General features: G+C 38.7%; 1 pseudogene; it reads right to left on the bottom strand.

The window, feature by feature from the left end:
• Positions 1–36173: 36173 nt before the first annotated feature.
• On the bottom strand, positions 36174–37779 carry LOC119805310 (annotated as a pseudogene).
• Between the last annotated feature and the right edge of the window lie 34310 nt (positions 37780–72089).

Genomic DNA, 72089 nt, shown 5'->3' on the forward strand with positions numbered 1-72089 from the left:
ATCAGTGTGGCCTTCTTAAAGAAAACCAGACTCAAGTGTCTTAGCAGTAACCACATAAACTCTTTTGGTAATTCTCAAAGTACAATGCAAAGGGTTTCTTAGACATATTCTTTCCTCTTTATGATGAATGAGGTTCTACGGTGACTGCCTTGGGTGGGATTTGTTCTAGCCAATTTTATGACAACTTGACACAAGTTAGATTTATTTTAGAAAAGGGAACTTTGGTTGAGAAAATGCCCTCATCAGATTGACCTGTGGATAAGACTAGTGCATTTTCTTGATGGAGGATTGATGTGGGTTGGCCCAACTCATAAGTGGTTGATCTTGGATAATACAATAAAGCAGGCCGAGCTTTCCATGAGGAACAAGTCAGTAAGTAGCACTTCTCCATGGCCTCTGCTACAGTACTTGCCTTGGGTTCCTGCCCTGACTTCTTGAGTAAGAGCTGTACAATGAAATGAATTCTTTCTTTTCCAAGTTGCTTTTAGCAATGGTGTTTTATCACAATAGACACCACAAAAAAAAATGAGAATATAATCTTTTAAGAAAATATCATGGGCCTCAAGAATTACACAATGGCATGTTTTTAATTGTAAAGGTATTTTCTGTACATTTCTAGAAATTTTAAGTTTTGCAGATAGAAAATGAGAATGGCCATATACACTTAAGCCTTAATTTTAACCATTTTTATTTGGCATATTTGTATATTGTGGTGGTTTGAATAGGAATGGTCCCTATAGACTCGTGTGTTTGAATGCCTGGCCCATAGGAAGTGGCACTATTAGGAGATATTGTCTTGTTTGAGGAAGTGTGTCACTCTGAGGCAGGCTTTGAGGTCTCCTATGCTCAAGCTATGCCCGATGTGGTACACAATTTTCACTTCTGTTGCCTGCAGATCAAGATGTAGAACTCTCAGCTCCTTCACCAGTACCATGTCTGCACACTGGAATTCTTCCCTCCATGACAGTAATGAACTAAAGCTCTGAAACTGTAAGCCAGACCCAATTCAATGTTTTCCTTTATAAGAGTTGCTGTGATAATGGTGTCTCTTTACAGAAATAAAAATCCTAAAGTAAGACATGCATAAAAAGAAGTTTTTCTCTGTTGGTAACCTTTAAAACAAATGTTAATTATTTGGGAATTCTTAACTTTCTGCAATGGGAGATTTCATGGAGAGCTACTGTCTCTTCCATTGTCACCATAATTGTTTCTGTCTTCCTATCATGCCTCAAGAACCAGGCCAGCAATGAAAGGAACAATGAAAGAAAAAAAGAAGGAATAAATACCCCTTTGCTCTTTCTGAAGCAACAAATAGGATAGTCACCTGTAGTCAGCTTAGTGTGCTTTTACATAGTATATGTTCAGTTGTCATGTTATGTATATATGTATGTATGTTTGTATGTATGTATGATGGAGGACTCTCATTGGTTAATAAAGAAACTGACTTGGCTTTTTGATAGGGCAGGATTTAGATAGGTGGAGTAGACAGAACAGAATGCTGGGACGAAGGGAAGTTAGTCAGACGCTTCAGGCAATAACCATGCCTCTCCTCTCTGAGACAGACGCCATGGAGCCAGCTGCCAGGTCATACATGCTGAATCTTTCCCGGTAAGCCACCACCTTGTGGTGCTACACACATTACTAAATATGGGTTAAAGCAAGATGTGAGAATTAGCTAATAAGAGGCTGAAACTAATGGGCCAGGCAGTGTTTAAATGAATACAGTTTGTGTGTTGTTATTTCAGGGCATAAGCTAGCCAGGCGGCTGGGAGCCGGGCGGGATGAAAAGCAGGCCTGCCTGAAGCTTATCACTACATGTGTATGTATGTATGTAATGATTGAAGCAAGGGTTAGAAGATATGCTACAAATAAATTCTATGATATGTTGTAATTAAAAGGTACTGATTAATTTGAGGCCTTAGAAATAGAAAATCTTATCTGAGGCAATATTATTGTATTGCTAGCAAACATGTAAGGAAAACATGGTGTGAGTGTGTTGGAATAAATACAAGTAAAATATTAAAATTAGTGAAAGAGAAGCCAGTGTATTGTTGATATATGCATGCTTTCATGGACTAGATCAAAAGTTTAACAGTGGAAGCCAGGATGCCAATTTCTGCCCTATACTTGAACGGCGAACTGACCAAAGAAAGTCAGTAGAGAAGCAACAATAACCTTGACTCTGAATTGCCATCTGAAAAGCAGTGTGATTCCAATGCTAAAAGCTTTCATTTTCTCAATCAGAATCTGTAAAAGCATAACAAGACAAAAAACTTCAATATACACATGCAAAACTATTTATTGTGAGAATATTGTGCATTAAGTACCATAGTTGACAGTGGAACTCCCATAGTAGACATGACAGACATAAAGCTTTACTCTCAGCAAGCTTTCTTCTTGGTGACAGAGACCAGGCCCTATAAAGACAACACATAAACATGTTGCTATTGAGCAAACATAGCTTGGATGCAGAAATCTAAGGAAAATCAGAGAAGTATGAAAAAAAAACAGAAAAATTCTTTCTAAAAAAGAGCAATAGAAAATGATACATAAAGGAAGGAAAATAACAGAATTCGTCAAGGATTTACTTATATATTCAGCCAACAATTACTACTGGGAAATTACTACGTAATTGACACTCTCTTCTGTTTAAGAGTATAGCATGTTGTTAGTGTAATCCTAACTCTATTATGTAGTCTTAGTCAGGGTTACTATTGCTGTGATGAAACACCATGACCAAAGAAACTTGGGAAGGAAAGGGTTTATTTGGCTTACTATTCCTTATTATTGTTCATCATCAAAGAAAGTCAGGAGAGGAACTCAAGCAGGGCAGGAACCAGGAGGCAGGAGCTGATTCAGAGGCCATGGATGGATGCTGCTTACTAGCTTGCTCTCTGTGGCTTGTTCAGCCTGCTTTCTTGTAGAACCCAGAACCACCTTCCCAGTGATGGTGCCACCTACAGTAGGCTTGACACATCCCCCATCAATCACTAATTAAGAAATACCCTACAGCTGGATCTTACAAACCATTTTCTCAGTTAAGGCTCCCTCTTTCTTCTCTGATGAGTCTATCTTGTGTCAAATTAACATAAAACTAGCCAGCACAATGACATATGAACAAAGCTATTATTTTGCAGAAAAGGAAGCCAAGCCACAGCTATTCAATAGTAGAAAATGAGTTTGCATTGAGAGTCTGTCTCCAAAAACCATCATATTCTTAGCCACTACATCTTTCACTCCCATAAGATATCTGACTTCATGAAATTTACATTTGGTAGAAGGAATAGTCAAACAACAATTACAGAGAAGTTTTTTTAAACCCACAAAAATATAGTAGTACCTTTGTGTCAATAAGACACAGAACGGCCCACAATTCTGGCAGAAGACCCCTGCTTTACAAGAAGCCAATCCAGCACCCAGAAACCAGGTAAGCCCCCTTGTCTGTGGACCACCAATACTCCCTCAGTGTCTGACCAGCTACCCCCAAACACAGTCACCATCTCTCTGCCCACAAACTGCTAACACTTCCTCACTTCACTAAGCCTGCTCCCAGCTGTCCATTTCATCGTCATCATACCCCAGCACACAACTCCGGTGGAAGCTTCACCAGAGGTCACAAGATATCCATAACCCCAGGTAAAACACCCACTCACAGAATACCAATACTTCCTCAGTGCCTGCCAAGACTACCTCAAACTGACACCCTCACTGCTTCACCATATCATCACCCATAACTCCCACAGTAGTCCCCAGCTTCATCAGAGGAGAAGACTCCCAGTTCAAAGGCCAAGACAATATTTTTAACAAAATCATAGAAGAAAATTTTCCTAACTTAAAAGAGAAGATGCCTATAAGGGCACAAGAAACTTACAGAGCACCAAATAGATTGGACCAGAAAAGAAAGTCCCCTCACCACATAATAATCAAAACAATAAACAACAGAGAAAAAGAAAGAATATTAAAAACTGCAAGGGAAAAAGGCCAAGTAACATATCAAGGCAGACCTATTAGAATTATACCTGACTTGTCAATGGAGACTCTAAAAGCCAGACAGGCCTGGCCAGATGTGCTGCAGACCGTAAGAGAGCACAGATAACAGTCAAGATTGCTATACCCAGCAAAACTTTCAATCAACATGGAAAAAATAAAATTCCATGATAAAGTCAAATTTAGACAGTATCTATCCACAAATACAGCCCTGCAGAAGGTATTAGAAGGAAAACTCGAACCCAAAAACTATACCCATGAAAACACAGACACTAAATAATCACACACACACACACATGCGTGCGCGCGTGCACACACACACTACCACCACCAATAACAAAATGACAGGAATTCATAGTCGCTGGTCATTGATATCTCTCAATATCAATTGACTCAAATTCCCCAATAAAAAGATACAGACTAACAGAATGGACGTGATAACAGGATCCATCCTTCTGATGCATACAAAAAATACACCTTAAAATCAAAAATAGACATTACCTCAGAGTAAAGGGCTGGAAAAATATTTTCCAAGAAAATGGATCTAAGAAACAATCTGGTGTAGCTATTCTAATGTCTAACCAAATAGTCTTCAAACTAAAATTATTCAAAAGAGAAAGGAAAGGATACATCATACTCAGAAAAATATGCCAAGAAGATCTTTAATTCTTAACATATATGCAACAAATGCAAGGGCACCCACAGTTGTAAAGGGAACACTACTGAGGTTTAAATCATACATCATCCTTACACATTGATAGATAGTGGGAGACTTCAATACCCCACTCTCACCAATGTCATCCGGACAAAAACTAAACAGAAATAATGGAGCTAACACATGTTATGAACCAAATGGACTTAACAGATAACTACAGAAAATGTCACACAAATGCAGAAGGGTATATCTTCTCAGCACCTCGTGGAACATTCTCCAAAATTGGCCACATACTCAGTCACAAATCAAGTCTTAACATATACAATAAAATTGAAATAACCCCCTTGCATGCTATCAGACCACCATGGATTAAAGCTGGATTTCAGCAACAACAGAAACAATAAAAAGCCAAAGAGCTCATGGAAACTGAACAACTCTCTACTGAATGACTACCGGGTAAAAGCAGAAATAAAGAAAGAAATTAAAGACATCATAGAATTCAATGAAAATAAATACACAACCTACTCAAAATTATGGAACATAATAAAAGTAGTGCTAAGAGCAAAGTTCATATCACTAAGTGCCTTTATAAAGGAATTGGAGATATCTCATGCTAGCAGCATCCCAGCACAAGTAAGCTGTAGAACAAACATAAACAGTCCTATCCAGGATATCTATATGTTTTTCTTTGGGATCACCTTCTTATTTAGCTTCTCTAGGTTCACAAATTATAGGCTCAATGTCCTTTATTTATGGCTAGAATCCACTTATGAGTGAGTACATACCATATTCCTCTTTTTGGGTCTGGGTTACTTCACTCAGGATGGTGTTTTCTATTTCCATCCATTTGCATGCAAAATTCAAGATGTCATTGTTTTTTACCGCTGAGTAGTACTCTGAAGTGTATATGTGCCACAACTTCTTTATCCATTCTTCTATTGAGGGGCACCTAGGTTGTTTCCAGGTTCTGGCTATTACAAATAGTGCTGCTATAAACATAGTTGAACAAATGCTTTTGTAGTATGATAGGGCATCTCTTGGGTATATTCCCAAGAGTGTTGTTGCTGGATCCTGGGGTAGGTTGATCCTGAATTTCCTGAGAAACCGCCACACTGCTTTCCAAAGTGGTTGCACAAGTTTGCATTCGCACCAACAATGGATGAGTGTTCTCTTTACTCCACATCCTCTCCAGCAAAGGCTATCATTAGTGTTTTTGATTTTAGCCATTCTGACAGGTGTAAGATGGTATCTCAAAGTTGTTTTGATTTGCATTTCCCTGGTCACTAAGGAGGTTGAGCATGTCTTTAAGTGTCTTTTGGCCATTTGAACTTCTTATGTTGAGAATTCTCTGTTCAGTTCAGCGCCCCATTTTTTTTCTTTTTTTAAATTTTTGTTTTAAAATTAAAAATTTCCATCTCCTCCCCTCTTCCCACTTCCCTCCCCTCCCCACCACCCACACCCCTACTCCCTCCCTCTCCAGGTCAAAGAGCAGTCAGGGTTCCCTACACTATGGGAAGTTCAAGGTCCTCCCAACTGCCCCCAGGTCCAGGAAGGTGAGCATCCAAACTGACAAGGCTCCCACAGAGCCCGTCCATGCAGTAGAATCAAAGCCCAGCGCCATTGTCCTTGGCTTCTCAGTTAGCCTCCACCATCAGCCACATGCAAAGAGTCCAGTTTGATCACATGCTCCATCAGTCCCATTCCAGCTGGCCTTGGTGATCTCCCATTAGATCTGTCCTACCATCTCAGTGGGTGAACGCACCCCTCGCAGTCCTGACTTCCTTGCTCATGTTCTCCCTCCTTCTGCTCCTCATTAGAACCTTAGGGACTCAGTCCAGTGCTCCAATGTGGGTCTCTGTCTCTATCTCCATCCATCACCAGATGAAGGTTCTATGGTAATATGCAAGATAATCATCAGTGTGGCTATAGGACAAGGCCAGTTCAGGCACCCTTTCCTCTGCTGCCCAAGGAACAAGCTGGGGACATCTCCTTGGACACTTGGGAATCTCTCTAGAGTCAAGTCTCTTGCCAACCCTAAAATGGTTCCCGTAATTAAGATAAATACTTCCCTGCTCCTATATCCCCTCTCCTCCATCACAACCATCCCATTCCCTCAAGCTCTCCCCACCCTCTCTTTCTCCCTTCTCTCCCCCCACCTCCCCTTATCCCCACCTCACCCCCACGCCCGTGCTCCCAACCCCTGCCCAGCAATTTTGTCAATTTCCAATATCCAGGAGGATAACTATATGTTTTTCTTTGGGTTCACCTTCTTATTTAGCTTCTCTAGGATCATGAATTCTAGGCTCTATGTCCTTTATTTATGGCTAGAATCCACTTATGAGTGATTACATACCATATTCCTCTTTTTGGGTCTGGGTTACCTCACTCATGATGGTGTTTTCTATTTCCATCCATTTGCATGCAAAATTCAAGATGTTATTGATTTCTACCGCTGGGTAGTACTCTGAAGTGTATATGTGCCACACCTTCTTTATCCATTCTTCTATTGAGGGGCACCTAGGTTGTTTCCAGGTTCTGGCTATTACAAATAGTGCTACTATAAACATAGTTGAACAATTGCTTTTGTAGTATGATAGGGCATCTCTTGGGTATATTCCCAAGAGTGGAATTGCTGGGTCCTGGGGTAGGTTGACTCCCAGTTTCCTGAGAAACCGCCACACTGCTTTCCAAAGTGGTTGCACAAGTTTGCATTCCCACCAACAATGGATGAGTGTTCCCCTTACTCCACATCCTCTCCAGCATAGGCTATCATTGGTGTTATTTATTTTAGCTATTCTGACAGGTATAAGATACGGTATCTTAGAGTTGTTTTGATTTGCATTTCCCTGATCGCTAAGGAGGTTGAGCATGACCTTAAGTGTCTTTTGGCCATTCAAACTTCTGTTGAGAATTCTCTGTTCAGTTCAATGCCCCGTTTTTTAATTGGGTTAATTAGCATTTTAAAGTCTAGTTTCTTGAGTTCTTTATATATTTTGGAGATCAGACCTTTGTCTGTTGTGGGGTTGGTGAAGATCTTCGCCCAGTCAGTAGGTTGCCTTTTTGTCCTAATGATAGCATCCTTTGTTTTACAGTTTCAGGAGGTCCCATTTATTCATTGTTGCTCTTATTGTCTGTGCTACTGGGGTTCTACGTAGGAAGTGGTCTCCTGTGTCCATGTGTTGTAGACTACTTCCCACTTTTTCCTCTATCAGATTCAGTGTGGTCAGATTGATATTGAGGTCTTTAATCCATTTGGACTTGAGTTTTGTTCATGGTGATAGAAATTGATCTACTTTCATTCTTCTACAGGTTGACATCCAGTTATGCCAGCACCATTTGTTAAAGATGCTTTCTTTCTTTCATTGTATACTTTTAGCTCCTTTGTCGAAAATCAGGTGTTCATAGTTTTGTGGATTAGTATCTGGGTCTTTGATTTGATTCCATTGGTCAACATCCCTGTTTTTGTGCCAATACCAAGCTGTTTTCATTACTGTAGCTCTGTAATAGAGTTTGAAGTCAGGGATAGTAATGCCTCCGGAAGTACTTTTATTGTATAAGATTGTTTTGGCTATGCTGGGTTTCTTGCTTTTCCATATAAAGTTGAATACTGTTCTCTCAAGGTCTGTGAAGAATGTTGTTGGGGCTTTGATGGGGATTGCATTAAATCTATAGGTTGCTTTTGGTAGAATTGCCATTTTTACTATGTTGATCCTCCCAATCCAAGAGCAAGGGAGATTCTTCCATTTTCTGGTATCCTCTTCAATTTCTTTCTTCAAAGACTTAAAGTTCTTGTCAAATAGATCTTTCACTTCCTTGGTTACAGTTACCCCAAGGTACTTTATACTATTTGTGGCTATCGTGAAAGGTGATGTTTCTCTGATTTCTCTCTCTGCTTCTTTATCCTTTGTGTATAGGAGGGCAACTGATTTTTTAGAGTTTACCTTGTATCCTGCCTCTTTGCTAAAGGTGTTTATCAGCTGTAGGAGTTCTTTGATAGAGTTTTGGGGTCGCTTATGTACACTATCATGTCATCTGCAAATAACGAAAGTTTAACTTCCTCCTTTCCAATTCGAATCCCCTTGATCTCCTTATACTGTCTTATTGCTATTGCTAGAACTTCAAGCACTATATTGAAGAGGTATGGAGAGAGTGGACAGCCTTGTCTTGTCCCTGATTTTAGTGGGATGGACTTGAGTTTCTCTCCATTTAATTTAATGTTAGCTGTCAGCTTGCTTTATATTGCCTCTATTATATTTAGGAATGAACCCTGTATCCCTAATCTCTCCAAGACCTTTATCATAAAGGGGTGTTAAATTTTGTCAAATGCTTTTCAGCATCTAATGAAATAATCATATGGTTTTTTCCCTTCAGTTTATTTATATGATGGATTACATTGATAGTTTTTCGTATGTTGAACCAGCCCTGCCTCTCCGGGATGAAGCCTACTTGATCATAATATATGATTGTTTTGGATGTGTTCTTGGATTCGGTTTGCCAGTATTTTACTGAGAATTTTTGCATCGATGTTCATGAGTGATATTGGTCTGTAATTCTCTTTCTTGGTTAAGTCTTTGTGCGGTTTTGGTATCAGGGTGACTGTAGCTTCATAAAAGGAGTTTGGCAATGACTCTTCTGTTTCTATTTTGTGAAACACATTAAGGAGTATAGGTATTAGCTCCTCTTGGAAGTTCTGGTAGAATTCTGCATTGAAACTATCTGGTCCAGGGCTTTTTTTGGTAGGGAGGTTTCTGATGAGAGCTTCTAATTCCTCGTGACTTACAAGTCTATTTAAACTGTTCACCTGTTCTTGATTTAATTTTGGTATATTGTGCTTATCTTAAAAAGTGTCCATTTCTTTCACATTTTCCAGTTTTGTGGCATACAGGCTTTTGTAGTAAGATCTAATGATTCTCTGAATTTCCTCTGTGGCTGTGGTTATGTCCCCCTTTTCATTTCTGATCTTGTTAATTTGTGTGGTCTCCCTCTGGTGTTTGATTAGTCTGGCTTGGGGTTTGCCAATCTTGTTGATTTTCTCCAAGAACCAGCTTTTTGTTTCATTGATTCTTTGGATTGTTTTCTGGGTTTCTATTTTGTTGATTTCAGCCCTCAGTTTGATTATTTCCAGTCTTCTCCTCCTCCTGGGTGAATCTGCTTCTTTTTTTTCTAGAGCTTTCAGCTGTGCTGTTAAGTCTCCAATGAGTGCTTTCTCCGTTTTCTTTATGTGGGCACTTAGTGCTATGAACTTTCCTCTTAGCACTGCTTTCATAGTGTCCCATAGGTTTGGGTATGATGTGTCTCTTTTTTTCATTGAATTCAAGGAAAACTTTAATTTCTTTCTTTATTTCTTCCTTGACCCAGGTGTGGTTCAGTAGTTGACTGTTCAGTTTCCATGAGTTTGTAGGCTTTCTGGAGGTAGCATTGTTGTTGAATTCTAGCTTTATTCCATGATGATCATATAGTACACAGGTGATTACTACAATTTCTTTGTATCGATGGATGCTTGCTTTGTTACCAATTATGTGATCAATTTTTGAGAAGTTCCATGTGATGCTGAGAAGAAGGTATATTCTTTCCTATTTGAGTGGAATGTTCTATAGATGTCTGTTAGGTCCATTTGGTTCATTACATCTGATAGGTCTCTTATTGCTCTGCTATGTTTCTATCTGGTTGACCTATCCATTGGTGAGAGTGGAGTGTTGAAATCTCCTACTATTAGAGTGTGTGGTTTGATGTATGCTTTGAGTTCTAGTAATGTTTCTTTTACATAAGTGGTATATTATATTAGGGGCATACATATTAAGGCTAGAGACTTCCTCCTGATGAATTGTTCCTGTTATGAGAATAAAGTGTCCATCTTCATCTCTTCTGATTGATTTTAGTTTGAAATCAATTTTGTTAGATATTAGTATAGCCACACTCCCTTGTTTCTTTGGTCCATTTGATTGGAAAACCTTTTCCCAACCCTTTACTCTGAGGTAGTTTCTGTCTTTAAGTTTGAGGTGTGTTTCTTGTAAACAGCAGAATGTTGGGTCCTGATTTTGTATCCATTCTCTTAACATGTGCCTTTTTATAGGTGAATTGAGTCCATTGATATTAAGTGATATTAAATACCAGTGGTTGTTAACTCTGGTTATTTTTTTCTGGTGGTAGAGTTTGTGTGTTTTCCTTCTTAGAGTTGTTCTGGTGGAGGGTTGTCAGATGCTTGTGTTATTATAGGTGTTGTTGGCTTCCTTGGTTTGTGATTTTCCTTCTAGTATTTTCTGTAAGGTTGGGTTTGTGGCAACGTATTGTTTAAATCTGTTTTTGTCCTGAAATATCATGTTTTCTCCATCGATGGTGAATGCAAGCTTTGCTGGATATAGTAGTCTGGGCTTGCATCCAGGGTCTCTTAGTGTCTGCAGTACATCTATCCAAGATCTTCTGGCTTTCATAGTTTCCATTGAGAAGTCAGGTGTAATTCTGATAGGTTTCCCTTTATATGTTTCTTGACCTTTTTCCCTTGCAGCTCTTAATATTTGTTCTTTATTCTGTATGTTTTGTGTTTGATTATTATATGGCGAGGAAATGCTTTCTTTTATCCAGTCTATTTGGTGTTCTGTATGTTTCTTGTACCTTCATAGGAGTATCTTTCTTTAGGTTGGGAAAGTTTTCTTCTATAATTTTGTTAAATATATTTTCTGGGCCTTTGAGTTGTAACTCTTCTCCTTCTTCTACTCCTATTATTCTTAGGTTTGGTCTTTTCACAGTGTCCCAGATTTCCTGGATGTTTTGTGTTATGAATTTGTTGGATTTGTTTTGTTCTTTAATCAGTGAGTTTATTTCCTCTGTAGTATCTTCAGTGTCTGAGATTCTTTCTTCTATCTCTTGTATTCTGTTGGTAATACTTGTCTCTGCAGTTCCTGTTTGTTTACCCAGATTTTTCCATATCCAGCCTTCCCTCCGTTTTTGTTTTCTTCATTACCTCCATTTCATTTTTCAAGTCTTGAACTGTTTCCCTTACCTGTTTGATTGCTTTTTCTTGTTTTTCCTGTTTTTCTTGAGTATCTTTGAGAGCTTTATCCATTTCCTCAACCTTTTTGTTTGTCATCTCTATTTCTTTATGGCAGTTTTTCACCTCCTGTTTAAGGTCCTCCAATCTTTTCATAATGTTCCGTTTAAAGTCGATTTTTTTCTATTTCTTCTGGAGTAGGGTGTTCAGTTCTTCTTGTTTCGTGATCCCTGGTTTCTGGTGATGTCATGTTGCCTTTCGGGTTTTGGAGGAATTCTTGCATTGGTGCCTGCCCATCTCTTCCTTCAAATGGAGCCAGGAAAGTCTTGGTGTCTTGGTCCAGTCTGCTGTGACTGATTCTCTGGGTGGATCTCCTCAGTGCAGGAGCAGGAACTGTTCCTGTCCCTCTGAATGAAACTCCTCAGCACTGAAACAGGGATACCTAGTATTCCAAGGCCACCTCAGACACAAATCTGGACGTGTGGGGAGGGCAGGATTAAGTAGAACACAGAAACGCTGCAGCAGGAGCTGGGGTGGGAGGCTGTGCTCTCTTCTGGGACAATCTGCCCCAGGATAGCACACACTAACCCATCTGGATGAAACTCCTCAGCACTGAAACAGGGATACCTGGTATTCCAAGGCCACCTCAGACACCAGGCAGGACGTGGGGGGGAGGGCAGGATTAAGTGGAACACAGAAACCAGTGCCCCATTTTTTAATTGGGTTAATTAGCATTTGTAAAGTCAAGTTTCTTGAGTTCTTTATATATTTTGGAGATCAGACCTTTGTCTGTTTCAGGGTTGGTGAAGATCTTCTCCCAGTTAGTAGGTTGCCTTTTTGTCTTAATGACAATGTCCTTTGCTTTACAGAAGCTTCTCAGTTTTAGGAGGTCCCATTTATTCAATGTTGCTCTTATTGTCTGTGCTACTGGGGTTCTACGTAGGAAGTGGTCTCCTGTGCCCATGTGTTGTAGACTACTTCCCACTGATGGAGCATGTGATCAAACCGGACTCTCTGTGGCTAACAATGAGGGCTGACTGAGAAGCCAAGGACAATGGCACTGCGTTTTGATTCTACTGCATGTACTGGCTTTGTGGGAGCCTAGTCTGTTTGGATGCTCACCTTCCTAGACCTGGATGGAGGGGAGAGGACCTTGGACTTCCCACAGGGCAGGGAACCCTGACTGCTCTTTGGACTGGAGAGAGAGGGAGGGGGAGTGGGGAGGTGGACAGAAATGGGAGTAGGGAAGGAGGTGGAAATTTTTAATAAAAAAAATAATAATAATAAATAAAAAACATATATACATAGAAGGGTTCAGAGAGTTCCAAGCATGGGCAGGGAATAACTTCCTATACACTTGGTTGTTATCAAAAAATCATGTTTCTATATGAAATCACAGAGTGTCAACTAGTAGACAACCACCAGCAATGAATGAATCCATGTAGTACTTACATTATGATTAGCAAACTAATTTATGAGATATTTTGTGTTTATAACATATAACCACAATCAATTTAAGACCAGATTTTCAATAAATAGATAACAAGTCATGGCAAATAAGACAACAACAACAAAAAAAACAAGCTTATCCAAGATTTATAGATGGCAGGAAATAATCAAGTTGAGGGCTGAAATCAATATAATAGAAACAAAGAAACAACACAAAGAATCAACGAAACAAGAGTTGGTTCTTTGTGAAAATCAACAAGGTAGACAAATACTTATCCAAACTAAGTAAAAGAATATCCAAATTAGCAAAATTAGAAACAAAAAGCAGGACATAACAACATACACTAAGGAAATCCAAAGAACCACTAGGTCAAACCACAAAAAAACCTGTACTCCACAAAATTGGAAAAATCTAAAATAAGTGGTTAATTTTCTTGATAGATACCACTTAACAAAGTTAAATCAAGATCAGATAAACAATTTGAATAAACACATAAGGAAATAAAAGCAGTCACTAAATATCCCAACAAAAAATGAAGCCCAGGGCCTGACAGTTTTAGCTCAGAATTCTACCAGATTTTCAAAGAAGAACTGGTGCCAATACTTGTCATTTTTTCTACAAAACAGAAACAGAAGGAACATTACCCAATTCATTTTATGAGGCCACAGTCAGCTGAAACTCATGACACACAAGGATTCAACAAAGAAAGAAAATAATTTCCCTCATGAACGTAGATGCAAAAATATTCAATAAAATACTGGCAAACCATATCCAAGAACACAACAAAATACCATTGATAATGATCAAGTAGGCTTCATCCCAGAGATGCAGTAATGCTTCAACATACAAAAATAAGTTAATGTAATTCACCATATAAATAAATTGAAAGTAAAAAAAATACATGATCTCAGTGGATGCTGAAAATTTCGTTGACAAAATCCAGCATACTTTCAGAATAAAGGTCTTGGAGAGATTAGGGATATGAGAAAACATCTAAATATAGCAAAGACAATTTATAGTACGCCAACATCAAATTAAATGGAGAGAAACTCAAAACAGTTCCACTAAAATCAGAATTAAGATAACGCTGTCCACTCTCTCCATATCTAGTCAATACAGTACTTGACGTTCTAGCTAGAACAATAAGACAACTGAAGGAGACCAGGAGGATGCAAATTGGAAAAAATTCAAAGTAAATACAGTATCATACATACACAACCCAAAATTTCTATCAAGGAATTCCTATAGCTGATAAACATCTTTAGTGAGGTATTTGGATATATAATCAACTCACAAAAGAATCAGTAGCCCTCTTATATAGAAATGACAAACCAGCTAAGAAAGATATTAGGGAAACAACAAACACCCGTTACAACAGCCACAACTAATATAAAATATCTTGGGGTAACTCTAACAAAGAAAGTGAAGGACTTGTACGGAAAGAACTTCAAGTCTTTGGTAAAGGAAATTGAAGAAGATATCAGAAAATGGAAAGACCTTCCATGCTCATGAATCAGTAGAATTAGCATAGTAAAAATGGCCATCCTACCAACAGCAATTTACAGATTCAATTCCAACCCCATCAAAAGTCCGATGCAATTCTTTACAGAACTTGAAATGAAAATTCTCAATTTCGTATGGAAAAACAAAAGCCCCAGAATAGCTAAAACAGTTCTGTACAATAAAAGAACTTCTGTAGGTATCACGACCCCTGATTTCAAGTTGTACTACAGAGTAATAGTAATAAAAAACTGCATGGTATTAGCATACAGACAGGTTGATCAGTGGAATTGAACAGAAGACCCTGACATACATCCACATACCTATGGATGCCTGTTTTTTATATATAAAGAAACCAGTAATACACAATGGGAAAAAGAAAGGGAAATAGAATATATTTTGTGGGTAGACTCTGGGCAGGTGGGAATGGCAACAGGAGGGATTATGCGGGGGTAGGAAGGGTGGAGAGGGAGAGTACTGAGAGAGAAAACTGTAATTGGGGCATTTGGGGTGGGGAAATATAGCAACCTAGAAATTCCTAGGAAACTCCCTGGAATTTATGAGAGTGACCCTAGTGAAGTCTGATAGTAATGGGAGGAATAGGAAGCTCAAATTGGCCTCCTTCTATGATCAGGCAAAGCTTCTAGCAATGCCTCTGGGACATCAACCCAGCCACAGAACCTTTGACCTATAATCTGTCCCTGTTTGCAAGATGTGCTGGAGTAATGAAGGCACAGAACTTGTGGGAGTGGCCAACCAATGACTGTTCCAGCTTAGGGCCCCTGCTATAAGAGGGACCCCATGTCTGACACTTCATGGATGGCCAGGAAACAGAGGCAAGATAACTCAGAGACCCAGACTAGAACCAATCACAACTGGCAAAAGAATATTTAAAAAGTTCAATGAAGTGATTTCTAATGATACTGTGCTATACTCATAGATCAGTGCCTAGCCCAATTTTCATCAGAGAGGCTTCATCCAGCAACTGTTGGGAACAATACAGAGACCCACAACCAAGCATTAGGTGGAGCTAGGGGAACTCCTCAGAAAAAGTGGAGGAAGGAATGTAGCAGCCAGAGAGGTCGCGGACATGACAAGTACACATCCCACAGAATCAATTAAGCAAGGCTCATAAGGTTTCATAGAGACTGAAACAATAAACACAAACCCTATATGAGTCTGAGCTAGGTCCTCAGTATATATGTTATGGTTGCATTGCTTGGTGTTTTTATGGGACTCCTAACAGTGGGAATGGTGGCTGTCTCTGACTCTTTTGCCTGCTCTTGGGACCCTTTTCCTCCTAGTGGTTTGCCTTGACAAGTCTAGTCTTATTGTAATTTCTAATGTCATGTTCAGTGGATATCCCTAAGAGGTTTGCTCTTTTTCTTTTTAAGGGAAATGGGAGAGGAGTGCATCTGGGGGAAAGGGAAGGGATTGGAAAGAGTGTGTGTGGGGAGGGGGAGAAACTGCTATCTGGATATGATGTATGAGAGAAGAATAAAAAAAGATATAAGAGCTATCTCAAGTGGTTTACTGGAAATCTGGTAGTACTGCACAGGGATGTGAGATCAACATTCACACCTTATTGATAAAGACCTGAACTTGTGAAGGATTGCCCCGAAGGTACAGCTAGAAGTGTAAACAGTATAGTGACTGTACTTGTAAAGGATTCCCTATTGACCATACCAGCATTAAGGAAGGCTCAGAGGTCAGAAAAGCATTTGAAACATGATTTCAGAAGGTCTTCCTAGAAGGATGACCAGCATTTATGACCTGACCTCACTTTGGAGTGCTAATGGTCATGACAAGTATCCAGAAGGTCAGAAAGGAAGGCGGAACAACAAACAGAACAAACTGCATTCATTCACCATAACCCCAGCCAACTCTACATTCTTCACATTTATTCTCCATTCATTTAATATCCAAAGTCAATTTAACAGGTAAATTCTTATCTTTATCCCTTCATTTTCCACATATTCTTTTCTCCTTAATTTTCCAGTATATAGATTTTCTCAAACAGCATAGACTAGTCTGATTTGTTGGGAATCTCTGTGTCTTAGCCTCTAGAGAGCTGGGAATGTTTAACCTTATCTGATTGCTTCTCTTATTTCTCTTTTCATTCTACCTTTAACAAAAACCATATCATCCCTCCACCTTTTAGTCCTTATTGTTCCTCCTTCTATCTACATGTCCCTCTTCTACTTGTTCTCTATAAACTAGTTACTTTTCTTACTTTGCCTTTTACCTTTCCTGATATAACCACATTAATACATCATTGTATATAATACCATCAGGTTCCCTTACTTATTAAATGAATTGGCAGCAATAGGGTGAATGTTTATTACTTGATTACTACTGTATTTTCACAGTGAGCCTACTCTTTGGTAATATTGATTCAATAAAACCCCCCAAACAAACCAACAACAACAAAAACCCCACAGCTCCCAACTTATAGAGAATAATAATTCTGGAGTCATTTTGAGTGCGGTTATCCCAAATTCTTATACTCTCACATGGAAGCAATTTTATGAAGCTTTATAGTTTAACAGAACAAAAAACTTCATAAAGCAAGGAAAGTTTAAAATATGTATGGGTGGGTATATCAGCAAGGTAGTTAAATAAGATGGTCTCAGATATTATCTAATGACATTCTTAGCTTTCATAGTGGTGAAAGCTAGTGGTCTCCTAAGTTAATAAATTTCAAGGGGTTTTATTTTAGTCACAGGATGTTAGTTCTAACACAGAGGTGGTCAAGGAACAACTAAAGCTAGCCCAATAGAAGATAATTAACCCTCTAGACCTGTAATGTTCTAATTTCTACACATCCCTATAGTTTTAATCCATCAATCTGTCTTTGTGGACACAGCTTCTTTCCATGCATTTTCATTCTCAATAGTTATTTTTTGTGAAGGACAATATTCTAATGTAAAAATTAGCAGTTCTCCCCCAAAGGAATAAAAGACATGCATTATTCAGCATCAAAATCAGAGGTGATAACCCAGGAACATAGATTTAGGTCTCCTAAAATAAAACATTCCAATGTGGAAAATTTTACATAGAATTTTCATAGAAACAGAATGAAGAAAGTTGTAAATCAAGACACTTTTCAAAAAATTAGTGGGTACCTCATATGCATATAGTGAGTTGGGGACAACTCTGCTGTAGGTCTTGGGTGCAATCTGAAAACACTTTTAGCCCTTTGATTGGTAGAAAGCTAGGGTTTTCTTAATACATTCTAAAAAGATTTTTATCTGTTTGTCATGATGTTATGTCTGGTTAGCAGCAGGATGCTGGGTCTGAGACAGAGGAGGGGACCAAGGAATGGCTATTTAATTGGCTAAATGTCATCCAAGATAAATTGTAATTAGTCCTTGGAACTGCAACATTCCAAGCTCTTCAAATCACTGAAATTTTAAATAATCAGTCAGCCTATCCAGACAGATTATTTCCATGAATTCTCATGCACAGTTCTCTCAAGGGATTAATGGGGATTAATCCTGGTGTCTAATGTGAGATTCCCCTCTGTATGCTATGAATATGTTTTATTACCATTGGTTAATAAAGAAGCTACTTTGCCTTATGGCAGGGCAGAATATAGGTAGGCAGGAAAACTAAACTGAATGCAGGGAGAAAGAAGGTGTCGTAAGGGAGATGCCTTGTAGCTGCCAAAGGAGAAAGATGCCAGAACCTTACCAGTAAGACACAGCCTCATGGCAATACACAGATTAATAGAAATGGGTTAAATTTAAGATGTAATAGCTAGCTAGGAATACACCTGAACCATTAACCAAACAATGTTGTAATTAATACAATTTCTGTGTGATTATTTGGGTCAGGGTGGTTGGGAAATATAAGAGCAGTCTCTGGCTACAGGTGACTGTTCCGGATACCAGTATTGAAAGACCCTCAGTTTCAAGGGCAGTGGGTGAGAACCCCCAAACTCAATAATTTAAACCAATAGATGCAATCAGCAAGGTTTTTTTTTTATTGATCACACAGGTGCCTGCGGGTGCATCAGCAGCTTTCGCCAACTGAGCACCCCAATCAAACTCTTCATTCGGCTTTTATAGGTTTTCTTTTTCTACAGGTTACATGGGGGGGGCATAGTAACAGTAATTCCATTGGTGCGGGCTTAGGTCATCTTGGGGACAGCCCTGTTTGTCCATTCCCAGGTTCCCAGTAAGGCATGCTTCATCAATTTGACAGTTGTGATAAGGTACCCTAGGGGGCTCAGTCTGGTCAGCTAGCCTCTTGAACAGATGTAACCCATAAAATATCCTGCTGTGGCGCCGGTTGTCCATAACAGAAACAGTGTCTAACCCAAAGTTCACATATTTCTGTCTCCTAAAGGTTAGCTCAGTTCACATCTGTTGTTTGTCAGGAATGGCCAGGACACCTTTCTCAATTTGTAGGGGGAAGCTCTGGTCTTGTAAATAAATCAGCCAGTTGTAAAATGGCCTAAGCTTCCCAAACATCTGAGAAAACAGTTCCCTGTGAATAAATGATCCTTGATCTGCTGGGGAAACTGCTGATGGTCTGTTCTCATTCTCCTAGACTTGTAAATATATATTTTTTTCATTTTTGGAATCTACATATTTATTTTCTTATTCTTGGACCCTTCAGTATAACATAGGAAAATTATAGTGTTAAGTCCCAAAATTGGGAGAATAAAGACCACTGACCCAAACCATCAATTAATTAAAGCAAGTAATTAAAGTCCTTTTTTGTATACACAGGCTACCTCTCCCTAAGGCAGGGTTCAAGAGGTCAGCATTGGATTTGAGGAAGACAGGCTTTTATAGAGCTCAGGGGTAGAGGATTTCCAAATGGGGGAAAATAGGCAGGGGTAGAGGATTTCCAAATGGGGGAAAATAGGCAGGCTTACAGGAGGAGGAGTAACAGATGGTCAAAACAAGGTAATCACAACAGGCAGTAGACATAACTAAGTCCTCATAGGTGGTCATATAATCCTTGAAAACAAAGGTAAAGTTGCAAGATGGTTATAAACAACTTTTGAAACAAAGACATGATTGCCATTCCTGAAAGAGACAGTCAGAACCATTTGTAGTTAAGGTTGCAGATGGGGCATAGCTCAATCCTTAAAAAAACAAAACAGGTTTAATCATAAACAGGAATGAACCTATTTTGTTTTTACTGTAAGATGACTGTGAAAGCAGGTTGGTTCTTTATTAGCTAAACCCTAATAGAACCTAGTCGGTCTTTAGAATTGCTAACATTTCCACTAACAGAATTGTAACACCCGATTTTGTATTACCCCCTTGGTACAGTTCTAGTGCCACTGTACAGTACAAGAATCGGGCAAGGGCCTGGAGATTGAAAGAACACACAAAGAGACCTGGGTCATTCTAAAGGAGATCAGCCAAATGCCATGGGGAAAACAAGGATTTCCACCCAGGGAGTTGGGAAATTACCACACCAAAGATGAAGTCAACAATGGCCTAAAACAAATCACCAGCAGGGGCAGAGGGAGCACAGGAACAAACAATGTTTTAGCTGGCTGACCAGCTAGAGGGAATTAAAGGGAATTTAAAAAAAACTAATGGCTAGCCTCCTATGCCCAAGTCACAACACAAAAAGAAAAGAAACAGAAACAGGCACTGGAGAAAGAGAGAGAGGGGGGGGAGGGAGGGAGGGAGGGAGGGGGAGGGAGGGAGGGAGGGGGAGGGGGAGAGAGAGAGAGAGAGAGAGAGAGAGGAGAGAGAGAGAGAGTAGAGAGAGAGAGAGAGAGAGGAAAAGAAAAGAAACATAAAAAACAAAAGCAGAATGACCACAATGAGTATTCTGTCCCTACAGAGGATTCTCTGTTTTTCATTTTTTTATTACTTAAAAAAAACCAATCCAAATTCCCACTCCCTCTCCTCCTCCCAGTCCCCTCCCTCTCCCTCCACAGACCCTACCTCCATCCCTCCAACACTAAGGAAATGCCATGCACCCCGCCCTGTGAAAAGTCCAAGGCCCTACCTACTATGTCTAGGTTGAGCAAGGTTTACATCCAAATAGAACAGGATCCCATGAAGGTGTTATATGCAGTAGAGACACATCCCAGTGTCACTATCGATGGCCCCTCAGTCTGCTCCAGCTGTCAACCCCCTTCAGAGGGGCTTGGTTGTTCCCATGCTCGTTCACTCCCAGTCCAGTTGGAGTTGGTGAGCTACCATTAGCTCAAGCAAACTGTCTCAGTGGATGATACCCTCATGGTCTTGAATTCCTTGCTCATACTCTCACTCCCTCCACTCTTTAACTGGATCTTGGGAGCTCAGTCCAGTGCTCTGATGTGGGTCATTGCCTTACAGAGGATTCTTAAAGGAATCCTTAAGGGTGAAGAGAAAGATAAACATACCAAAAGTGCTAAACAAAGCATGCTAGAACAGTAGTTAAGCAAATGAGGAATAGGGAGAAATCAAACACTATAAAATAAAATTCCACAGAATTTAATATATGTCTATCGATAGTAATTATAAATATTAATGGTTTTGATTTCTCAATCAAAAGATACAGGTTAGCAGAAAGGATATATCTATTTGTTGCCTTCAATAAATGCACCTAACTATAAAAGACAGATGCAACTCTAAGGAGAAAAGATTGAAAAAAATATACAGCAGAGAAAAGATAGCCTTTCGTACAAAAGGTGGAAGGCTTGGAAAAGTTTATATCCATGTATAGACACTGAAACTAGGTCCCTGTTTCTAACCTTGCACAAAATTAACTCAAAATGAGACAAATGTTTTAATTTAAAACCTGAAATTCTTAGGGAAAAGGAGTTGAAAAAGTTTTGAAGATACCAGCGTAAAAAAGGACATTCTAAATAAGATACCAGTCGTTCAGGACATAATGTCAACAAGCAGTGAATGGGAATTTATTATTAAAAACCTTCACAATAGCAAAGATGTCAGTTAACTAAGGAATCAAAAAATCATTTATCTAGACTGTGAAAAGGATTCAGAACACTAGACAAGAACAGAATGACCCAATCAATAAATGAATAGACAGTTCTCATCATCTAATGACTCTTGGAATTGAGTTCTGAAAAATAGGACAGCAAGAAAGTCTAGAAGAGAAACATAGAATGTCAGAGCTAGAATGATCCTCTTACTCAACACATAAAAATAGATCAGAAATGGTAATTTACCTGACAAAGTTAAGGAATTAAAGGACAAATAGGTAATCCTATTATTCACTTTCTCCCAGAAAACTTTTGTGCTCTCCGGCCAGCTGGGGAAGGGGTATTTGGAACCTTACCTAATATTCCCCTAGTAGATGAGAGTTATAGGTGATTAACATAATTTGCATCTGCCTACATAGATTTTTATTAGGTATTCTCCCTGCAATATTCCAGCTGAGATTCTAGCTATTTTGATGGTTTTTATGTTACTCTCCTTTCTCACCTACACTATGTTACTGACCTAGAGCCCAAAAGGGCTAAATGCAAAGAACAAGGAAATGGCAGTGAGGGTAGGAAAATCTGAATTTTCTTTACTCCAAGTCTATAAATGTTAGCATGAAGAAATCCTACTTTTAAAGAAGCCAGGTGTATATTTGCAGAATTTTCTTAGTAGCTTTCACCAAGTTACACCAAAAATTAGCGGGGGGGGAGAATAAATATTGACTTTTGAGTCCAGGAACTTGAATTCAAATCCATGTTCTGATACTGCCTCCCTCCATGGTCTTGGGTAATTCCCTTTTCCTGCTAAACTTCAGTCTTCATATCTTTAAAATATCAAAGATTTTTTATGTCCCCTGGAATTTAAAATATCTAAAAACAGGGTACTTGTCTGAAAGCTTTCTTCTTATGCCAACAAGCTCTGAATCCATGGTCCTTGTCATGTATCCTCTTAAGCCTAGTAAATGTGAACTATTTAGTAAATTGCCCTTGTTCTTTTCTATTTATCCTATGCTTCAAAATAAAGTTATTTCTCATTTAGTTGAACCTTCTCCTTGTGACTGGTTTAGAGAAGGAAATGCAGGAAATTAATGGGTTTTCTGCTCTCTCCCCAATAATAAGTTTCTTCACCAATGCAAAAAGCCAGATCAAGCCATATTGAAAAAGTATAACAACAGGTTTAAGTTTGTTGTAATGAGGCCACTTATTTGTTTCCTGGCCGCCTGGCAGTTCAGACCTGAAATAATCACACAGAAACTATATTATTAAATCACTGCTTGGCCCATTAGCTCTAGCTTTTTATTTGCTAATTTTTACATTTAACCAATTTCTATTCATCTGTGTGTCACCACGTGGCTGTGGCTTACTGGCTAAAGTTCTGGTGTCTGTCTCTGGCAAGGCTACATGGCTTCTCTCTGACTCTGCTTCCTTTCTCCCAGCATTCAGTTTAGTTTTCCCCCGCCTAGCTCTGCTCTACCCTATCACGGGCTCAAGACAGTTTCTTTATTAATTAATGGTATTCACAACATAAAGAGGAGAATCCCACATCCTCTCTCTCTCTCTTTCTCTCTCTCTCTCCCTCTCCCTCTCCCTCTTCCTCTCCCCCCCCCCTCTCCTCATTTTTTACATGTGTCCCAGGGTGGCCTTGAATACATGATCTTCCTGCCTTCTCCTCCCGAGTGCTGGCTTTTCTTTAATTAGCACTGTCATGAATGCTTTGCACTGTTGTATCAATTGTAAAACATAAATTAATAATACAAATGAAAACATTTGACAATCTGACATCATTTAAAAGTATGATACCTGATAAGTAAAAATCCCCCCTTCCTAGTAGTGAGTAACTCTGCCCATGCAATAAATTAGATAAGGCTGAATTAATAATCAGTAAAACATTCCCAGGTGGTTCCACAGAAAAGAAGAAACCATGAAGAGGGACCACGAGGGAAATTCTGTGGGTCAGACCTTAAATACCCTCCGGGAGTGGAGCCACTACTTGGGACCTTTCTTTGGGTAGGTTCTGGAGAGGGCAGCTCCCGGGGAGATCCCAACTTCACGAAATGCACAGTCATACAAAATGATCACACATTTATTATGTATAAGTTATTTAATGTACAATTCACATTAATAAAGCAGTGATAAATTATTTATGTGGCATGTTACCACATAAAAAAATATGCAGAGAACATGGCCTTTAGAGCTGTAAGGTGCTTGGCAATTAGTATGTCCACACAAGATTTGTCTTTTGAATAGACTCGATTTATTCATAGAAACATCAACATCTCACCAAGCAGGGAACACTGTTTGGGCAGAAATACTACTGTGGGGTTTGGCTGGGGAATCTTCTCAAGGGAGGATGCTTCAGAATATTGCAGACTTGACCCATGTTCACCATGAAGTCCTTCAGCTGCAGTAGGCTGGGGGAATGGCACTGAAGAGGTTCAGGAGATTCTTGAGGCCATAGGCCAATGGTTAGTGTTATGCCCAGATCATGGAGTCCCCCCCCAAAACCAACTAGAAGACAGAGTCCTGTATGTAAAAGCAAAGAGCCTTTATTCAAGCTTAAGCTTGGACTCTCCATCTGTCTGTCGCAGTGACTGAGAGCAGAGAGTGCCAATCCCTGTCTGAGTAGGTTGGTTTTTTTTTGTTGTTGTTGTTGTTGTTTTCCATAGTAGAGGTTGGAGTGAGGGGTTTTCAGTGTTCAGAACCCTGATTGATTGGCATTTGTCTAGGGGGTCTTGGCAAAAGGAGAATAGGTGAGTCCTGGACTCAGGGACATCTGGTGGTCTTATCTAATCTTATCTAATGATTGGAATGTCAGGTACTTCCCTTTAGATGTTGGCCCTCCCTGGGTGTTGCCAGTTTATGACTTTTTCTGGAACCCAGTGCTGCCTGTCCTGGCAGCTATATGGCCTGGGCCCCATGTGTGGCCAGGCTGCCCTGGGCCCCACATAGCCAGGGCCACATTATGTGTGGCCAGGTTGCCCTGGGCCCCCCAGCTAGCACAGACAGTCAGGCCTATGTGAGTCCAGTGAAAGTGCTGGAAGTTCAGTGGACATGGAAGCCAAGGCCGTGCACAAGTCATCTTGCCTATAGTTTATCAACACAGAGGCTGGAAAAAGCCAGTGTCTTGGAAGCACTGCAGTGCGATCCCAGAGATCATTCCTAATGTTCCAATTTTTATATTATTTCATTGTGCAGTAACCTTGAATTATCAGGGCTCACAGCTTGGAGCTAGTTCCCTGCACATCAACACCACCTTCCGGTTAGTTCATTAACATATCAAGGCCTGCCTCAGGCTAGACTCCTATCTGAGCTGCTTAGTGACCTGCCTGAGTCTTGCTTTCAAGGCCTAGCTTTTAGGAGAGCTAAGCTGAGTTATCATATTATGTCAAGTCACATAAAATGGTTTTTGACTTACACAAAATCATTTTACTTATACATCTGAACTGTATCACACATTAGTTAAATTATTGTACTAACTGTATTGAATATTATGCAAATATTTATTAAAACAGCTTTGTATTTTAAAATTTAGACTTGATTTCTGGGATATAATTTGAATGATTCTGCTTTCTTGCATGTAGAAAAAAATACAAGAAATTATGTCACTTTACCTAGAATTTGACATAAGTATGCTCCTTGTTTTGAATGTGATTCTAGGGGCTGGAGACCTGGAGAAAGAACAGTTGCTGCTCTCATGATATTCATGGCCTGATTGGAGATGGACCAGTAAATAAACAGTGAAAATACAATGTGAACTGTGTTACAGTGGAGATGTGAATAGCATTCTCTGGGATTATATAGAAGTGTTACTTTTCAAGGGTGTTGTTCTGTGCCCCCAAACGTCAAACCTTTACAATAGGCATTTACAAAATTAAAATTTTACTGAATGTTGTTGACATGCAAGGAGACTAGAAATTAATGGGTCAAAGTTGCCTCCTGGATCAGTTGACTGGAGATGAATTTATAGGAAGGGAAATCTACTTGATGGCCAGAGAACAAGAAATTGTACATGTTTACTTTCGAGACAAATTACTCTGTGCAGAAGACATAAATGATGAGAAAATCTGGCTTGTTCTGCTCATATTCATTCTTGAAAAGACAGCTCCATTCCAGGGAGATAGCTCAATTGTAAAGGGCTTGCCACACAAGCATGAGGCCCTGAATTCAATAACCAGCACCCATAATTCCAGCATGGAGGAAGGGAAGAGAGGAGGATCCTGGGCATTGCCAACAACTAGCCTAGCCCAGTTGGTGAGACCCAGGCCAGTAAAAGATGCTGTCTTAGAAAATAAAGTGAAAGGTTCCTGAGGCCTATCACTCAGGGTTGATTTCTGACATCTACATACACATGGGCACACGTGCGCACACACACACACACACACACACACACACACACACACACGAAGAAAAAAGACAAAGAAATAAAAAGAAAAACAATTTCACGTGATAAGAATCATTAGGCCTGGTGGCTTACCCTGGAAGGCAATTTAAGAAAGTAATGTCAGGTTCTGCCCACCTTACCCCTTCTGCGGGGACTAAGACTCTGCCTTTGGGAGGATGAGGAAATGTTTTCTAGACTGGTATTAATCAGAGCTGAGTCTGTTACTCATCTCATTGGAATGTTTCAATTTCTGGAGGGCAGGCAGAAGCATGCAGGTTTGTAGATTTCATACTTTTCCAAGGTGACACATTTTGAATTAAGTCTGACTCAACAGCTTTTCCTGTTACAGAATTAATATGCCTTCCAGTGAGAAAGCACTTTGTGCACTTAGAGATGAGTAAAGGAAAAAGCTTTTTAATAATAGTGTATGACTGGTTCTGCCTAATGCACCAAAAAAGAAACTTCCTTGAACAGAAAAATTTTCCAGTTTATATAGGCTTTGGCTTATACACTCCACATACACTGTCATCCTTGAATCCACTTCAGGCTAGTCCCAAGTCACTGAAAGATATGACACTAGTGATCCTGGCAGGTCCCACTGTGGCTGGGGGACCGTGCAGGAAACAGAATATGCCATGCAGAGAGAGCTTGGGGAGTATGAAGTTTTATTTAGGAAGACGGTATTGGGAAGGTTTGGGAGGGTAGCAGGGAGGAAGGGAGAGATACAGATACAGAAAGAGAGAGACAGAGAGGAGAGAGGAAAGAGAAGAGGAAGGGGGAGAGGCAGCAGCTGCCTCTTCAGAGAGAGAGAGAGAGAGAGAGAGAGAGAGAGAGAGAGAGAGAGAGAGAGAGAAAAGAGCTTGCCTCTGGGGAAAGGGAGAGATTGGGAGTGGGCAGAGTCTGTCTCTTAAAGAGACAGGGTACTAAGAGAGGAGGCCAGCATAATTATGGCAGTCACACTTTGAGCCATTTAAACAGAGATAGTGATAAACCAGTCTGCCACCATCTTGGGCTTGAAAGCCATTTTATAGTAAAAACAAACTAGGTTCATTATGATTAAATATCTGTTTCTCAAGGATTGGGCTATGCCACACCTGTAACCTTAGCCACAAATGGGTCTGTACTGTCTGTTCCAGGAAACAGCAATTATGTCTGTATTTCAAGAGGTTGTTATGACTTGTTATGCTTATGTTGGGCTCCTGTAACCCCATCTATTTTCCCATTAAATCCCCCATTTGGAACCCCCCCCACACCTAAACTATGAAAACCTTTATCTTACCCACATCCTGATCTGACCTCTTGAATCCCTCTTTACAGGGAGACAGCCCATGTACATGAATAAAGTTTACTGTAATTAATTTAGTCATGATTTGGGTTGGTGGTCTTTTCTTTTTCTTTTTCTTTTTTTCTTGTGGCGTTAACAACAGGATATTGCAAGTCTGGCCACTTGGGTAGATGTGTGACTTATGCAGAAAAGTTATTGCCAATATTATCCCTTAAGTACATCAGTGTTATTTTTTCTCAAATAGTTGCTGTCCAGGGTCCTCTTACATACCTGTAAGAATTATGCTTTTTCTAATAGGAGAATCTAGACTTAATAGAAGACCAGCACTTAAAGAGGGCCTTAACTCTTGGGGGCCTGTTCTTTGATATGGGGATGTACCTAATGGCTTGTTGTCAGTCAAAGTTCTCTCTTTTTATTATGAGAGTGGAGCTTAATTGGGGTCAATTATGGTGAAATAAGAATGAACATTTACGAAAACATTTTCTTTGCAATCCTAAATTTTGATTATGGCAAAAACATTTCTCTCCTAAAGCTTCTAATAAGCCTGGTTAGTACACTGCTTATCTTCCAGGCATAATCCTTCCAGCTCTTTTAGTTAAATTCCACTTTATGTAACTTATTATCTCCTAAACAAGTTTATGAGTAAGTCATTTATAGCATCAATTTGATTCCTTCAAGTTTCTTGTGCACGTCAATCTTCTTAGCACTCTTCCCCAGTTTATTTAGTTCTATAAATATTATTATTAGAGGTGAGAATTCTCAAATATAAGCTATTCCAATACTTCTCAAACTGGGTTTGGCTGAGCCCTAAGGTTTCAGAGTAAAGGGAAGTAGATCTTACTTCTCCTTCAAATAGAACTCAGCTAGTAATTATTCTCATGGTTAAAGGTGCCTTGGAAGGGTTCTCTACAACACGATTCTCTGTTGCTTTTAAATATACAAAACCAGTGATTTTGTCCTATTTGTCTTTATGTTGAAGAGAGAGAAACTGAGAATCAGAGTGAGCAGGTGTTGGCCAACAAGCAAAGAAATCCAACAGAAAACCAAGTTCTGTTAAGATAAGCAAGCCACTTTTACTTACTGAAATTGGCTTTACCAGTCTTCCTGTCTATGGTAAAAGTCCTCCAGTGCCACGCTGGAAATTTTACCTTCCATATTGCAAGACATGGCCTGCAATGGCCTCTTAGCCACAGAAAGCCAAGTCAGATTGAAAGGATCCAGAAACTGGGGACAGGTCCTATTAATCCTACCAGTAGAGAATAAGACCACTTCCACAACCTTTGAGCCAAATTTGGAGCAAGCTTTAATTAAATACTCTCCAAGAATATGGACTCTGGCCAGGTCCACTACTGAGTTCCCAGGAACCAGGAACAAGTGACATTTTGTAGAGGCTTAAAAAGGCAAAACCCACAATCCATCACATCCCCCATCCAGTCCAATCAGGGGCAAGCACCCATTTTGAAGTATTTACTGCCCACATATCTCCCACACACATGTGGTCAAGCACATCTGCTGGAGATAGGTCAAATGAACTTGTTTAAGGGAGTGAAAACATGAACAATAGCCTCAACATTTAACTTTGGTTCCCACTATTCTATCAATGTTAGGGTTCCTATTGCTGTGATGAAACAAACACATGACCAAAGTAACTTGGGGGAAAAGGGTTTATTTGGCTTATATTTCCAACATAGTCTATTAAAGGAAATCAGAGCAGGAGCTCAAACATGGCAGGAACATGGAGGCAGGACCTGAGACAGAGGCCATGGAGAGGAATGTCACTTACTGTTTGCTTTACCTGCTTTCTGTAGAACCCAGGACTACCACCCACAATGGACTGGGCATTCCTACATCAATCACCAATTAAGAAAATGCCCTACAGCAGTGGTTCTCAAGCTGTGAGTGAGTTGCTACCCCTTTGTGGACCACATATCAGATATTTACTTATGCCTAGATCACAGGGACCCCCAAAAACCCATCATGGAGACAGAATTCCATATGTAAAAGTAAAGAGCCTTTATTCAAGTTTGAACTTGGATTCTCCATGTGTCCAACACATGGCATGATCAGAGAACTTTTTGCTCAGTTGGGGTGACTTTTTATCATGGCAGAGGTTGGTGTGAGGGATTTCTAAGGATCAGGACCCCTGACTGGCTGACATTTGTCTAGGGGTGTCTTAGTGAAAAGGGATTGGTGTGTGCTGGGCTAAGGGACATCAGGTAGCCCTATCTACAATAGTTGGAACATTAGGAATTTCCTTTGGAACATTAGGTACTTTCCCCTTGGGTGACCAATTCCTGGGTTGTGCCTGGGTGATTTCAGTTTGTGGTCTTTCTTGTAACCAGGTATTGCCTTAGGGTACTCTGAAACTTAGGCTATATTGAGCTTGTCATGGCTGGGCTCTACATTTTATAATTCATAATTGTTGTTCTTTTAAAAAGAATGCTATAAAGTCCCAAGGCGGCAGCTGTAGGCAGGCAGCGGACTCTGGGAGCAGCCTGTCCCAAGGCAGAGACAACTGGGTCCCTGCAAGATCCCCGGGGGCCATGTGAGTAGACAGCAAGCTCACAGAGCAGCGGGAGCCCTGGGGGTCGCAGTGGGTCCCTAGGGGGTCCGGAGCCCCTAGCAGGCAGTGCAAGCCGGTCCTGGTGCTGAACTGCAGAGCAGCTTGCAGCAGGGGTGGGCATACAGGAGACAGAGACATGGACAGACACAACATGTTGAATATTTATTCAGGGGGTTATGGAGGGGAAAGGGGAACGGGGGAGGGGCAGAGAGAGAGAGAGGGAGGGAGGGAGGGAGGGAGGGAGGGAGGGAGAGAAGGAGAGAGAAGGAGAAGAGAAAGGGGAGAGAGATAGAGGGACAGAGACAGAGAGACACGTGCCCACGCCAAGAAAGGACAGGAAGAGAGAGATTCAAGATGGCAGCGAGTGGTCAGGGGTTGCCGGGAGTGGGTGTGGCTTGCCCCTTAAATGGCCAAAAGAATAACAATAATAGTAGCAAAATTAAAGTTATGAAGTAACAACAAAATAATTTTATGGTTGGGGGGGTCACCACAACATGAGAAACTAACTTAAAGGGTCACAGCATTAGAAAGGTGAGAAACCACTGCCCTACAGGCTTGCTTACAGTCAGATGTTATGGAGGCATTTTCCCAATTGAAGTTCTCTCTGCTCCAATAACTGTAGATTGTGTCAAGCTGACATAAAATTAGCCAACACAGGTAATCTCCAATCTCTCTTCCACAAGACACTCACATTGGAGTGTCAGGAACCTACACATTGGGGTGTTTTCTGCTGCAATCCTGGACACAGCAGGTTCGTAGGTTCCAGGGTAGGGGCTTTAGGGTTAGAAATGTTAGTTGGAGAAACAGAAAGAAGAAAAAAAACACAGAGACATAAGATAGCACCGGGAGGGCAACTGAGTGAATATTGAATGCTGAATTATTCTTCTAAGTTCTGAGTTCACCCGTGTTTAATTTTCTATACACTTTTATACCCCTATACAAAAGAGGGGAAAGAAGGCAAAAGACTGCCTTAAGGTGATACAAAAGACAACAAGAACAGTTATTTGCTCCAAATACTTGAGACATCAAGTCATTATTTCTTGAGAAAAGCATTCTGTTGTTTAGGCAGTGAACCCACCCTAGACCAAGTATCCTGAAGGCAGCCACTCCTTAGGTCAAACCTCCTATTTCAAAAGGAGTAGAAGTATGCTTGAGTACTCTGACCTTTGGTCTGGGTGGAGTGATCTACCTCCACAGGCCATCTTATTGTCCAAAACACCAAGCAACCACACCCTAGGTCAGGGTGTGTAGCCACTGTTGTTGTTAACAACTTTGAATAAGCTCAGACTCTGTGACCTCCAGACAAGGTGGAATAGGCTCACATTTTTGGGCTTCTACACTGGAGTTAGGTGAATGCTGAGGGCCTAGGAATAAGGCTACATTAATGTACATATAAGTTATTGTCCATGGAGGTAGTTGGAACATTGAATGAGTATGGATATTTCAACAGGTAGGAGATACTGAGTAGTGGAGGTTCTAAGGGGGTTTGTGTTAGGCAAGTTGCAACAAGCTGCATAGAGAAAGGGTCTCCCTTTACCAGATTTAAATAGTTTTTAAGATAAAAACAGTGGAGAAAAGGAGACATACTATCCAGTGTGGATGGAAAAAAGCTCCTAGGTATAGTGGAAAAAGTTTATTGTAGATATGAGGAAGAAGAAAACAGAGATACCTGGAAGGGTTCAGACTGAACAAGGCCAGCGGACTGAACCAGGCCTTGAGAGGGGAGGAAGGGGCGGAGTGAGGGAGGAAGGGAAAAGAGAGGAGGGCAAGAGAGGAGCTGAGGACCAAGAAACCAACAGAGCTATGGACCATGTGTCTAAAATGGCTGAAATTATATAGGATTGGGTGGCCCAGTCCTTCAACCCCAGCACTTGGGAGGCAGAAGCAGGTGGATCTTTATGCCCAAGGACAGCCTGGTCTACTGTGTCTGTGTGTGTGTGTGTGTGTGTGTGTGTGTGTGTGTGTGTGTGTGTGTGTGTTTGTGAAGTCCAGCCTCTGGGAGGGAGAGGTTTCGGGTAAGGGGCAGGGTGAGAAGTGATGGGAGGAGCCACAGGTACTGAGTGATTCTGGGAGAGCTGACTAGCGTTGGCTTTGATATGTTAATAGACACTTCAGTTAGCCGTTTGTCCTGGGTTAATTCAATGTGAGAAAAGCAGGTCTGTTTTAGAGATTCTGGCAACCTAAGCAGCAAATCAAGGTTTAAGGAGCCTATTGATCAGAGCAAATACTTCCAAAATTGATATAGAAGCTGTATGAGAATTATATAAAACCTCAGAATTATGTTTGATAGTTAGAATCATAATTCTAAAATATATTCAGTAAAGGAAAATCTCTAAAAGTAATTTCAAAAGAGAATAAAGAAGAACAATCACATTATCTGATTCTAGTACTTATTAGGTAGCTACAATAAGCAAGGCTATATGGATCAAAGGAACAGAATAAAGAAACCAGACAGACTCACAGAAATAGGTTTGAGTCGATTTTGACAAAAATACAAAAACGATTAAATGAAAGAATGCTCTTTTCAACAGATAATGCTGAAGCCCCAGGTGTTCATTGTTAAGTTTAGAATTCCATCTCTCTGGGCTGAAATTGAGGTTACAGAAAATGGCTAAATTATACTCAGAAGGTTGAAATTATCAACAAATGCAGGGCCTGCTATCATGCCTTTCTTTGAGAGATGGTGAAGGAAATTAAAGTGAATCAGCATGATGAGGATTTTTTTTTCTTCTTTGTTTTGTGTGTGTAATGAGGATCTAACACTGTGATTCCTTTGTGAACAGTGTGGCTGGTGGGGCCAGAACCTTTCGAGTCACTTCTGCAAGTGCAATCAGGTGTATTCATCAGCAAAGAAAAAGAATTCAAAGACTTGTAGGAATTCTACCATGTGAATCATCCCTAGCCAATAATGCATGTGCTCATTTATGGAAAAAAACAATTTTTAACTAAATGTAGGCCAAATTCTTTTCAAAATGGGGGTTGGACCTAAATGCAAATTGTAAAAACTTTTATATTAAAGAGGAAAATATACAAGATATAAAGCTTACAGTTTGATTCCCAAAGCATAATCCAGAAAAGGAATCATTGATAAAAATGAAGCTTATTGAAATTATTTTCTCTTAGTGAGAATGATGATAAGATAACCTGTAAAATGTCGAAAGAGCAGTTGATAATCATACATTAAATAAGAATATCAAGTGCCTGGTGGTGATGGAGCATGCCTTTACCACTAGCACTTGCAGGTAGATCTCTGTGAGTTCGAGGCCAGTCTGGTCTACAAAGCTAGTTCCAGGAGAGCATCCTGTCTCAAAAAAGAAGAAAGAAACAAGAAAGATTATCAAGTAGAAAATGGGAAATCAACATAAAAGACATTTCACTGGTGAGGATATATACATGGTAACTAAGCACATGAAAAAAACAATATTCTTAGCCACCTAGGAAATGTAAATTAATATCACAATGAGATATTGCTACATATGTATCAGAAAACCTAAAATAAAAATGGAGGATAATACCAAATGTTGCCATGGATATAGAACACTCATGCATTGCTGATGAACACAAAAAAATGAGAAAATAGTTTAGTAATTTCTCTTTCTTCTTTATTGTTTTTAAAACAGAAAGGTGGGATTCCCATATTGTTCAGTAATTACACTCCTGTGCATTTGCTTCAGAAAAATGAAAAATGATATTCATACCAAACTTGTACATATTTATAATAGTTTTTTAATATAATACTCATAAGCTGCAAAAAAGACTTGGTATACATTAGTGGGTGAATATTTAAAGAAACTATGGTAGACCCATACCATAGAATACTGCTCAGCAATTAAAAACAAAAACAATTGGCAAATCTCTGGGTGACTCTGTAAAAACTTAGGCTGACTGAACAAATGTTGTATAATACATGATTCTATTTCTGTAACATTCTTAAGTAGAGTACAGATTATTCTTATCAACTACGAAAATCCCTCTAGGTATAGTTTTCTCTATCTTGGTTATATCAATGTCATTGCTGAGTTCTCTATGATTATGCTGTAGTTCTGTCATAGCATTTTCTTTATAAAATGTCTTTAAAATAGCATTATTTTATACATTTGGGTGTATGGGGTTACATGTATATCTGTGTACCACATGCATGCCTGATGTCCTCAGAGACCAGAAAAGAGTACCAGATCCCTTGGAGGTCATGTTAGCAATGGTTTTAATTCACCAGACAGGGATTTAGTGTTCTATGGGCAAAAGACACTAGTGCCCCCAACAGACCTCTATGGGATTGGGTAATTCATTAGCGAATTCGTTTCTGGAGGAGATTGATTCTCATTCACTTACCACCCATTAATTGCCTAGGGGTAAGTTCTCCCCCTCCCCCCCCTCCATAGGCATGTCAGCTGGTGTTATCTTTGGGTAGGTATCTTGTTTGGGTGATTGTGTTGTTCAGATTTCAAGGAGTACAACTCCTTGTCTTATATAGAACATGCTATCTCATAGCAAACATCCTGGTCCCCTGGCTCCTGCACTCTTTCCTCCTCGTGTTCTGAAATATTCTCTGGGAACTAGGTGCACAAGTTATGTTGTAGATGCATTGGCTGAGGCTGGGTATGCCACAGTCTTTGTTCTCTGAGCCTTGATTCATTGTGGATTTCCGTGGTGATCTTCAATGGCTGCAAAAAGAGGCTTTTCTGATGAAAGGCGAGGGCTTCACTTACTCGTGAGTGTACTGGTATTTGTTCTGAAAACAGTTAGGGTTTATACTGGTTTAGGAACATGGCAAATGTAGGTTCTCCTTTAAGGTCCGTGACCTCACCAACCACAGGTAACTAATTAGGTTTACAGTACCAGGCATGAATTCCGTTCTGTTGAGTTATTGAGCATGTTTTAAGTCCAATTTTGTGTCTGTAGCTTACCCCTAGTATTTAAGCACTGCTGTTGTACCCTTGAGTATTTGTTGTTGTTCTGGTCATTGTGAATCTTAGACTTTACAGCGGGGTAGGACTATTAATTGTTTTTCTCTCTTGGCAACTTTCATAGTTCCTTCCTATAGCAGGAGAGCTAGTCCTCAGGGAGGATACCACACACTGCACACACAGGACTTTGAGGGATTGATCTGGTTTTGGCCTGGGAGCCTCCTCTCTAAGGACTAGCTCTCATAGTATCCAAAGGAGTCATGCAAGCTGCCAAGGGAGAGCAGCAATAAATAGTCCTAGCCTGCTGTAAGCCTTTGAACCACAGTAAAGATCAGCATGTCAGGTGATTCTGAGTGGTAATATAGTGTCACTTATTCCCTGGGGCTCAGCAACAACCACCTATTTGAACTTAAGGCCTACTTAATAGTAGGGAATGCATGCCTGGCATTGTATATTTGTGGCTGATGGGGCGCATGGAACCTAAAGGACATATTACTGTCACTTTCCTAAACCAGAATAATTCTTAAACATATTCTAAATTCATGTTTCCATATGTACAGATCAATGACACTCTCACATTAGCAAAGAAGCTTCTTTCTTGATAGTAGACAGGGATAATCACAAAATTCCACAACTGCTCAGATGCAGAGAACAACTGACCGTGGGGTGTCCAGTCCCAACTGATACATCGACAACACAAACTCTACACATAAGGCTCGTGGAAGATTGGAGACTTTGAAGCTGAAAGACTGTAAGGATTATAGGACGAGGGCATCATTATAGACAGTGAGATACTCTCTTCTAAAATTAAAAGAAAGAATCAAATTGCACGGAGTGGGACAGAAGAGGGATGGAAGTGGAGTTGTGGGGAGGAGTAGGGGTGAATATGATCAAGAGACATTGCATGAAATTCTCAAAGAATTGATAAAATATTACATTATTTTAAAAAGAAAGCTATTGATTCAAATAAAACTATAGCTATTATAATGATAGAGACCCATGTTTGCCAATTTTAAGAATTTAGCCAGGCAGTGGTTGCATACACCTGTAATCCCAGCACTTGGGAGATAAAGGCAGGCAGATCTCTGTGAGTTCAAGGCTAACCTGGCTACAAGAACTAGTTCCAAGATAGGCTCCAAAGCTACAGAGAAAACCCTGTCTTGAAAAACCAAAATAAATAAACAAATAAATACTTAATTATGCATTAATGGACTCTAAACCATTTGATTTCTTTAACCGACTTTCTTATATTACATAATACCTTAACTTCTCTTGAAATATCTGCTCCATAATTCTACTCCTTTTCCTTAAAAAAAAAAATCCTCAGCAACATAATTAGCAAACTCTCAATGGTTTTTCCTTACTTCTTTTTTTTTTTTTTTGGTTTTTCGAGACAGGGTTTCTCTGCAGCTTTTTTAGAGCCTGTCCTGGAACTAGCTCTTGTAGACCAGGCTGGCCTCGAACTCACAGAGATCCGCCTGTCTCTGCCTCCCGAGTGCTGGGATTAAAGGCGTGCGCCACCACCGCCCGGCTTTCCTTACTTCTTTTTTACTCTACAGACACAGCTCTGCTTTCACCTCCATTACATTTCCATAGGGCTTGAGCAGAGGATACAGTTCCTTGTCTATGAATCTGTGGACCTGCTGGGGTGCTTGGCCAGTGAAAGAAGAGGAGTCCAACAAATGTTCCAACTCAGAGTGAATGGGGTTGAAGTAGGTATCTGCCCAAATCCACCCTAGGAGGCTCCTTCCTGCTTAACCATGGCAGCTGTCTTCTGGAAAGCACTCTCATTTTCTCCTGGTGGTCCTGTTGGTTGCTCCCAGCTTTGGTCATAGCCATAATGATGTTCTCTGTAGCCAAGAAAGGCAGCTCTTGCCAAACGTGCTGTTCAATTACTTTGGGGCACACCACCAATCCTTCAGAAATGTTCTGTAAGGCATTTAGTATCTCGGATATTTAGGGTATCTGCAGTGAGAAATGCTTCTGCCACACAGATCCATTGATTGCGCTATTATCCAGTTTGCATTCAAACCACTGCACAGAAACTGTCTGTAGTGGGTCCATGATAAGGTCCGTCAGGTGACAGGCCAGGGTTCTACTTGTATGGCATCAAACTTAAGCCAATCTGCTATTTCTCCAAAGGCTCCTCCATCTTCAGGTTCACCAGGAGGTTTATGCCAATACAAATCTGTGTTTGTACTGTGTACCGATGGCCCTAAGCTAGCCAGCATAGATGGTGTTGAGATGCACACTTTTCATGTAGGGGCCTGTACTGTGATAGTGAAAGTTATAAATATATAATATAATATAATATATAATATAATAATATAATATAATATATAATAAAATTTATTTATTTTCATCTTATTGTTGTTTTTGCCTGTGTGTATGTCTGTGAGAAAGTGTTGGATCCTGTAGTTACAGACACTTGTGAACTGCCATGTGGGTGCTGGGAATTGAACGCAGGTCCTCTGGAAGGCCAGTCAGTGCTCTTAACCACTAAGCCATCTCCTCAGTGAAAATTCCTTTTCCATAACCAGCTATTCCGCCTTCCAGTGATCTCCCTCAAAGAGCTGCAGAAAGTTGGCCTGAGTGCCAGCGGTGTCCTTCACCCTCCAGAAATGCAGCTTATCACAGATACACTTCAAATCCTGGAGATCCATGCAGAGATCTTAAATCCAAGACAGCAGCATTTCCCATCCATGGTAGACTGAGCAGGCTGAATTATGTGACACCCTAGGTGAGCAGATCAGCATGTTCCTTAGCAAAGTAATCAAGCCGCCAGATCATACTAGAAAGTTTTGGCAAAATCAAATCAATGTACTTCTCAGAATAATCAGTTCTGAATTGTCTCCCATGTGGCACTGAGGTGGCACTGAGATGCGTGATGCCCGCAGCTCTCAGACAGCAGTGGCCGAATGTGAGCCATCACACGGTGCCGCAGATGTTTCTCTTCAGCTGTCTTCTGGAAGTCAAAATTGTTCAGGTTTAACTTCATCTCCTGTATCTGTTTATCTGTGATAGACAAACCCAATGTCTTGCTCTGCCTCTGCAAGCCACAGCCACAGCTGACGCCATATCTGGAACTTGTACCTGTCACTAAACAAGAAACACATCTCGAGGCTGGTGGTGGCAGGCTGCCAGTGGAGAATGGTAGCTTTCTGGGGGCCGGGGTCGCCAGCCACAGACCCAGCCACTGACAATTCTGTTTCTTAACAGACAAGTTGACTTTCTCAAAACCATACTCCTTGTTCTTCACCCTCCCAGTCTTGAATTACTTGACTTACTCCTACTTCTTATTTATCCTCTGCAAAGGGAGCATGGACACTGAGCTGGCTGTATCACTGCTCTGAATAAAATCAAATATCTGCTAGCAAGGAAAAAATAGAAAAACAGATACTGTCTTAGAAGCTAAAATGTCTGCTGCCTGTCATCTTAGGCTATACCATGTAGCTTAGTCTTTGTACACTTTAATCCAAGGCATTGAAAGCCTACCTCTTTGAGGATATGCCAGGGAGAACTTAAAAAATCTATCAGAGGAGCCAGGCTCGTAGCTAGGCTAACCTGCTTGCTGGTATTCATTTCTTTGTGTAATCACATCCAATTGAATCTTGATTAGACTTAATAGCTTGCTTCTAAGAATTTGGTGAAAGTCATGGGAAATCATGGCTAAAATGAGGTCACCAAAGATCACGATTTCCTTTTACACCTAGAGTCTCTCTAGTCACTTTCTAGTTCTTAGACTTAAGTAAAATTAATTTCAGATTGGGTTCATTTGGCAAAGAACAGAGGGCAGCCTTTGCTTAATAATATGCAAGGAACTGAAACAGCCCAGTCAAGCGTTTTTTTAAGCCCTTGAATCATGCTAACAGCAGTATGGACTTGGAAGTAGAAGTTTGAAAAATTAAGCCTCACCATGTGTATAGCCCAACCAATACAAGAAGACATGCAAGTGCCTAAAAGAGTTACAGAAGCAGAGGGACTAAACTGACCCAGATAAATTGTGAAATAACCAATGTGATCTGTTTTCAGTTGTTAGATTTCAGGGATAATTTGTTAAGCACTAAAAATAACGTTTCTGAAGTAAATGATGGACATGCTGAAAAAATCACGTAAACTTTCTGCAATTTAAACTGACAAGCTATAATTTAGGTATTTTCTCTTCTACACTCCCTTCCTCCAACTCCAGAGGAAGAGTTTTCTAATATTCAGGTTAAAGCAGTCTAAAAATAAGACTGAATCTTTCCCAGGTGAATGAGCTCCCCAGCTCTGGAGGCATTAATGCAGAAACCATGTAAACCTCTGTTAGATAGTTTTCGTGGTAAAACTTCAGACATCAAATGACCAGATGAACCAGACCAGTGCTTGTCACTCATATGAAATAACATTTATATAGTACACACTAGAAATATATAACAAGACTATTATGAACCAAAATGAACAGTTTATGCAGGTTCTACCCAACCATTCTCAGGACACCAATCAGCTATAATTCATCTGTGGCACAACAATGAGCCTTTTCCCCCTGGTTAGAATGCCCAACATGAAATGGCTTAAGGTTTTTCATACTTAGATTCCAGGAAGCAATAGTTTTGGTAATATCATTGTCAGAGCAGAAATGTTAGCATGATCTAACACTGGTAAAATACAAACTCTCAACTCCATTCTATACATATTGCATCAGAAACTCTGAAAGAGTCTAGAAACAGTTGTTTCACCAAACAAAATTGAATCTAAACATTCACATATGTATTTTCTGGTTAAAATGCAGGGAAAATAATCTTGTATCTCTAGAGCTCAGCTCCATAATCTATAAAAAGAAACTGGTAAGAGTTCTGGGTGTAATGAGATACTGGCATAGTCTTTGTGTATATAACACATAGTAGGCATTCAATTACTGTTAGTTCTATTCTTACCAAGAAAAGTGAACTGAATTTATAATAAAGGAATTACAGCGTGCAAGTTGCATAAAATTATTGAGTAAATGTTATAATTTAATTTTATAAAGATTATCATTTTCAATGTATGATACAGCTTATTATTTTAGTCTGTTTTTATACTTGTTAGAATAAATGAATGACTTAAACAGTTTCTAATTGTGAATAATGGCTATACATTGCCAACTCTTGATTATATGCTTGGGTATCTACTTTGTGGATAATTGTCAGCAGATTAAAATCTCCATATGGTTTCTCTCTGTCACATGTGTCTGTGCTGCCTTCCTCTGCTATCAATTAATATTTTAGTGCAAATGAAAATTCATTTTCATATTGTCCTAAAGGAAAAAAAAGATGGCAAGAATTCAGGTCCTACATTCTAGAAAACACTAGAAATAGGACCCAGATTATCTAGTGGTGTATCCCTTTTCATGAAGGCAGGGTTTATAAAGATAATCCTTTTTAAACGTATTATTTAAGAAAAAGGTGACTCACATGCACTCTTAATGGGAGGTGCAATTTACTAAGTGATTTAATCTATATATAATGAGGATTACAGAATAGGGCAGGTCAGTTTGATCCATTTTAACAAGTTATTATATATAATATCTGCTAAATTCAAGACATCCAAAAATGTTGAAATGCAGTCATCAATAAGATGCTGGCCTAGTATACATTGATTCTGTTGTCACCTGGCAAGAATAAGCAAAACATAATGAAGGCGTCAGCAGAACTAGTCTTACATCTCAGAGACCTTGAACTTGTGAATTTCTGGGTAAGATGGCAGACTAGCGGCTGCCTTGGTGTGAGCTGGGAAAGAACAGTTAGACCAAAAAAAATATTACATCCCCAAAGAGAGAAATAGGGAAAGAGCTTCAGAACTCCATGGTGGTGGGGGCGTGAAGGAGGATTGCAAATGAGTAGGAAAAAATGATGATGATGCACAGAAGTAAAATCAACACAGGCTTAACTGAACAGTTCTCTGATATAGAGAAGGAAGCCAGAAGGCACTTCTAAGAGATAAGCTATAACAAAGTTGGGCAGTCCCACCGTCAGGATAGGCTCACAACCCTATCATCCCTGTAGGTTTTGATGAAACAAGGATTCCTTTAGAGGACAGGGCACCATTGGTGAGTTGCACCACTTGTCACATTATATGACTTAGAGGGCAGCAGCTGGGCACTGTCTTGAGAGAGAGCCTATTGTTAAAAACTGCAGTACCATGGATGATGGTGGCGCACGCCTTTAATCCCAGCACTCAAGAGGCAGAGGCAGGCGGATCTCTGTGAGTGCAAGACCAACCTGGTCTACAGAGAGTTCAAAGCTACAGAGAAATCCTGTCTCAAAAAACAAAAACAAAACAAAACAAACAAAAAACAATCAATCAAACAAACAAACAACAAAAAAAACCTCGTCGCTGGGCGTTGGTGGGGTGGCGCACGCCTTTAATCCCAGCACTTGGGAGGCAAAGGTCAGCAGGTCTCTGTGAGTTCGAGACCAGCCTGGGCTGCAGAGTTAGCTCCAGGACAGGCTCTGTAGCTACTGAGAAACTCTGTCTTAAAAAACAAAACCAAAAAACCCAAACAAACAAACAAAAACAGAACAAAACAAAACAAAATAACCCAAACAACAACAACAAAACAAAAATCTGCAGTACCTCGGAGGTCTGAAATCAGGAAAGATGTGCAGGTGAAGAAGCCTTATCTTGGTGTGCCATAACCCTTGGGAGAGCAAAGGCCCAGAGAGGAAGCCTTAGTTTGGCATGCCACACTCGTCAGGTGAGGAAAATCTCCAAGAGGTAGCTGTGCATAGCAAGAGCAACTAATGTAGACTAGCCAAATGTAGGTGACAGGTTTTATTCAGCTAAGAAGTGTTAGGGAGAGGTAACCCTACTTTCCATGTATATAGACAGATCTTATCAACCTGTCAACTGGAGTTTGATAGCTCTGAGCCTGAAGCCAATGTGAATCAAATCTGGAGTTACCTATCTGTTTTTCATTACCGCAGAGCTCAAGGGTTTTGAAATTCCAGAAATGTGCATGGTACCCACAGCTTCATCCTCCCAATAGGATGATTAATACTCAGGATGTCTTGGAAGTATGTAGACAGGTTCTCTGTCTGTACCCATCTGATTACCGTGTTGCTTCTCACACGTTCATTGTATCTGGGAGCCATCTTTCAGCTAAGAATGGGAGTACCATCTGGAAAGTCATGGGAGTTCACAACATACAATGCAAATATTAAGTGTGGCCAGTAGAGGCCCCGGTACACAAAGGAAAATAATTATGGTAAAAACAGCTGGCAGATGTGATGTACTTGTCCAATGTAAACTCAAAAGAGCATAAAACACAGAGCATGCAAAAGTCTACGAATACAATTGATCCCATCCTCATGAGTAGAATGGGTAATATTCGTTATTTTTTATAATCTTTAAGTATACGACTGTTTTGCCTGCATATATGTTTGCTCACCATGGGATATTAAAGTTACCATTGTTGTGAGGTGCCATGTGGGTGCTGGGAATTGAACGTCCTCTGGAAGCTCAACCTGTACTCTTAACTGCTGAGTCATCTCTCCAGGCTCCATCTTCAATTTTTGAGGACCCACAAAGAAGCTGCTCCAGCACATTATCTTTTTAAAGTTACCTGTAATTCTTCACTCCTTTGCATGTTTAACAGATTTTTATTTCATTGTATTTAAATTTTTCTTTTAAGAATGTTTGCTATAGTCACATATTCCTTCATATATATGTATAATTTTGGTTACACATTTTTTTCATTCTTGGGCAATATTCCATTTTTCTTCCTTCCCAATTTATATGTATTTACTATTTTGACTTCATTTTTAATAATTTCACACCTTTCTTTAATTCCTTTTCTTACTTTTGCCTAATTGTGTTTTAGCCATTTTGCACAATTTGCAAACACTTTTTTCCATTTTGTCTTGGCCCCCTAATGTTTCACTGTTTTGTTCCCCTCTCTGCAACATCCTTTTCTACTCTTTCTCTTAGTTTTTCCTTTGTTTTAACTGTGTATATTCTCTGTTCTTTCCCTTTCCCTGTCTCCTTCCATTAACTTATTTATTTACTATTTCTATACCCTAAGTCATTTGAAACTTCATAGCACATTATATAGTACTTTGTCATTTTCTGTTTTATGATCATTAGAGAGGATAAAGTAAAAATTAAAAGTAAAAATAAAAAGGATGAGCTAAGCACCAGCCCTGAAAAACTGAGCTCAAAAATTGAGGTACTGAAAAAATAAAACCCAGAAACATTGGAATTGAAAACCTTCATGAATCACACATAACCACAATGATAAGTGCCAACAGTAGAACAAGCCAAAGAGATATCAGTGATGGAGGACAAAGCTGATGAAATATTATATTCAAATATAAATAGAAAATATATGAACATGGTCACAAACTCTGGGATATGATTAAGAGATTAACAGTGTTGAAATAATAGATTTTAACTTTTACTATTCCATGGTGGTTGAATTTTTGTCTACATGTGTTGTCTACATTTTTCTAAGGAATCTATTTACAACCATATTTGCACACATTCTAAATTTTGTTAAAGATTTGGAAGTAATGGAGAAAACTCAGCATGAACCTTATGATTTCTCCTCATTTTTCTCCTGCTCTCATCGCTTTTTCTAGTCCTCGTCTATCTAGATTGCCCCTATAATTAGAAACATTTTCCCTTTGAATTATTATGCAGGGTAATCTTGTCCCTTTCTTTCTTCTACCTTGTTTATTCCTACTCTCTCAGGATATTCGGACGATTATATAGGCCTTAATCTTTTTCATGCTTTGAGACAGGGTCTTGCTATATTGCTCAGGCAAAAGAGCATATTATTATGAAGAGATGAAAAGTTTGTGTTAAACTTGATCTAATTTAATTTGAATGACTGTGTACAGAAAGTTGAGACTATCTAACAGGCAGATAGATCTACATAGAACTACTCTGGATCCCTAGGTAAGGAGAAAAGTTGGTAAGGTAGCAGCAGATACTTGCAGGAGACTAAAGCATTATCCAGGACAAAGGGGGAATGCATCTTTCAAGAAAATACTTGCATTGAGCATATTTATAAGCTAGGAAAATGGTTGGGTTGAGACGAAGAGATGTAAAATATTGTGGAGAAAAAGTGCATGGATTATACACATTAGTGATTGTGCGTCACCAATAATGTACTGTTGTCACATTAAGGAAAGAAGTAAAAGCACTCCTCTTGGAGTCATTTAACCAAGAGCAAATCCAGAGCTGAATTCTCTACTTCATGATCCATGTGTTTTCTGGCCTCTGTCTGTTGTATGACTATGAATCTCTGCCTGTCAGAAAGCTATCTTGTGAATCTGTTTGTTCCCATGCCTCTGTCCCTGTGTGTGTCTACATAGGGTGTCTCTGTGACTGTTGTATGAGCTGTATGCATATGTTTTTATGAGTGGTGTATGTACCTAACAAAGGACTTCCCTATGTCTTTATTGAACAGCATGCAAAGTATCATATGGGAAAATAATGAGATATATTGCAGAACTCTTCCACAGAGTTTTACAAGGGATTAAGTCACTGGATCCCACTGATTCCCAAATAACACAGACAATAAACATCCTTGTTTATTGACCAATATTCATAAATGGTTGTTCTCAACCTTTATGGTAAATTTAGGAAATTGCTTTCAACTTCTCTATTTTTGCTTTCAGAAAAAGATATATCTACATTACTTTGGGCCAGGGGCACGGAAGAGTACATAACTTCAGACTGTAGTTATACATTATCTTAGGTTGTAAATCGAGATTACATGGACTTCTAAGGCAAGTAAAGATGTTACATTGTTCTCTTAAAGGCAAGTTAAACAGTTTGAGTACACAGTAGACTATCAGTTTTAACTCTTAAGTAACATTTAAGGTGTATTATTAACTTTGGCTGTGAGGTCCAGCAGAAGTTCCAGTCTTTTATAATGTAAGAGATATTTTTCATAATATTGCATCTCTAAAGAAAGGGGAATGACTAAGGTAAGAATTTTGAGGGGCTGGATGAGACAATCATCAGGAACCCGGCTGGGCGATTTAGCTGGATGTAGTCAATGCCAATGTGAAAGGGGGCTAAATATTTGAGGACGCTTTCCTTCCACTCACCTCCACCTTGCTTCTTGGTTATATATACCCCTTTGTCTATGATGAAGTGAGCCCATTTTCTCTGCCCGACTGGAATCTTTCACAGAAGCAGGGCTTTTTGAATAAATTCTCTTTTGTTGTTGCTTCTTTGCCATTTTAAAATGAGTAGCATGATTTTTTTTTCTTTAAAACTATAATTATCCCTCAGATAGAGAAAATTTTCCAAAATCTTTAATATGGCACACAGACATTACACAATCTGTTTCAAATCTAGCTTGTCTGTACTCAACTCTATTGCACAATTATTCTGGTCTGATCATAATATAGACAGAATATGTTTTTAGTCAAAATCTCTGTGGTGGTTTGAGTGAGAATGTTCCTGTTTGTTCACGTATGGTGATGCTGTTTGGGGAAATTTAGGAGCTGCAGCCTTTTTGGAGGAAGTTTGTCAACTGGAGGCAAGCTTTGAGAATTTAAAGACTCTGTTCCAATTTTTCTCTTTCTCTGCTTCATGATTGTGGTTCAGAATGTGAACTCTCAGCTTGTTCCTCCAGCAGCCATGTCTGCAGCTTGCTGCCATGCTTCTCCAGCATCATAGACTCCGAACCCCTGGAACAGAATTCCCAAAATAAACTCATCCCCCCTCCAAATTGTCTTGGTTATGGTGTTTTATTACAGCAATATAAAAGTAATTAATAAACTCCCCTGCTTTACTCTGCCAGCATTGTTTACTTTCACATCCTTTTTCCATTGTATGGAATTCTGTTTTGAGTCAGGTTTCTCTGTAGCTTTGGAACCTGTCCTGGAACTCACTTTGTAGACAAGGCTGGCCTTGAACTCACAACTCACCAGAGATCTGCCTATCTCTGCCTCCCGAGTGCTGGGATTAAACTTGTGCATCACCACTGCCCCGCTTTGAATTCTTATGTGTTTTGAAAATCTCACACTCACCTGTCAATATGCAAAACAATTGTACATTCAGCATGAATTTATATGTTTATGAATAATGTCTACCTGTTCTACTATGTACATCTACTGTGTCAACACAGGGCTTACCTATGAAAAAAGTCATTGATTTGTAATTGTAAAGGTGAATAAAAGAGAAAGATAACGATTACCTCTTAGTTTTGTAGAGTGTCTCATTAATGGATATAATGGACCTTTATACTTTCTCAGCCTTTTGAAATGTGGATAAAGGTTTCCAGGGATCACAAACTCCCAGTCTCTAGCATAGTTACCCTTGAAATGTAAACACATATCTTTCCTCAAAGTTACTATAGGACCCCATCTCAAGGTGCAATCTTTCTGGAATATGTATTTTATCATTTCGGAGATGTTTTAATATCTTTTTCAGAGTAAGTCAATTAGTTAAGCAAACATCTAGCTCAAATGTCAAGTGAACTTAATGTGTACATTATGCAGAATCTCATCTTAAATTTGCAGTGCCTTGAAGGCTACCTATCTGCATGTACTTTTTTGTGTTTACTCAGTAAATCGCCTTCTTTCTTCACATTATTTGTGTAGACAAGCCTGTTTGTTGATAGGAGTTATTTCTTTAGCAGTATAGTAGAAGCAGATATATCATGTGACCAAAGGAATACAATTTAGTGTTTAAACCCCAGTGAAAATATTCACCTTTCCTTAATATTTCCTGGCTATTGGGGTTACTTTGAAAAGTTCTTAAAATATGACATAGCTATTTTTATACTTTCTAAAATGTTCAAATATTTTATTACATTGTCATTTAGCAGAGTGCATTTTGTAAATATGCATGTGTTGTTTATACATTGTGTTATGTTCAGAATTAATTACATTTTCATCTTATAATAACACATTTCAGAAATTTTGTCTGACTTTAATAAGATCAATAGCCCTTAGAAAATGACACAAAAAATGTTTTGTGTATAGCCACTGCTTACAAGTCAGTTCTTTGTATCCACATTTTAACACTTTCATGTAGTTTGGGAGCGATCACTGGATGCTCATTAGTTCATGGGTTCACATTGATTTATTTTCCAGATGAACATAGAAAATGTACATAGTCATTTTAAATATTTCAATCTGAGGAACTGCAAAACCAGTCTACAGCTGGGTGACTAAAGGCTGGCATCAGAATTAAATCAGACTACACTTGGAGGACTTTGTTAAGCTGGAATGTTCAACCAGTGTGTATTTTGTCTTGTATTGTATACAGTGATGAGCCATTGACAAACAGCTCCTTTTTTACTGAGTGTTTACTCTGTGTCACAGTGGGTTATGTATGTTAAGCCCTTTACATACTTTCTCTCTTCAGCCTTGTAAGTACTCAGTGGGTACCATATTTCTCATTTTGCAGATGAAGAAACAGATTTAGAGAGGTTAAGTTATCTAGCCCGAGGAAAAGAGCAGAAATTCAAATTTGGTTGTATTTCCAAAACCCATTCTCCTAATCAGAGGCAAGTGAGAGGTGGGAGTTTTATAAAGATCACTCTAGTAGAAGTCTGAGAAAAGACTGCAGGAAAACAAACTAAAACAAAAACAAAACATTCCCCATAGCTCAGATGCCAATACGGTAGCGGATCTTATCATAAGTCTCCAAGCCTCTCCATTTCAGAACATCCTGGACCTCTCTCCACCATTTCTGACCTTGACATTAGGGTCTACCTAAGTAGTGGGGTTTTGTTCACTTTTTCTAGGTCGCGAACCAACTGGTCTAAGGATCTGACAGCCGCACCAGTGGTCCCCGGCGGGGTGGGGCGCATGCGCGCGGTTGCTAAGAAACGGCGATCCAGGCGCCGCGGTGGTAAGAGCGCCGGGGTTGTGTGTGTAGGCAGCAGCGCCAGAGGAAGAGGAGCACGAGGATGCAGCTGCGACCGTGGCCCCAAGAGGGAGCAGCCACTGTTCTGTGGTCGCGGGGGCCAAAAAATTGGAATTAAGCCTGGGGGTCCTGTTGTTGAGGTGACCAGGGCAGACGGTCTTGCCAGAAGCTCAGGCCTAGTATCCGGGGAGAGTTCGGTCCGCTGGGCGAAGGCCTGCCGCCTTTGCTTCCTCCTGGCCCTCCAAGTCGATGGTGGTGAAGTTGGTGGCCGCCAGAGGCACAAGCACCAGGCTGCTTCTCATGCACCCAGCGCTTTTCTGGCCCTGCTTGGACAGCTGCGACGCCGCCTCCTCTCGCCGGTGGATCCTACCCTCAGCGGCGGGGGAGGGGGAAAGTTTTCCCCTTTGCCGGGCTGTGTGGTGCAGGGCGACAACGAGACCTTAGAAGAGTAGGGGTGAGTAGTGGCACCGCAGTCGCCAGGTGCTGGAGCTGTTTTCTGGTCTCAGGGTATCTGGGGCCCCAGCAGGTCAGGGAAGCTCTGCTTTCTCATTCAGAAGCTTCCGACACCCTTTCTGCGTCTGCTCGCGGGTAATTTCTTCCAGATAGTTTTCCTTCTCAAAGGCACCACTTTCTGATCTCGACCCTGGCTTCCAGAAAAAAAAAGTGTAGGTGATTAAGGCCTGACAGTGTTTCTTAGATGCTGATGATTCGAAGTACAGTCATGCACCCTGGTCTCTGATTTCCAGACAGATTCTCCTAGTGCCCCGTTCACCCATTTCTCCTTGCTCTAACTGTGGCTCCGACTCTTGGTCTCGGGAGACAGTCTGACCTGACCTCAGGCTTGTCAAGAGCCCATCCTCCACAATGCTGTTGCTTCATGACTGAAGAATTGACCAGATAGCTTGAGTGGTGCCTTGATTTTCAGTATTCTTTATACTCGTGTGCAATCAGCTTCTGCAAACCATATGCCTAGCTCCTGACTCCTAGCATGTTAGACTAGGCAGATACTATGTTAAATAATCGTAATAATAATGATAATAAGACAACACTAGTAACATGTTCTATTTGACAGCCTAAGTACCATCAAACTTGAGACGTAGACATAGTAGATGATTGACAATAGGGAGAACACGTTCTACAAAGTACTCTTCATCCAGGATGACTCACTTCTGCGTTTAAAAATGTGTTGACGAGACTTAAGATGCTCCTAATAAAAATATGGATGGTTGTGATCTTTTCGTTCTTCGTGAAGTAGGCTAGAGTCGGAAATAGTCACTTCCCAAGAACTTTGGCATGAGACACCTGGAGTGAGAGCCTGGATACCATGATTAGATGAGGCTCTAAAGTTACAAGGTGTTTTGACGAGAATATTATTTTGAGGTGCGAAACTGCTTTTTAAAAGGTAGATGGCTGAGAAAATTTACAGTTCCTGTTGACCCTTTCCGAAAGTGAGCTCAATTTGAAATGATGTATAATTTTAATTGTGAGGCACTTCTGTGGGCTGACAACAAAAGATGGGTTCTTTTATTTCACTTTCTTCCATCCTGACAGTTTTAAGCCATTTCAGGTCTCTTATCTAAAAAGAAGTGGGGAGAAAGAAGCTCAATGATGGGAAGGCTAAATTTAGTTTTTGGTAACCCTTTTAAGCTAAGGAACTTTAAAAAGGATGTAGATGCCATTTGTGATTAGGTAACTTTGGCTAGTGAATCTGCCAGTTTTAAATCTGGCAGTTTAACACTGCCAGTTTTGTGATAGTTTTAGGTAAAATGCTTTGTGTGGATTGCTTTTGTGTTTGAGATACTCTTGTGTTTAAAGTCAAATACCAGGGAAGAATAGTTTTCTACCTCAGTGTGAATTATCTGTTGTGCACGAGATTTCAGACTTAGAGGTGGTTTCTGTTTGGGAAAGGTCTTGATGAATTCGACTCTTCTTTATTTGAATTACTGTTAGATCTAAAGGAAAAGAATTCCATGGAAATATGGTCAGAGAGTTACCACATATCCCAGAGCTTTCACACGAACAGTCATAAGCCCCTGATAAAGTGGCATTGTGGTTTCCAAGTGCTGTTAGGGATCACTGGATTCTGCAATGAAATTTGGTTTTGCTTGCTTTTTTTTTTTAAAAAAAAAAAACATTTTCATAGACTTTTATTAAGCTCTTATTTTCTAGATTCTACCCAGTGTCCACCAGTGTGGTGGAATTGAAGAGAGTAGATTAGGAACAGGTTCCAGGTCTGTTGGTGTTGCTCGGGATAGAGCACCTATCTAGCATGCACTACAAGCAGAGGAATTCAAATGCAGATAAGATATATTAATCAGAACATAGAAAAGTACAGAATAAGAGCTTTAAAAAATGAAGAGTAAAGGGAGATCACCAAAGGCTAAGAGGGTTGTCTGGGAAGGCGTCACATAAAAGTCATCTTTCTTGAAATTTTAGGCTTCATTGGAAGGAGGAAAAGTTCATCGTATTGCCATTAGATTAACTAAAAGGGAAAATAATTGCCTGCAGCAGTTAATTTTCCTGAAGTGAGCAAACTTTTTATGCTCTATTATAATTTAATAAATGAAATACTAATAACTTTGCAATGTACACGTTATAGAAGTTAGTTTATAATCATCCTATCCTGGGGCATGTGAGAATTTTTTCTAAGAAGATACAAATAATTAAGTTAATATATTTTATAAATGTGCATTTTTACTGTATAGTAAAACACAGCTTTGCTTTAAGTGTTTTATACAAAACTAGTATAATAAACAGAACCTTATATTATTAATATTCTCCAAAGTCTGTTTCCAGATAAATTCTATGAGCAACATGAATTTTTATTCATTGAATTATATAACATTGTTTATCATATACTACTATATATGATAAAGGAAAGAGCTATATTAGGGTCTTGAAATTGATACCTGTCAAAGTTCTAATATGTTAATATTTGGCAAGTAACATATGTTTAAACTTCAATCATAAACCTTTGTAAAACTTTAGTACATTTTAAAAATTCTTTGCTGTTAAAAATTGGTTACATGTTAACAGTCCCTAGGTTTTGTTTTGGCCAGCTATTGTGAGCTAATGTTTTCATATAGCAAAATCACAAACCATACTGCAATTAGAGATGATTGCTGATTTACTCTAACTTCTTTCACAAATTTTACTGCTTTTGTATAAATGCAGTACGAATTCACTAAAAACTACTTTTTCTTTATTATGATACTATTTATTCCACCGTTTGTTTAACCATCACTAGTACTGCATCCTATCAAAGCAGACCGTACATAATTAAAGCCAAGTGAAGGGTAGAGCTCCACCCTTAAATATTAAACAGCCATTTTAGAAAACGCATATTTGGTGATGGAACGTGAACATCATTTGTCAAACATGGAGAGGCCCGATAGCATTTGCTACGGAAATGAGGTAAGAAGGAATATTTCAAACTGCTTAAAGAGACTTCCTCCACTGTCAGAGAGCTTGGATAGCCTCCTGGTCAGTCATCTGGAATCAATTCTTCTCATAATTGATGAACTTGGCTTCTACTTTGGAAAGAGAACCACTTTTTCCTATACTTCCTTGTAATACTACTTTAGTATTTTTACAGAACTAGAAGATTTTAGAAAGATTTTTTGTTTCCTTTCTTTTCTTTTTTAAGGATCTTGGTTTTTATAGTTTTAGGTCTTGTCCATGCTAGTTTGATTTTTCTACATTTGTATCTTGTAATTTTCTGCAAGTTGTATCTTGTATTGGAGCTGTGCTTTTCTTCTCGTACAGGTTGGCTTTTGTCAACTTGACATAAGCTATTTATTAAGTCATTTTAGAAGAGGGAATCTCAATTGAAAAAATGCCCAAACTGGCCTGTGGGAAGGCCTGTGATGCATTTTGTTGATTTAAGATTGGTGTGGTAGACGCTAGCCCATTGTGGGCTGGGCCGACTGTGGGCAGGTGATCCTGGGTTCTATAAAAAAGCAGGCTGAGCAATCACAGGAAGCAAGCCAGTAAGTAGCACCCCTCCATACCTCTGCTTCAGCTCCTGCCTCCATGCTCTGACTTGAGTTTATTCTTCAGCTTCCCTGGATGATGGACTACAAGCTATTAGATGAAGTACACTTCTTCCCCAAACATTTGCTTTTGGCCATGGCGTTTTGTCACAGCACTAGAAGTCCCAACTAGGAGACTCCTCCTCATTGTCATCTTGATTATCAGCTACTTTCCCTTTTTGTCCTGTGGAGCCTTTCTACCACTTCCAGGAGGCAGGTCACTTTCCAGTTGTACTTAAGAATTGTACATGCTCTTCGCCGTCATCTTCTTACGCTGCATCTTCTTGCACAGCTGCTAGTGCTATCTACAAGTATGCACAGGTCCTGACCCATACTTCAGCCTGCAGGCCACAGGTGGTGCACTTTCAAAGTCCCCAAGGGAAACTGCCAGTTTTACAGACATTTTCCAAGCTGCCTGTGTTACCTTTGACTGTGTCCATAATAGATGATTCAATATTCTGTAGCGATGCTGGGCAGTTGCAGTAATCTGTAGCTGCCAGTCAGCCATGAGAAGAACAATCCTCTTCAGTGTACTGTGTCACTAGCCTGTGATGTTCAGTAGATTATGTGCATTGAGTCCAGTTTTCATTCACCAAGTTTTGAACTTTTGATTGAGTTATTGAGATGTAGCCACATCACAAGTTGGAAATCACCTGTATTATATCAAAAAGTTCTGTGTTCTCTAAGATAACTTCACATTGTAGAATTACAGGTGCAAAGAAGATGCACACTTGCTCTAAGAGCTAATACACCCAAAGTTAAATTTGAGGCCACTGTATTTTTCATAAGTTGTTTTTTCTGAATACAGTAGAGTCTTACATGATAAATTTGTGACTAACAAACTATAATTCAGTGTTTCTAGACTCAGCAAATATTGATATTTCATAAAATCATCGTTTTATTGTTTTCAATGGTTGGGTGTTGGGTGGAGTGTTTTCAGCTTCTTGACCTTTTATTCAAAGACCTGAAATAAACAGATTGCAAAGTAACACGGGATTTTTATTTAAAGTAAAGTCAAGAGCGACAGCAGTCTACACAAATGAAAGAGCACTCAAGAGTTCTGATTATCATTTGATGCTTCCTTTTATATGCAGTTTAAAAATGATCCTGTTCTAAAGTATGATCTTTATGATGTCGGTGGACTGAAAATTTTTTACTTGAGCACATGTCTAAAATTTTGTGATGGGAACTTTTTGGAATCATGACCTTTGTTTAACAATCCTCTTTGTATTAAATTGTCCTAGAACATAGACTTCCCTATTGTATTAAATTGTCCTAGAACATAGACTTCCCTACTAAGCAAAAGATACTGATAGTCATTTCAACATGGGAAGAAAACCAAAGAGTGAAATTCATTCAAGTTTTTTGCAGTAAACCAAATACGTCCACATATAAATTGGAAATTAATATTTACAAGGAATGGTTACACTGAGTTCTCATCTTTTTATGACTTGTTAGTGCTCTTTGAATGATTGTCATCCAAAAGATAACACTGTGTATAGTTTCCTTGTTACATGTTCATCGCTGAAGTTGATTTTGTCACTGTTTTATTCTGTGATAGAATTTTGTAACACTCTGTAAATTGCCACAAACATTAATTGAAACCTGAAATTGAACTTTCACAGATAATAATGAGAAAAAAAATACATTTTATAATAATTGTTTTTTTAATAATTGTTTTTAGAAACTATTATATAACAAGTGTTGGTGCCTCTATATCCTTTTATTGGCCTGAATGCTTGACCTCCTAGTTAAACTCACTTAATGCTGGGGATATTATTCACTCTCACTTCTGAACTAAGCAAGTTTTATAAAAGATGCACAGACATGCACATATATACATTATAGAGTATATTAGTTATTTAGAAGGCGTCCCTAATAGTCTGAAAAGTTATGTGCATATAAAATCAACTATTTTTACAGCTAAGTAATTTGACTGAAAGTTGTGTGGAGGAACATTATTGTTCATGATTTTTAAAAAGTGTACTGTGTCTAACGAAGGGGAACAAATCACTAGGTTATTTATTTATTTCTTCATTTATTTGGTTTTCGAGACAGGGTTTCTCTGTCCCGAAACTCATTTTGTGGACAAGGCTGGGCTTGAACTTAAAGAGATCCGATTGTCTCTCTCAAGTGCTGGGATTGAAGGCATGTGTCACCACACCTGGATAACTAGGATTTTATTTTAAAAACAAATAATTTTCTATTTTGAAAAAAGTAAATTGTTAGAAGTTTCTGGGATGACATGTAGCTTTTTTCACCCATATCAATTTCATATTCACAATGTAAACATCTTATATTATTACACTTAGGATTTAAAAAAATATTATAATAAAAGTATACTTTTCTGTTTTTCCATTCTATCTCATTGCCAGTATTTTGTATTTATATAGTATCTTCCAAGATGAATTCAGTATTTTCCCATTCTATGGTATTTTTTGACATCTACCTGAAACTAATATATACTAAATATCTGTGATTTGATATATAATAATACATAATGTTATAATATTATACACAGAAAGTTTTAAAATAGAGGGGAAGCTGAGCTAGGATGTTAAAGGAAAGAAAGGAAGGGAGGGAGGAAGGAAGGAAGGAAGGAAGGAAGGAAGGAAGGAAGGAAGGAAGGAAGGAAGTTTAGTTGTCTCCATATGGTTTGTCCGAACTTCCTTAGTGCTACGTATCTATCCCTTTGCCTACCTCTCTCCTGCCCTATCTTCTAATCCCCCTCCTTACTTTCAACTCCACATTATTTCATTTTCTCAAGCTGGAAACTAGTCCACATATGAACAATGACATAAGATTTTTAATTGCAGAGGCCATATATAATTACATATTTGGGTTTTTATTTGTTTCCTTTTTATTTCTTCTGGTTTGAGACAGAGTATTCTATAGTTCAAGTTAATAGCTGAGGATGACTTTGGCCTCCACTTTCCAAGGGCAGAGATTACAAGTGTGTGCCATCACATCTGGCTGGAATGTATCATATACTAATATATTTAATGGTTGTTACTGAATTTAATACAATTCTGCACATATATATTCAATCTCCCTTTCTATTTCCGTTCAAGGATAACAATTATTAGATTATCTTTATTTATTGTGCTTGTTTAATTTTTATAAATTGCACATGTATTTTTAACATATTTTATTTTATGTGCATTGATGTTTTGCCTACACATATCTGTGTGAGAGTGTCAGATACCCTGGAATTGGAGTTACAAACAGTTGTGAACTGCTAGGTGGGTGTTGGGAATTGAATCCAGGCCCTCTGACCCATGCTTTTAACTGCTGGGATATCTTACCAGACCCCAGTTTACTCAGTTTTAATATATTGTGTCATTATTGCTGCCAATTAGTCTGAATACTTATGATTCCATAGAAGCATAAAAATTGAGATATAAGGCTGGAATGATAGCTCAGTGGTTAAGAACACTGGCTGCTCATCTAGAGGACCCAGGTTAGATTCCCAGCAACTACATGGCAGTTCACGCCTATAATTTCAGCTTCAGGGGATTTAACACCTTCATACATGCAGGCAAAACACTAATGCACATAAAATAAAAATAAACAAATCATTTAAAAATTGAGGTACAAAAATAGATACTATATTTTATACTTCAGTTCTTAATTTTCAATAATTTTGTGGAGAATCGGTCTAAAATGGCTGAAAATTTGAATTTTTATGAAGTGGTATGTCTTATGATTTACTTGTAGCAATCAGAATTTGGCTAATCTTTAGGGATATTAATAAAGAGATGAGGATGATTTGTAGTTAATACATCAATGAATAATATGTAAAATATTCCTAAAGCTCTTGAAGATATCTTTAAGTAATTTAAGTATCCATTCTCCAATTTTATGTATTGCTTTATTTAACAAATCTTTATGTAAAAAAATTCACAAAGTTAATTTAATTTCAGTCACTTTTGGAAATTTTTTATAAATTTTAACATCAGTATGTTCCAAATTGCAAGACAAAATTTTATTAATTTGCACTCTACTAATCAGAATTTGTTATAGTCTGAGTAGATGTAGCAGTCACACTATTTTTTTCTAGATTGTCAACCCTATGTTAGTTATGGATTATGCTGTAAAGAAAAAATAGTCGTAGTCCTATCGGAGGTTAGGAAACTGGAGTTTCTTTCCTGTATACTTGATATTGTATTCAAGTAAGTGCTAAGAAGAATTCAAGTAGGGACCGTGTACTACTATTGGTTTAATGTTCTTTAAAACATCTAAATATTCTATCACTAACTAGGACACTGGATGCGTAGTACTACACTGTGAAAGGGGTTCAAACAGTGGCTAATAAAATTTGAGAATCTTTATTAGAAATACTTGGGGCCAAAGTGTTTCAGATTTTGGAAACTTCCAGAAATTGGAATATTTGCATGTATTTATGGACTGATTATTTCTAATTAAAATGTCAGAAATCTATTATCATATCTAAGACCCAGCATTACTGTCACGGCAAGAAACTTTTTGAATATTGGACCATTTCAGGCTTTGGACTTTCATATTAGTGTCAGTCTGTGCTGAAAGAAAATTTAAGGCAGTGCCCATTGCAAACTCTTTTCAGATGCAGAACGTGTGCTGGAAATATAATCTGAGTATAAACTCTTTTGCATTTGTAAACACACACATTTTTTTGATTCATCAGAGGAAGAAAGTAAAAGTCACATTAAACATTGCACCCCATAATCTTAATATACTTATGGTGCTGCCAAAGATTTGAAAATAAAACTCTAGGGCTTTCTCCCTCAGTTCTAAAGCCCCACGTTGAGTGAATCAAGTGTGGTGGCATGTGTTTGTAATCTCTGTACTCAAAAATTACAGAGCAGGAAGATTGTTCTGAGTCTAAGACAAGCTTGACATATATAATAAATTATAGGCTAGCTTGGGCTACAATGTGAGCCCCTATCTCAAAAAATAAAAATGCGAATACTGATAGACTTGTGTTATGATGCAATAAGACCTAAAACTTAAAATATTTGATGTTCTTGGATTAAATTCCTCTGACAAGCAAGGTAACTTCTACTGCTGTTAACTTTGACAAGTTCCCATTAACATAGCACAGCCAGGTATACATGATAATAGTTGCTAGAGGCTTATAGTTTACCACTGATACTTTTCCAAGAAGGGATAAGAGCTAGTGCTTTGTTTTTCTGGCTTCTATAGGAATATTTTGTTTCTACTGTGTAACTCAGTGCTTTTAATTTACAGGTTTTAGATCTTATGCATAACAGCAGGGGAAGAAGCCGCATGCACTATTTTGGTCAATTGGAATTGGAATAAAAATTCAGCTCATTTGTTTTATTCTCCTCCTTCCCCTCCCCCCAATCTCTCCTCCACCTCCCTTCTCCCCGAGGTCCACCCCCACTCTCCATACCCCCACCCTGCTTCCCTTCACACAAGAACAGGTTTCCCAGGGACACCAACCAAACACAGCATAACAAGCTACCATAAGATCAGGCACATACCATCACATCAAAGCTGAGCAAGGCAATCCAGTAGAGGAGAAAGGGTCCCATAAGCAGGCAGAAGGGTCAGAGACAGCGTGCCCTACACCCCCAATGCCACCCCCACTCACTCCCACTGTTAGAAATCCCACCACAAGTATGCAGAGGACCTGAGTCAGACTCCCATGAGTTCTGGTCAGTTGATTCTGTGGGCCTTGTTCTTGTGATAACCCTGTCCACTCTGGCTCCTACAATCCTTTGTCCCCCCCTCCTCTGCAGGACTCCCTGAGCTCTGCCTAGTGTTTGGCTGTGGTATTCTGTCTGCATCTGCTCCCATCAGTCTCTCTGGTCGCTGATGAGGCCTCAGCTAGGCTCCAGTCCCAGAACACTCTGCAGGCAGGACAAACAGTAGGTCAAAGGTTTTGTGGCTGGGTTGGTGTCCCAATCCTTTCACTTGGGGCCTTGCCTGGTTACAGAAGATGGTTGGTTCAGGCTCTATGACCTCCATTACTAGGAGTCTTTGCTAGGGTCACTCTCATAGATTCCATGGAGCCAAGTTTCCACCTTGTCCCAGAAATGCCCCTAATTCTAATTATCTCTCCCTGTACTTCCTCCCCATCTGCCCCTACCTGATCCCTCCTGTTCCCATTCCCACCACTCCTAGTTTATGAACAAAATCTGTTCCATGTTCCTTTCCCAGGGAGATGGTTATCCTTTACAGCTAATTATCCACTTTTGGGTGAATACAGACAGACCATGTTTATTTTTCTGGTTCTGGGTTACCTCACTCAGGATGATATTTTTTCTAGTTTTATTCATTTGCTGAAAATTTCATGATGTCTTTTTTTTAATAGCTAATTGATGCTCCATTGTGTAAATGTACCACATTTTCATTTTTCTCAGTTCTAAAGTAAGAAATTGAATGAACCAAGTTTGGTGGCATGAACTTGTAATTGCTGTACTCAAAAAGCTGAGGCAAGAACATTGCTCCGAGTTTAAGGCAAGCTTGACATACATAATAAATTATAGGTTAGCCTGGGCTACAAAATGAGTTGCTAACTAGAATAGAAACTCAGCTCATTTATGTTTCTTTTCTTTTCTCGTTTTTTTTTTAGACAGGGTTTCTTTGCATAGTCCTAGCTGTCCTGGAACTTGCTCTGTAGACCAGACTGGCCTCAAACTCAGAGATCTGCCTGCTTCTGCTTCCCAAGTGCTGGGATTAAAGGCGTGTGCCACCACACCTGGCCATTTTTGTTTGTTTTTTTAAAAAAATTAGCATTCTTTTCGTTTCACCCCAGCTTTGCCATTCCTGTGACATGTGTAAATGAAACTTTGATGTATGTTTATTTGTGAATTAGAGAGACTGAAAGCGTTTTACAGAGCTAGCCATCCAATGCACAGTAGGAAATTTCATTAATTCTTATCAACAGAGGTGAGTAGATTAGAAAAATATTTGGAAGATAATTTTGTGTAAATTCTAATCTGAGGGCTGGAGCGATGGCTCAGTGATTAAATGCACTAACCGCCCTTTCAGAGGACCCAGGTTCGACTCCCAGCATCCACATGGTACCTTTCAACCATGTGTAACTCCAGTTCCAGGGGATCTGATGCCCCCTTCTGATCTCCTCAGGCACCAGGCACACAGGTAGTACATAGACAAATATAAATATTCATACACATAAAATAAAATAAAAATTTTAAAGTTGAGTATAAGTGTATCTTGCTTAGGTAGACCTAGAGATTTTGTTAACTAAAGAATATGGAATTGAGAAGGAATTCTCTCATTAAGGATTAATCCAAGCTGATGGTGAAGCTGTGGCCAGAATGCTTTATATAAAATGTTGGAGCTTTAAGTTGTGAATAATGTTTTTCACTCTCTCTTAATCAAAGCATTTTGGTAAGTCAGGTACAGAGGTATATTTGTAGTTCCAGATACTTCATAGACTGAATAAGGAAAGAATGTTTGAGTCTATGAGTTTGAGACCAGCCTGGGTAGATAGGTAGTCTCCATTTAAAAAAAAGACAACTTTTTTTTTTGGTAATAAATAATAAAGACGCGTTTAAACCTGCTTAAAGCAAATTGTGCATGTGTATGTATGTATTTTTAAATTAAGAATATGGCAGATTCTCATGGAAGCCAAAAAAAGAAAGCATGGCCTAGGCGTATGAAGAACTTCAACTAAGAAGAAAAGCAATCAGTCTCTAAGGAAACTTGTTTGAGATCATATAAGTAACATTATATTTGCTGACCAGGTTATATTTATGAACATGCATATAGGAAATTAAAAAGAAAAAGAGGCCATAAATTTGATGGAGAGCAAAGGATTTGCCTGGGAGGAGTTGGACAGAAGAAAGGGAACAGGGAAAATGATGTATTTATACTATAATTTCAAAATAAAAAATTACTATACACAAAAAGACACTTGAGTCTTTCAAACTGACTATTAGACTATTGTTACAATGAACCCCCAAATAAATGAGATTTTTCTAAGGAATAGCATGCTGGGAGAAGGAGAAGGTTTCAGACAGAGGGGAATTTTGTCTCCTGGAAAGAGATTTCACCACATTCTAAAAACTGGCTAGAACAGGATGAAACTGTATCCCAGATAATGATGGGTCAGTGGTGGGTGGGTAATCACACCTTGACCAGGACTGTTAGATAATTATATCCTTGACAGTCTGTTTAAACTTGAATTTCACTTCAAAACTCTGAAGACTTACTTGAAGGGCTTGTTTGATCTCTCTATCCCTCTTCCCAAAGTAGCCATATTGACTAAATCTCCTTTTTCTGCCTTTTACTATTAATTTAGCTCTTTTTTATTGAGTTATTGAGGAGAGGCAGCCTGACTGATTTGGGGTACAGGTTGTGACCCCTTAAGTTCCATAACTTATACATAAATATATAAATAGTGAATATGGTATGTGCTATATTTTTAATGAAAAAAATATAAGAAGTTGAAAACAGTATAGAGAGGCAGTTGTGTTGATAAATTCATAAGTGTAGTTTTTTTGACATTTCTAAGAGATAATAAATCACAGCCAACTTACTGTTCCTCTGGTTCTTATAAATTTTCCACCTCTTCCGCTGCTATGATACCTGAAGCTTATGTTGTATACATACATACGTACCATACATACATACATACATCTCAACAATTAAATAAAGAGACTGTGATTTGAAAAAGAGCAGTGGATGGTGTGGTGTGTAGGAAGAGTTGAAGGCATAAAAGGTAAGGGGGGAATATATTTTTAAATGATTTATTTTTATTTCATGTGCATTGGGGTTTTGCCTACAAGTATGCCTGTATAAGAGCATTGGATCCCCTGGAACTGGAGCAACGGGCGATTGTGAGCTGCCATATGAGTGCTGGAAATTGAACCCAGGTCCTCGGGAAGAACAACTGGTGCTCTTAACAACTGAACCACATCTCCAGCCCCAGAAACAACATAATTATATTTTAATTTCAGGAAAAAAAGTAGAGAAGTCTTGTTCCAACCTCAGCTAACCTTTCAGTGTTATCTTGTAAAAACACACAATAGCAACAACTAGAATGTTGATCTTATTTAGATTTCCCATTTTTATAAGTAATTATTTGTGGTTGTATAAGTTTGCCACATGTGTTGCTTCCTGTACTCCAACATCACATCAAAATATTTGATTATACCATCACCACAAAGCTCTCTCGTCTCACTCCACATCCACCTCCTCTCTGCCATTCTTAGACCTTTAATTTCTAATTTTCCTCTTTCTCAGCAAGAATCTTCTTACGTCATGGATATTATGTAATGTTATTATTTCTGGTAATTTACTTTATCTGATATCAATATACATACTGTGCTTTTTAAAAGAAATACCTACATTTTAGCTCATTGTAGGAGTGTGTGCTTGGAATCCCCACACTGAGAGACAAAAGCAGCAGGATGGAGGATTCCAGGCTCTCCCAGGCTATTGGGCAAAACCCTTGATGTTTCAATGGCATAACTTTTTCTGTCCATTTACTTTCAGTGTAGCCATGTTATGTTTGAAATAACTGTCCTGAAGATAGCATATATTTAGCTCTGCTTTTTCAATCTAGTGGGATTGCTGAATCCTATAGATCTATTTTTAACTTAATAAGCAGATTCAATACTTTTTGGTGAATATTCCATTTTATAGTTGGTGCAATAGTGACTTAGGGTTTAACTTTTAACATTAAGTGTATAATGAAATCCATTACTTCGTATGTCAACCTAAAGAGAAAATAAACTTATTTTGTGTAGAGTATATAAAATATGCCATGAGGTATATATAAGCAGGCAGTTACTATGGTGAAATAAATAGGCATATCTATCATATCAGATAGTTACCCATCTGCTGTGGCAAAAACAGCTATAAGTCTATTTATTAGCAAAATCATAAATATAACACACTATTATTAATCATATTTTTCATATTGTAAGAGCTAAGGAACAATACTTATTATTTTCTTTTTGTTGTTTTGTCTTTTTAAAAACTGTTCTTGCTCCAGCAATCATATTAAAAGTTTGAAATAATCACACTTCAGTTTCTCTGGTAATGTTGGGCATCTTTTCATATACATATTAGTCACTTGTTCTTGGAAGAATTGTTCTAGTCATTTGTATCCTAGTGGGTTTGTTTTTTTCTACTCACTGGTATGAGTTCTTTATTTTGCATACTGCTCTCTTACCTGAAATACAGGTTTTACATTTTCCTTCTATTCTACATGTTGCCTCTTAACTATGTTGATAAATTTGCCTTTTTTTTTTGTTGTTTTTGTTTGTTTTGAGGCAGGGTCTCGGACTTAGCCACGACTGTTCTGATACTTGCTCTATACACCGGGCTGGCCTTGAACTCAAAACCTGTCTCTGCCTCCCAAGTGCTGGGATTAAAGTCATGTACCACGACACTGGGCATGTTGATAAATTTGGTATGTTGAAGCTTTTAAGTTGAATCTAGTTCCACTTGCTTATTTAATTTTCTTTCCTGTGCTTTTGGTGTCACAGCTAAAAAATTACTATCAAGACCAATGTTGTAAAGCTTTGCCCCTATATTTCATATATAGGAGATTTTACAATTTCAGGTCTTAACTTTAGGTCTTTAGTCTATTTAGTCTGTTTCAATAGATTTAGAGTTTATTTTTATTCATGGTGTAGGATTAATATACAATATAATTCTTTTGCACACATATCCATGTTTTCCAGAACCATCTGCTGAATAGACTACTTCTATTATGCGGCTTTGGCATTGTGATGAAAGACATTTCGACTATATTTGTGTGCATTTATTTCTGGGTTCACTATTCATTTCCAAATTGGTGCATTGCCTTTACATGCCAGTTTCATACTTTTTTATTTCCATTTGTGATCTATCTTGGCTATCTTGGTAGCAGAGAGTGTGAGATCTCTGGCTTTGTTATGCTTTTTTTCAGTATTGTTTAGCAGTTGGGTGTTGTTCGATGAGCTTTATAGATTTTAGAATTATTTCTGTTTTTATAGAAAAACGTCAATTTTTTAAAATGAAAATTGCACCAAATCTGTTGATTGCTTTGTGTAACATGGATATTTTAACATTGTTTTCCAATCTAGTAATACATTATGTCTTTCAATCTATTTCTTCACTAATTTCTTTCATCTCTGCTTTGTTGTTTACAGCATACAAACCTTTCATAACTTTTGTTGCTGTTTCTATATATTCTAAAAATTTGAAAGTATTGAAATACAATTATATTAATTTTCATTTTAGATTGCTTGTTTTCAGTAGACAAAAACACAGCTTTTCTCGGGTTTACTAAGATCCTGCAGTTTTGCTAGATTCATTTGTTAGTTTTAGTTTTGTGGTGTCTTCAGGAATTTCAATATATAAAATCATTTCACCCATGAACAGATAGAATTTACTTTTCTCTTTCTAATTTACATGCCATTAATTATTTTCTTTGCCTAATGTCTTTGGATAAAGTTTTAATGCTATATTAAGTAAATGTGATAATAATGAGCATCCTTGCTTTCAGCTTAAAGGAAAACCTTTCAGGTTTTCATCATGGAAAGTGATCTTAGCTATGAGCTCTTCATATGTGGCCTTTATTTTGCTGATGAAATTACTTTCTGTTCCTACTTTGGTGAATGCTTTTATTATGAAAGATGTTGAACCTTGTCAAATGATTTTCAGTAATATTGAGATGATCATGTGGATTCTATTTTGCTCACTTTTGCTGTGGAGTATCATATTAACTATTTTCACATATTCACATAAGGTCGGGACAAATCTCACCTCATCATGTTATAAACACTGTAATATGCTGGTCAGCTTGGCTTACTAGTTTTTGTTGAGTATTTTATCTGTGAGCAGCAGCAATTTGGCCTGTTGTCTTTACTTAGGCCTCTAGCGCTAGGTTTTGGATTACTAGTCCATTCTCTTTACCAGTCATAAATTCTGTGTACAGACTTTTAAATTTTGCATTGTTCTGTGTTGGTATGTTAAGGGTTTCTAGAAATTTATCCATAATTTATGCCATCCAATTTGTTGATGTATAGTTGTTTAAGTTTCTTATAATCCTGTTATTTCTATGGCATCAGTTGTGATAGTTTTACCATGTGTGTGGTATGTATACATAAATATATGCATGTTTTCATGTGTGTGTAGGTGCATGTGCACAGGTGTGTGAATGTATATGGAGGAATATTGACACCCAGTGTCGTTGCAATTCCACCATATATATTGAGGCAAGGTCTCTCATTTGAACACAGAGCTTGCCTGTGTGGCTAGTCTGGATATGTAGCTTGTTTAGGGACCCTGTCTTTGCCTTCTGAGTTCTGGAATTATACTTGGACTGTCATACCCACCTGGCACTTTTACATAGGTTTCCAAGATCCTAACTCTGCTTCTCAAGCTTGCGTAGAAAGCACTGTAATCACTGAACCATATTCTCAGCTTCAGTTTTAATGTCTGTTACTGATTTTTTATATTATCTCTTATTCACAGTCTAGATAATGTTTGACAATTTTATCTTTTTAAGACTTATACAATTTATATTAGTTTTTGATATTATAATATAATTATATCATTATACCTTCGTTTTCCTTCCTCATCCCCACCCATGTGCAACCCTTTGCTCTCTCTCTCTCTCTCTGTCTCTGTCTCTCTCTCTCTCAAATTTATGGTGTTTTCTTTAATTGTTGTTACGTGTTATGTGTGTGTATTCCTAAATACATAAATACAACATACTCAGTCCATATAATGCTGCTTGTATGTATATGTTTTCAGGCACTGGATAACCAATTGGTGTGCTCTTGGGGGATAACTATTTTTCCCAATCTCAGCATTCCATAGTCACCTGAAGTTCTTTGTCTAAGGTTAAAACCTGCTGAGCTTTGTCCCTTCCACATAAGCATGTCTATTGGTGTCATCCTTGCTCAGGTCATGCTAAGGAAGACATGTTGTTACTTCTGACATTCCCGAAAGTCACTGGCTCACAGAAAACTTCCTATCTTCTGTCTCTTAAGATCTCTCTGCCACCCTGAGTGTTAGGTGCAGAAGTTGTGTGGTAGCTCCACAACCCTACATTTTGATTAGTTGTGGTTTTCTGTAACAGTCTCCACCTGTTGCAAAGAGAAGTGTCCTTGATGATAGGTGAGAATGGCACATATCTGTAGGGATAAGGACAAATATTTAAAATGTGGCTAGAGATTACACTGCTTTAGCAAAGTGGCACTTGTGAGTTTTCTTCCAGTATCAGTGACTTCACTAGCCCATAGTAGTTGGCTATGCTTCCAGGACTAGGCATGATTTCCCTCTCATTGAATGAGCCTTAAGCCCAATTAGAGACTGTTAGTTACTGCCAAGATATGTGTGCCACTATTGCATCATGTTATTATTGTTGTGATTAATAGACATCATTTACTTTCCTCCTTTGGAAACTTGCATGGACCCTTTGTACCATGAAAGCTAGTACTCAGGGAGGAGGATTTCGGGTCATTTCTTACTCATAGGGGGTCTCTGAGCCCTAAGTCTGAAGTACATGGTGTCTTCAGCATTAGGAATTTACTTTCCACCTTGAGTGTTTGTGTGTGATATGGGAGCAGCCAAGGGCAATAGCAATAGCTGATAATGTTTTGGGAGTATCTTGGACAACTCTGACCAACAGCTCAAAAAAAAGGAGTTCTAATGCTCAGGAGTGGGGATTTTTGTTAGATGATCTTTGTCTCTAGAGGAAACATTGTCATTTAGATAAGACATTTTCATTTAAACTACATATGTCTATTTATACACTGACTTGTGTGTATTATAGGTTTATTTTGGTAGTTTCTTACTCTTATTTTACCCCCTTTAGTATTTATCTCCTCCCCTCCAATTAAAGCCCTCCCATTTCCTCCACTTATACCTTTAGCTCATTTGTACCTTGCTGTTTCCCCCTCTGTTGCTCCCTGCTCTGAAGTAGCCTCTTTGACTTTCTTGCTTTCTGCAATCACTCCAGGTTAAATATGCACATCTGAAGACTCGGAGCTAGTAACTGCAGATGAGAGAGAACATCTGACATTTGTCTTTCTAATTCTGGGTTACCTCCCTCAGTACACTCTTTTTTTAGTTCCGTCCCTTTCCGAGGAAATTTTATGATTTTGTTTTTCTTTACAGCTGAATAGTTTTCAATAGTGTATATGAACTGCATTTTCCTTATCCATTAATCGGTTGAAAGACATTTAACTTATTTTCATTTTTTAGCTATTGTGATTAGAGTACCAGTGAACATGGCTGAGCAAGTATCTAGGGTAGGATGTCAATTCTTTCTGATATATGCTGAATAATGGCATAGCTGGGTCATATGGTACATTTATTTTTAGTTTTTTTGGGAATTCTTCACACTGATTTCCAGAGTGCCTGTACCAGTTTGCAATTCCATTGTAAGTGACTGATGGTTCCCTTTACTCTAGATTTTTTCAGCGTTTGTTGTTAAATTTTCAATAAACCGATTCTTTGCTTTGTTGATGTTTTCTAGTTTTTGTTTGTTTTCCTCATGCTACTTTCACCTTAATTCTTCTTTTATCTAGTTCCTAGAGGTTTTAAAGTTAGGTTGTGAGGATTATTCTTTTGTCTTTCCTGGATGGCCGGGAAATGGAGGTAGTACAGCCCAGAGACCCAGGAATGAACCACACAAAATGAATGAACAACAAAAAATGTTGATGAAATGATATTCTGTGAGCTCATAGATCGGAGCCTAGCCCAAGTGTTGTCAGAGGAGCATCATCCAGCAACTGATGGAAACAGATGCAGAGACCCAAGCCAGTACTAAGTGGAGTCAGGGGAATCCCATAGAAGATGGAAAGGAAGGATTATAGGAGCCAGAGGGGCCAAGGACACCAGGAGACTATGGCCCACAGAATCATCTAAGAAGGGTTCATCAGGGCTCACAGAGACTGAAACAAAAAACACAGACCTTGTATGGGTCTAAGCTAGGTCCTCTGTATATACCTTATTATACCTTACTGTTGTGTAGTTTGTGGGTTTTTTTTGTTGTTGTTGGTTTTTTTTCCAGACAGGGTTTTGCTGTAGCTTTGGAGCCTTTCCTGGAACTAGCTCTTATAGACCAGGCTGGCCTCGAACTCACAGAGATCCGCCTGCCTCTGCCTCCTGAGTATTGGGATTAAAGGTGGGCGCCACCACCGCCTGACTCAGTTTGGTGTTCTTGTAGGATTCCCAACAATGAGAGTGGGGGGTGTCTCTGGCTGTTTTTCCTGTGCTAGGGACCCTTTTCCTCCTACTGAGTTGCTTTGTCCAGCCTTGATATGAGGATTTATTTTCAGTCTCATTGTAATTTATTATGCCCTGTTCAGCGAACATTCCTGGGAGGACTGCTTTTTTAATTTTGAAGGAAAATGGGGGAGGAGATAATCTGTGGGAGGGGGTGGTAGGGGAAGAACAGGGAGGAGTAGAGGGAAGGGAACTATGGTCACGATGTAAAGTATGAGAGAATAAAAGTTAAAAAAATTAGCTATTTATCACTATAAACTTCCTGCTTGGTTCTAATTTTCCTGCATACCGTAATTTTCGTATGTTGTATTTTATTTCCCCCAAGATAACTTGATTTTTTTTGTTTGGTTTATTCTTTAACTTTTTGTTTGTTCCAAAGCATGTAGTCCAGCTCTGTCCTCTCAGTACTCACAAATCTGGAAGGGGGATTGCTGTGAGTCTGATGCTGGCTTGGGCTATAGAGTTACACTTTTTTTCCCCAAACAAAACAAAATATGTTATACAATCCACATATTTTGAGTTCTCTAATTTTTCTTCAGCTACTGATTTCTAGTGTTATTGTGTTATGGTTGGAAGCTAGGTGTGGTGGTACATACCTATAAGTCTCTGCATTCTGGAGAATCACACAAGAACTTGAGACTAGCCTGAGCTATGTCATGAATCTGAAGTCAGCATTGCATCCATTGTAAGATTTTGTCTCAAAAAACAAATGAACAACAGCAAGAACCTCTAAAAGTATTATGATTGGACAGACAACTTGATATGATTTACTGTCTTTCTATTTTCTTCTTGCTTGTTAGATTTATCTAGAGGTTGTTAGAAGAATATGTTATGGATGTTGAGTGGAATATTGTGTACATATTTATTAGGTTCAGTTAGCATAATACTCAAGGAGATTAAGTGTCTTACTACTGTCAGCATATATATATATATATATATATATATACACACACACACACACATATATATTCATCTCCTAGTTTCAGTTACTTCAAACTGCTGCTCAAATTCTGTTTAATTTCCTGTTTAGTTTATGTAACCCGTTTGAGGAATAGTTGTGAAGTTTTCCTTTAATTCTTTCAGTTGTTTTATATATTTTATACTCCACTGTTGAGCAAATTGATATTTATAATTGTTATTTATTGCTTTAGAACTGACCCAGTTTTCATTAGTATATAATGTTCTCCTTTTCTTTTCTGTCATTTTTAGCCTTAAAGACTATTTTATATGCAATATGTAGTCACTCCTATTCATCTTTGATAAGTGTTTCATGAATCCCTTGTAGTTAACATATTGTTAAATATTATTTTGTCATTTGGTTATCCATTCAGTCACTGTCTAGATTTTGATTGAAGATCTTAATCATTTGTATTTAAAGAGTTTATTAATAAGGTAGGACTTACTATCTCAAGTTCATTGTTTTCTCTCTGTCCTATAGATATTCCCTTGTTGTTTTCTTTCAAGTTTCACTCTCTCTCCCTCTGCTTTTTTGCAGAGATATTTGTATTTCTTTCTCTTTTTCTTTGGTACACCTTTCTTAGATGATTTTTCTTGGTTAATATAGGGCTTACATAAAACATCTTATAATTATAGCAGTATATTTTAAGATTATGTTAATTTTCAAACTCATAAATTCTCTACACTTTGACTTCTCATGATTTATATTATTGGTAACAAGTTATATATTTTACATTAGGTTTGCAATGACATATTTTGTAGTAATAATTATTTCATACTTTTGTTTAAGGTATTCTAGAATTAAAAGTGATCCGTGTATCACCTTTTCAGCATTACAGTATTATCCTAATTTTGCTTTTCTGTTGGTTTTAGTTATCACCTTGTTTGAAATGAAGACATCCTTTAACATTGTCTTTTGTAATATATTTAGTTAATGGTGATAGCCCTCTATTTTATGTGGGAAAAAAGGTATCTTTTTTTTTGGAGGCCAATTTTTCTGGATATGGTATCCTTGGTTAACACACTTTTTTCTTCTAAGCCTTTGAACTTAACCTTTCATCAACTGAAAGGTTACTCTTGATCATTGAATGAAGTTTCCTTCTATGTGACGAGGCATCTTTCTCTTCCTTTTAGTTTCTTTTTTCTCCTTTTGATTGAAAATAGATTTTTTTCCTCATACAATATATCCTGATTACAGTTTCCCCTCCCTCTACTCCTCCCAGTTCCTCTCTGCCTCCTCTCCCCTCACCCTTCCCCTCCCATTTCCTACCCTCCAGATCTACTCCCTTTCTGCTTCTCATTAGACTAGAACAGGCTTCTGAGAGATAATAACAAAATTAAATATAGTAAAACTAAACAAAACCCATCACATTGAAGTTGAACAAAGCAACCCAACAGAAGAGAAAGCGCCCTAAGAGAGGGCACAAGAACCAGAAACCCACCCATTCACCCATTCAGGAGTCCCATAAAAACACTAAACTGAAAGCTATAATTTATAAGCAGAGGGCCTGGTGCAAACCCTTGTAGACCCTGTGCTTGCTGCTTTCAGTTTCTGTGAGTTCTGATGAGCTGAATTTAGAGAGCCTCATTCCCTGGTGCCTCCATCTCCTCTGGCTCTTACACTTTTTCCACCTCTTCTTCTGTGGGGTTTCCTGAGTTTGGGGTGGGGGATGGGGGGGGGGGTTCTAGAGACATCCCATTTAGGGCTGTGTGTTCCAAGGTCTTTCTCTGTAGTGAATGACTGGCTATGTGTCTCTGTATTTGTTCTCAACTGCTACAGGAGCAAACTTCTCTGATGGAGGCTGAATAAGGCATTGATCTATGAGTATAGCAGAATATCATTAGGAGTCATTTTATCACTACTTTTTATGACTAGTAATATTTGGTTTTACTCTAGGTCCATGTGCTACCTAGTCTCCAGTTCTTAGTCAGGTATAGCTTCCATCTTGTGGTCAATGTCACATCAGACATTGATTGGTTACTCCCACAAGCTTTGTGCCACCATTGCCTTAGCATATTTTGCAAGCAGGACAACATTATAGATTAAAGGTTTTGTGGCTGGGTTGGTGTTTACATTTCTCTTTTGGTAGCCTGTAGAGTACCTTCCCATATCAAAGATACTAGAACATAGGGGTGAAGGTTCTATGTAGGTGCCAGCTTGACCTCTCCATGTTCAGCGAGTTGTGTGGGTGCTGTCTTCAGTAATAGGACCTTACTGTCAGTTTGTGGAAAGCAATCCACTGTCTTGGCAACAGCTTGGATTATTTAGGAATTTCTGTAGGACCCCTTTGGCCAACAACTCAATTGGATGTAACCCTGTCCTGGTACTGGAAACTTCATTTGGTGACAAGAGATTGCCACATGTCTCCCTCATTGTTTGAAGACTACATTAGGATCACCCTTATATATTTTAGGAAGTTTCTATTGGACTAGGTTTCCATATAACCCCTCAGATACCCCTCAATTCTAGTTGTCCCTCAAACTCATTCCCCTCTCCCACTCCCACTCCCACTTGATCCTGCTGGGGTGCTGTTCCAACCCAGCCCCACCCATAAAACCTATTCTATTTCTTTTTCCTAGAGAGATCCATATGTTCCACTTCGGCTATACCTAGCCTCTCTGGGTCTAGGGATTGTAGCTTGGTTAATATTTCATTAGCATCCCATATCCACATATAAGTGAATGCATGACATGCTTATCTTTCTGGGTCTGGGTTATCTGACTCAGGATGATTTTTTTCTAGTTCCATCCATTTGCCTGCAAATTTCATGATGTCATTGTTTTTAACAGCTGAATTGTAGTGAGATTTCATTTGTATTTTAATAAATAAAGCTTGCCTAGGGATCTGGAAAGCAAAATAGCCAGCCATTGGCTCTTACCTCTACTTCAGTCTGAAATGGCGATCCTGCCTCCAGGAAACCTCAGAATGAGACTGAGGCAGAGAACTGTCTCCTCTCGTTTGATAACCCTCTCTAGTTATGGGATTAAAGGTGTGCACCAGTACTGCCTGGTGTGTGTCATTGTTGACTGATCTGTAAGGCTGGTCAGTGTGGCTGTTTTACTTTCCCAATCCCCAGACAAGCTTTATATTAACATACAAATGAAATGCCACTATACTGAGTAGTACTTTAATGTGTAAATGTGCCACATTTTTTTAATCCATATTCTTCAGATGAGGGGCACCTAGGTTGTTTCCAAGTTCTGACTATTACAAATAATGCTGCTATGAACACAGTTGAGCAAATATTCTTGTGGTATGAGTGTGTATCCTTTTGGTATATAACCAAGAGTGGTATTGCTGTGTCTTGAGGTAGATTGATTCCCAGTTTTCTGAGGATCACCATACTGATTTCCAAAGTGGCTGTACAAATGCACACGCCCACCAGCAATGGAGGAGTGTTCCCCTTACTCCCATCCTTGTCAGAATGAGCTGTCATTTGTTTTACACATCTTATCCATTCTGACAGGAGTAAGGTAAAATTTCAAAATAGTTTTGATTTGCATTTCCCTGACGGCTAAGGATGTTGAAAATGTCTTTAAGTGTTTCTCAACCATTTAAATTTCCTCTATTAAGAATTCTCTGTTTAGATCTGTACCCCATTTAAGTATTTTACATGTAATCATTTGGTTATGATGTATGCCAGTGTCAAATTCTATGGATTCTTTGTAGAATCTCTTAGTCTTAGTTTTGTTGAATTTCTTAGTCTGTAAGTCCATTTCTCTTCCTGTATTTGGGATGGTTGATCTATTATTTTATCAAATAAGCTGTGTTTCTTTCTCTCTCTTTTTATCTCTTAATATCTATAAAGAGCTACCTGATAGTGTTCTATACATCTTTTATAGTTTCTTCACTCTTTTTCATATATTTTCTTTTTATTCCTCTGCATTATAATTTCAAGCTGCCTGTTTTCAAGTTTTATAATTCAATTTTCTGGTTTATCAAGGCTACTGCTAGAGTACTCCAGTGAATTTTTTCAGTTTACATGTTTTATTCTTTAGCTTGGATTTTACATTATCTATTGCTTTATTTGATATCTTCATTTTGTTCATATATAATTTTTTTTATCTTGATACCTTTGTGCCAGTTATTTTGAATTATTTGTCAGACAATTTATATGCCTTCTATAAAGTCATTTTGGGAGTGCATTTTGTGCTTTGTGTGGTCCACGTTTCTTATTTCCATTTCATACCTTCTTGTTTGAGAAAATGTTTGCTTCTTTACATTTCTACTGGTTAGCTAGATTTATGCAGAAGAAGGCTTTTACCTGAGGTTAGAGATTCTGGAGGCCTCTCACACTTCTGGATTACTCATTATAAAGATTTACTAATTATTTTTTCTGATTTTTTTTACAATATTTTGCTCCCTCTGGTGTCTCTCTTTGATATCGCACTGTTGGAGCAGCTGTAGTTTTTAAAATTAAATTT

This window comes from Arvicola amphibius, chromosome X (assembly GCF_903992535.2).
Source record: "Arvicola amphibius chromosome X, mArvAmp1.2, whole genome shotgun sequence".
NCBI classification, from domain to species: Eukaryota; Metazoa; Chordata; class Mammalia; order Rodentia; family Cricetidae; genus Arvicola; species Arvicola amphibius.